The sequence below is a fragment of the Urtica dioica genome, chromosome 5, assembly GCF_054948205.1.
Source record: "Urtica dioica subsp. dioica isolate 48M chromosome 5, U.dioica_male_clone48M_v1_H2, whole genome shotgun sequence".
Classification (NCBI taxonomy): Eukaryota; Viridiplantae; Streptophyta; class Magnoliopsida; order Rosales; family Urticaceae; genus Urtica; species Urtica dioica.
Genome location: NC_142760.1, coordinates 38,386,059 through 38,458,147, shown reverse-complemented (window position 1 = coordinate 38,458,147; position 72,089 = coordinate 38,386,059). Strand labels below are relative to the sequence as shown.

At 35.4% G+C, this 72,089-nt stretch overlaps 4 protein-coding genes, 1 long non-coding RNA gene and 1 pseudogene across 7 annotated transcripts; 4 read left to right on the top strand and 2 right to left on the bottom strand.

The window, feature by feature from the left end:
* The first annotated feature begins 1,090 nt into the window (after positions 1-1,090).
* Positions 1,091-1,899, top strand: LOC149398350 (calcium-binding protein PBP1 pseudogene; annotated as a pseudogene).
* Positions 1,900-13,998: 12,099 nt separating this feature from the next.
* LOC149398349 (uncharacterized) lies at positions 13,999-14,876 on the top strand. The gene is made up of 3 exons (XM_089614564.1): positions 13,999-14,331; positions 14,422-14,481; positions 14,583-14,876. The coding sequence occupies exons 1-3, from the start codon at positions 13,999-14,001 to the stop codon at positions 14,874-14,876; spliced, it is 687 nt and encodes a 228-aa protein (XP_089470690.1).
* Positions 14,877-16,080: 1,204 nt separating this feature from the next.
* On the top strand, positions 16,081-18,685 carry LOC149398348 (uncharacterized). Of its 3 annotated transcripts, XR_016297012.1 has the most exons (4): positions 16,081-16,447; positions 17,011-17,177; positions 17,645-17,777; positions 18,452-18,685. It is a non-coding gene; the product is annotated as an uncharacterized LOC149398348 (long non-coding RNA). The 3 variants fall into 3 exon arrangements; XR_016297010.1 differs by lacking the exon at positions 17,011-17,177 and having other exon boundaries at positions 16,083-16,447; XR_016297011.1 differs by lacking the exon at positions 16,081-16,447 and having other exon boundaries at positions 16,502-17,177.
* Positions 18,686-32,583: 13,898 nt separating this feature from the next.
* On the top strand, positions 32,584-33,723 carry BBX28 (B-box type zinc finger family protein). Its single transcript, XM_089616095.1, has 2 exons — positions 32,584-33,184; positions 33,300-33,723. The coding sequence occupies exons 1-2, from the start codon at positions 32,708-32,710 to the stop codon at positions 33,528-33,530; spliced, it is 708 nt and encodes a 235-aa protein (XP_089472221.1). The 5' UTR covers positions 32,584-32,707; the 3' UTR covers positions 33,531-33,723.
* Positions 33,724-35,295: 1,572 nt separating this feature from the next.
* LOC149398346 (universal stress protein PHOS32-like) lies at positions 35,296-38,343 on the bottom strand. Its single transcript, XM_089615130.1, has 3 exons — positions 37,431-38,343; positions 35,708-35,757; positions 35,296-35,603 (listed from the first exon to the last, which is right to left on the bottom strand). The coding sequence occupies exons 1-2, from the start codon at positions 38,173-38,175 to the stop codon at positions 35,750-35,752; spliced, it is 753 nt and encodes a 250-aa protein (XP_089471256.1). The 5' UTR covers positions 38,176-38,343; the 3' UTR covers positions 35,296-35,603; positions 35,708-35,749.
* A 23,651-nt stretch (positions 38,344-61,994) lies between these two features.
* Positions 61,995-65,321, bottom strand: LOC149398345 (Met-10+ like family protein). Its single transcript, XM_089614010.1, has 9 exons — positions 64,466-65,321; positions 63,950-64,033; positions 63,497-63,616; positions 63,258-63,424; positions 63,057-63,127; positions 62,811-62,953; positions 62,610-62,721; positions 62,388-62,500; positions 61,995-62,263 (listed from the first exon to the last, which is right to left on the bottom strand). Exons 1-9 carry the CDS (start codon positions 65,258-65,260, stop codon positions 62,120-62,122), a joined length of 1,749 nt encoding a protein of 582 aa, XP_089470136.1. The 5' UTR covers positions 65,261-65,321; the 3' UTR covers positions 61,995-62,119.
* Positions 65,322-72,089: the final 6,768 nt, after the last annotated feature.

Sequence of the window (72,089 nt, the reverse complement as noted above, 5' to 3'; positions counted from 1 at the left end):
ATGTAAACGTTTGACATCGTTAAATAGCCAACGTTTAATAAATCTTAAGTAAATAACCGTAAATAATGACGTGGTCTAATGTATAGAGGTGGTTATTTATCTAAGATTTACGTATGTAAATACATGAATATAGCTATTTACCTAAGATTTACCAAACGTTGACTATATAGCAATGTCAAACATTTAAGTTTGCTATTTTTTTAATGGACCCTTAAAATATTGCTTTGTCCGTAATTTCATAACATAGAATTCTCAATACAAATTCATCGATTTAAATATCTGGTTGATTTATGTTCAAGAAATTAATCAAATTATAATCTAGCTCCAAAAATACTTGAGTAATCAATTTTTATTTGTTAAAGCAAGTCTGTATATCTGTTTTATATTGTTACAGTGTATCGTATAACTAAAAGTAAAAAAAATTATACATAAAAATTGGACAAAATAGTCATTCTTAATGGGATGGTAGCAAAATTATTCAAAATAGCCGTTCAATACCCATTCGTTTATAAAACAATCAAAATTCTAAGTTTCTATGAAATTAGCGCCTTTAAATATATTGACTCGTGTGTGTATGTGTGTGTGTGTGTGTGTGTATATATATATAAAAGATATTTACCTCGTAAAAATAGAATATACAAGGTCAACAAAATTATTCAACACGTGATACTTGCAAATTTGTTTAAACTTTAGCTATTTCGTAAGATTTTAGCTATTTCGTAAATTTATTAGTTTAAATAATTTCGATTAACAACCCATGAAATTAAGTTTGTATGTAAAAAAAATCAACATTTGATAGTAGATCAAATATTTTATAGCGTATATAAATTTTATTAAATATATAGCGGTAAATATTATTTTTTTCCTTTTGGTACTTCAAATATTATTAAGTGTTGGATATTTTTCGAATTTTATGTTCAATTTTCTCTCTTTCATAATTTTAATAGTTTTGAATGGCTGTTTAGTTAGAGCACTCGTCATACAACCAAACGAATTATCCTATCAGCGGGGTAATCATGTAAACTCTGGTTCCAAATACAGCTCAAGAGACTGACTCCCTATATAAATGAGCAAGCTTAATAAACCCCATGCAAATGTCCTGGAAAGAAACTTCTCTCAGAAGGGAAAAAAATTTGAAATCACTCTAATCTATTGTGAGATGAGAAAATAATAAAAGATAGAGAGAAGCTCACAAAACTACTCAAAGCAACTATCTTCAAATTAGGTCATTATTATTGACCACAAGGTGAGAAAATGAAGGCACTAATGGATGACAACATTCTAAGCTACTTGCTGGATTTCGAGGACTATTTTCCGTCGATGGTGGCGAGGATGGGAAATGAGGGCTTCATATGGGAGCTCTGCCACGGGTTTCGGCTGCTAATGGACGCCGAAAAGGGCGTTATAACGTTCGAGAGCCTGAAGAGGAACAGCGTGCTTTTAGGGCTCCATGATTTACGAGACGACGACCTTGTTTGCATGCTCATGGAAGGAGACCTTGACGGAGACGGAGCGCTGAGTCAGATGGAGTTTTGCGTTCTCATGTTCAAGCTCAGCCCAGGTTTGATGGACCATGGTCTTGGTCATGATTATCATGGGGTGTGGAATAATAATAATAACAATAATGTCATGAATGTACGAGAACATTAAGAGGTAGATTTCAAATAAAATGACTACCCTACGTGACTTTTTGTCAAATAAACATGTTGTTGTAACTCTCTCTCTCTCTCTCTCTCTCTCTCTCTCTCTCTCTCTCTCTCTCTCTCTCTCTCTCTCTCTCTCTCTCTCTCTCTCTCTCTCAATAATAATTGATGTGCGCTGATTGTACGTTGATAATTAGTGTAGTTCTCGACTCGATGTATGATGTGTTGTTTAATGAGTTTTTTTTTTAATTTCTAAGTTAATCCAATATCCTAAAGGTTAGGTCTGTGTGATAATATCTTTCTTTTTGTTTTTGGCTTCTCTTGAATAAAATGGATGATGCAGAGATATACGGTTTCCATCAACAGCAAAAAAAAAAAAAAAAAAAAAAAAGAGTACGCTGGGGTTCAAAACTTATGTATGTATATATACATACTTACATACATACATTATAATATTAAAGATTTGTGTGCAAGAGAAAACTAATGTTGATGATTAAAGATGGAATTTACTTAAATGATTGACCATTTTCTAAAGAATTTATAATATCAAAGCTTAATATATAATTAATTTGAAATCTTGGCGGGACCTCCTACTTGTGAGAAGACCTTTGCGAGAAGGCGAGGGTTCAATCCCTAGAAAATACAATATTGACGTTTGAATATTATATCTTATGATTAAATATGTAATTGACGATATGATACATATGTAAGATGTAAAATTGAATTATTAAAAAAAATCATTCTCCAAATATTTGTGTCATATCTTTCATCAATAAATTCTTTATATATTATTTATTTATTTGTTATCGTGGTATCAATTTGGCTTCTTATCATATACTGTTCCATGATTAATTAAACAAACCATTCCTTGATAAATAAATAAAATAAATAAATAAAAAAAGTATGTTGAAGCTGGTATTTAAGATGTCATCATAAAACCATATTGAATATGTCACATTTTAAGATAACTACTTGAAAAAAAAAAAAAAAAAAAAAAAATTAACTACTCAAATGTAGGTTAGGAAATCGTTAACTTGATACCTTAAACCCACAAATGCGTAGCATTTAATTGAAGTTAACATGTTTTTATTAGTTGTCGTTACTTAAGGTATGGTTGTTATTTGAATAAAATTCATAGGCCATGAATAATAATTTTTTTTCTTTAATTTTTCAAATAAATTAATCATTGAATTACCAATCAGGTTACATATCATGTTTGTTGGTTTCTAAGTAAGTATAAATAAAATGTGATTAATATCACTGCTTGGTAGTTACATTCGCAAATCGTTATATTATTTAAAGTCCTTATTTAATTCACATAAGTTGAAGTTTAATAAATTAACATTAAAAATTGAGGGTCATGAATATTAACTAATGCTCTAATGTTTCTAACTCTCGTTCTTATGCTAGTTTTATGTAAGTAATTCAATTTAAATTTTATTTCGTCATCATTTTCAACTTTTTTATTCAATGTTGTTCATGTTTTCGTACTTTATCCAGATTATCTCACCACTTGCGTTTCAATTATATTTGCGTATTAATTGTAATTTGTTCTTTCGGTTTCTTCATATTTTCTTTTTTTCATATTTTTAATTAGTTGTGTACGATGATTATTTGGCGAGAACACTATGTAATTCCCAATTTTTTTAATATCAAGTTATACATACATATATATATATATATATATATATATATATATATATGTGTGTGTGTGTGCGCGCGCGCGTGTGGGCCGCGCGTGTGTGTGTGTTAACAGTGTGTATATATACATTAAATTAATGGCGATTTAAGTATAACATCCTAAATACATTTATCCAAAAATTTGGAGAATTTTTATGGTAGACGCTAAAGTTGAACTGCTAGCCATGTGATTTTCAACGATGCAATCATTCTAAAAAATAGTTACTGTCCAAACTTATTTGAACCATACCTTTTATTTTTTTTGTTTGGGATACTATTTACAGATTTTTTAAAAGAGGTCACTTTTGAAAAACTATCTTAAATCTCGGGAAAGTTATTACAGAGAGGGAAAATAGAGTAAATGGAGATGGTGGCAGTGGCATAAAGTAATACATACATATACATACATATACATACATATACATACATTATACATACATATACATACATCTACATACATTATACATACATTATACATACATTATACATATACACAGGGACGAAGCCAGCATTTTACTTTAGGGGGGGCTAATTTGTAAAAAAAAATTCAGGGGGGGCTAATTTGTAAATTTTGAGGGTAAAAAATTGTAAAAATAAAATAAAAAGTGGGTAAAAAGTGCAAAATTTTTTTTTTCAGGGGGGGCTATAGCCCCCCCTCATTGCAACGTGGCTTCGTGCCTGCATATACATACATATATACACACATATACATATATATATACACACATATACATACATATACATATAGATATATACGCATACATATTTGTATAGAGAGAGAGAGAGAGAGAGCGAGGAACGAAACTTGATGCCAACAGAGGCTTAAGCCCTCCATACAAAAAAAAAATACATTTTTTATCTAAACTTATTTTTTTCTCTTATGTTACCATAAAACTCTACAAATTAACCCTTCTTAGAAAAATATTTTCACTTTAACCCCTCCTAAATTTAGAGTCTAGCTATATATAATTATATATATATATAATTATATATATATATATATATATATTCAAATTTTTTATGGCACTTCTTTTTTTTAATAAAATTCTACACCGCTTTAAACTAATTCAATTAAGAACTAGTCATAGTTTCAATTTTTAAATAAATCACTAGCCATAATATGCTAATTTGCAGTTCTTATTGATGCTCATATTACTATTGTATCCTTCCTTTTATTTAACAAACATTTTCAGTAGTTGTGCTTTTATTGCTTATTAATATTTAAAAGTTATTGTGTTTGTTTGTATATAAACAGATAATTCTTTTTTCGAGCAAAAAAAAAAAGATAATTCTTTTGTAGTTATTATTGACAATTTATTATTTGTTTGTTTTTAGATATACTTTAATGTATTTTGAGCCAATATAGTGTCTTTTGGTTTCTTGAATATTACTCTTTCTTTTCTTATTTTTTTTAGTCAAATAATAATCTCACAAAATCTTTGACAACCAATTCCTTAATTAATTATGTTCTTCGTTTATTTAAATAATATTTTATTCTGACTTTGCAAAGGTATATTAGGCATCATACACTTAAAAACAAGGTTCGTCCTATTGTTACCGTTATCGTACTAAAACTTCGATTTTTGGGGTAAACCGCTTATTAGAGGGAAAACTGAAGAGTATTCAGACAAAAAAAAAATCGATACCGATAGGAAACCACTTACCGTAGAGAAAACCGACAAAAATATAGGAAATCGATGGGTATTCAGACAAATATTATGCAAAAATAAACATATTTTTCATATTTTAAACTTCATAGTTCATACAACGAATACATGATATCAATTCATCATCACAAATCATCATATTCATCATTCCATATTTAACTCAAGAACAACATTCATCATCATTAAACTTATTAAGCGTCATATTCATCTCAAAAACATCCACTCAAGAACATCATAATCATCATACTCATTATCAAATCATTATCTACAACATCAAAAAACTCATATTCGGACCAATAAACTCATATTCACTGCTCAAACCCTTGAAATCACGGATTAAAATAAAAAAAATTATAAAAAAATGAAAAACCCCAAAATTTGAGAAACCCCCTAAATTAACCTACCGAAAACCAATGAAAGTTGACAAAAAAAAAAGGTTGCGACGAACGAAAACCACCGGAAACCACCGGAAAGCGCCGATAAATTGAAACGAAAATGGTAACTAGCGAACCGGTACCAGTCCTCTCCGATAAGACGGTTTATGAGCGATTTTCGCGGTAAGTCAATCCTTGCTTAAAAGTATGATTATTTTGCATTTGACCAAACCTAGTACGGCTATTTCTCTAACTGATATATATCTAAAGTATGATTATTCTGACTTTGCAAAGGTATATTAGTCATCATACAATTAAAAGTAGAATAAATCTCATTTTTACCTCCCTGGACTCGTACCTCAGTTACATTTCGCCCCATGGATTCGAAAATGTTGCAAAACTCAACTCACAACTCAAACACGTGTTACAAAGCCTCACTTCCGTCAGTATTTGGACGTTAAGTTTCACGTTTTGATGGCGTGGCAAGATTTAAAAGGGTATAATAGTATATTCTATTATTCTAAATACTTTTAAGATTTAAATATTGTTATCAGATATATTAATTGTCATTAAATAATTTAATATTTTTATTACTCTCTCTCTCTCTCTCTCTCTCTCTCTCTCTCTCTCTCTCTCTCTCTCTCTCTCTCTCTCTCTCTCTCTCTCTCTCTCTCTCTCTCTCTCTCTCTCTCTCTCTCTCTTCTTCTTCTTTTCTTCTCTACATTTTTTTCTTTCATGCGAGCATGGTTGTGGTTGTACCCATCACAACCACAACAAGGGTACGAATACCTTCAGCAAGCTCAAACACACACACAAGAAGCATATCAGCAACAATACTCGCACGATTCGACCCAATCCCAAACCTACGATCCTTCTCAGCCCTCCTATTACCATTACTACCCATACGATCCACAGCAACATTACCCATATTACCCTCCTCCCCCGACTCTGACCCACCAACCCATTTCCGATCTGCCTCCTCTTCCCATCTTCCCCTCTTTCCCGCCAACTTTCCGGTAAGCATACCTCCCTTATGCTTCGATTTTCCTTTCTAATTCGTCTTCACAATGTTTATCCGGTGGTTAAAAGCTCTTATCTTTTGTTTTTTTTTCTTCTTTTTTTCTTTCAATTTGTTCACAAACCGGTTGCGTTACCAGATGATTGCATATTAATTCCCTTCTTGCCTGTATGATTTGATGAGAAGAACAAGACCCCATCTTGATTGCATATTAATTCGATGATGGCTCTCCGTTCCTCGGGCCTCTGACAGCCCATCTTGAGCATCCTCGTCGTCTGATCCTCCGAGAGCTTCCCAAGAAACCTCTGCCCCTCGCAGATCACGCAGAGCTCCATCGGAAGATAGCACAGCTTGCTTTGTCCGACCTGGAGGCACGGAAGCTTCCAGTACTCGATTTCGTAGTTGTAGTGCTCTTTAAAGTACCCGACCACGCTCATCCTCTTCATGTCCCTGTCCGAGAACCAGAGGTCCTCGGTGGGCTCGTCGGTGAGACCCGAGACGCGGTACCTCTGCACGGTCTCCCTGTGGCACACGAACACCCTCACGTTCCTCAGCGCCCTCTCGACCTCCCTTCTCTCCTCCGGGCCCCGCAGGCATGCGGTTTTCCTGCGCGGGAGCCCCACCCGCGTCTGCAGGTAGGGAATCACGCCCACGCTCTCGTGGAACGCCGCCACGGAGAGGTCCATGTTCAGAGCGAGCCCTTGTTGGGTCGGAATCAGGCTCTAGAAGAACCTGCGGAGCCCCACCACCCAAGGAACAGAGAAGAAAAGAAGAAGAAAGGAGAGAGAGAGAGAGAGAGAGAGAGAGAGAGAGAGAGAGAGAATTATAAAAATATTAAATTATTTAATGACAATGAATATATCTGATAACAATATTTAAATCTTAAAAGTATTTAGAATAATAGAAAATATTATTATACCCTTTTAAATCTTGTCACATCATCAAAACGTGAAACTTAACGTCCAAATACTGACGGAAGTGGGGCTTTGTAACACGTGTTTGAGTTGTGAGTTGATTTTTGCAACATTTTCGAATCCATTGGGCGAAATGTAACTGAGGTACGAGTCAAGGGTGTAAAAATGGGATTTATTCTTAAAAGTATGATTATTTTGCATTTGACCAAACCTAGTACGGCTATTTCTCTAACTGATATATATAGCTATTCTTTATGAGGCTCTAAGACCCTTGAAATTTTAGCTAGAGTTTATACTAATTAAAACAACAAAAAATTGGCTACGTAAGCCACCTAAACTATAGGAATTGTAAATTAGCCAACCTTTGGTAAATACTTTGTAAATAGCCAACTTGCATACGTGGCAGCCTATTAACTACATTTTTTACATGTTTGGCTGGATTAAATAAGTATTTTATTAATCTGTTAATAAGTTAACTTGATTATTTACAAGAATTAACGAAAGTTGGGCTATATCCCAATTCACTATAACCGTGTGACTATATATCTTAATAACACTTAAAACAACAATAAAAATAAAGAATCATTGGTAATTGAGAATTATAATTAAAATAACCATATTTTTTGGACTTGAAAATAATTTATCAAACCCAACTATGTTCCCTTATTCTAATTTTGTATATGCTTGAGCGTTTTCGTAGCAATATTGCTCACGTAGTCTTTATTTATATATTATTTATTTAGAATGTAAAAGTTAAAAAATTTACCCATTAACTGTTATTATGGTTGCAATTATTGCAGTTTTATACCAAATTTACTGTCTAAATAACTTAAAACCTACTTTATTTTATTGATGAGTCTAAAATATACTAAAAATTCTAATTTAAATAAAGTTGTTACAAAATTAATAATTTAAGGTATTTTTTCTCATTTGCATTTTCAGAAACAATTTCCAAAACTTTCTCCTAGAGGATGCCAAAACTGAGAAATTCAAAAAAGTTCAGTGCAAACAAATCAATATTTAAAGACTACAAGATAAGTATCCACATATTCACATTACTGCTACTGGCTCCGAGCCTTTAACTAATAATTAAGTTGTACCTTGCACTTTCTTGTCCTTATGAGATAAAAAATCAAAAGGCATTGTTTTCAAGCTATATCCTATTCTGCTTGGCCTGATTTATCTGTAACATAAATTAATATGTAAGTACAACATCACATGAATGATGTGCGTGCATTATGTACTCTCATTACGGAAGGGAAATTTATTAAATAAATGCAATAGTGTAGAAACATAATGTACGTAGCTCTACTGTGATTCATTGGATCGGTTCGGTTTTAATGTTCACCATTGTTTGGCATGGTAGGTATTTGAATCATTTCCTTTCAGTAGACCGTGAAACATTACGTATAGTATCACATGATAAATATGGGACTCACATATATCCGTAGAGTATTTTGCATTTAGTAACTTCTGAAAATGACTCATCATGCAGAGACAAGTGGAGTTTACGGAACGTAATTATTCGTTAGTTTCACAAGAGTATAGAAACTTTTCGCAGGGTAGTTTGGAATATTGCAAGACTATCTTATACCTTCAATGTTCATGTGATTACATGTAAGAAATAATCTTTGAATTGATTGCAGCTGATAATATTAGCTAGTACTATTGTTTTATCATTTGCCATATGCTGTTTTTCATTGAACAAAAAATATGAAAACATCAAATTGACTTCGTGGCTTCTTAAAAATATATAGGAATCCATAACAAAGGTAACTTACTTTTTTGATAAATTTGATAAAACTATGTATAAAATACAAACGTTGAAGATGGTCAAAATTTAAAAAATTATATAAAAACTGATTATTTGTTAATCTTGGCCAAAATACTATTCAAGATAATAAACAATGTTGTTGAATTTGTAGCTTTTTTAAAATAACGTGGGCGGTAGTAGTACCATGGAGAAATTAAAAAAAAAATTATTCTTTTTCCTTCTCGGTCTGTATGGTTTGAATGGGGCAAAGCGCCAAAGTCCTCTCTCTCTCTCTCCATCTTATTCTAATCTAAAAAACTTCAATTTTTAATGACCGCGTTTTATGGTGATACTATTAGAATCGACATGTTATTTCTAAATTCGAATTGTAGCTTCTAATTAGAAGCGACACGTTGCTTATAAAAGCAACGTCACTTCTAGCTAGAAGTTGTTTTGTAGTAGTGCATGTGTAGCTCGTGCTTTTTTAAATCAACCAAATATATAAATGCCCATGCAAACTAAATCATCCATAACATACATATAGTGGTGATGAGACGACAGAGAAGCCGCACGCAGACGGTGACATAAAAGAGGACGCTCGAGAACAACGAACGACACCAAGAAACAGATCGCGAGGAGAATATATGAACAAAGATGGATGAGCAATTTTTCTCAATTAGCAGAGACAGATTGAATTAGATAAGAAGACTAAGAAGACAAAGAGGAATGAAGTAATGAAGAAACTCTCAGTAAAAAACGGTTTTGATGAACCTGGTAGTGACGCTCGATAGACGAGCGCCGCGAAATATGTACCACGCCCACATAGCATTAAACACACACGAGTGAAAAGTTTTCAAGATTAAGAAACTAGTAGTGAAAATAAATTTTGGGCTATTTTTTTTTTTTTGCAAAAAAATATGTCATCCAAGGGTGGATATTGGGCCAAATCTTATACGGCGGCCTCTCTCCATCATCTCGCACTCTCATCAACACTGCATCGGGAGGGTCATTCTTTCAGAACACCGAAAAAGAAGCATATGACATCCTCGAGGAGCTCGCCTACAACAACGACCAATGCTCCTCGGAGCGGAGAATCATGAAGAAAGATATGATCACACTGGAGATGGGGTTAATGAATGCGCTCGCCGCGCAAGTCGCCGACCTCACCAAAACCGTCCACGGCCAAAAGTTATCGGCCAATGCCGTCCACCCTTACCGACTGAGTCATGCGCGTACGGAGCGAACGGTGAATAAGTGAACTATGTGGACAACCACAGCCAATTAGTGTTTCAACATACCAACATCTACAACGCGGGCACAAGGAACATGCCTATGCAAGATTCTCTAAGTTTGGTAGTCACCAGTTGAAGACATGAGTTCTTCACTTTCTCTATGCTTTCATTAGATGTCTCCAAATTTTCTCAAGCTTCTTTGGCACTAACACGGGTGTTGATTAATCTGAACACATTCTTGCCCACTCTATTATTATAAATAGCATTCAGTGCTTTATAGTTTGCAAGAGTAGTTTCATCTTCAGTATGATCTCAGTCATTATCAGTCTATTTGTAGTTAATTTAATTTGCAGCGGGTTGGTTGGCTATTTTTTTTAATAAAATAAAAATTGAGCTAGAATTTTAAAAGAAGCCTATGGAATAGCTAGTTGTAACAATTTATTATATCGAAATATAAAGAATGCTGAATACTGTTATTTCTATATTGAATCTTCTGTCTGATTAACTTTTTGTTCAATTTTGTTATTTTTTGTTAGTCAGAGTCAATAATTGACCTAATTTGTATAATAATGTTAATGATTTGTTAAAGTTGATGTTTTTTAGAACTTCGTGTCTATTTATGTTTGTGTATGTTGGTACATATGTGTTATTGATTGAAAATGATTATTGCTGTAAATTTAGTTTATATTTGTCAATAAAGGTTAATATGAGGTAGTAATGACTTGATTTATTAATATGATCGATTAAGTTTTTGTTTGAAATAGAGAATATGGACAAATGGTTTAAGTTTGTAAAGTTTGAATGAGCTGATAAAATTTCAATTTAATTCTGTTTATTGCGTCTATATAAGTTATTAATTGACTTGGTTTGTATTTGTTAATACAAACCTGATGAATTTCTATATGTAGTGGAGAAATTATTAAGATGTTGCAGTTTGTGCACGGGGGAACTTAGCATGTTTATGTTTATTTGGGTTAGTATACATTAGTAATTGAGTTTGGTATATTATTTTGTTGTTAATATAGTAAGCTAGATAATTTCTATATATTCTTCAAAGCACACGTTATTAATAATGCTTATTTTGTAAAACAGTGCGTTTAAAATGAAGATTAGAGGAAGTTAGTTTAAAAAGTTCAAAAACGAGGAAGAACGATCGGTTTGATTTAAAAAGTCTTAGGTAGGTTGCTTGTGCGTGAAGAAGGACAATGAGGGTTTCACGGAATCACCATAGGACGGAATGGCATGGGATCCTTTTTTACCGAGTCCGGGATGATGAAGTGAGGACGGTTTGAAGGTGCCTTCAAAAATACCAAGTGTGGTCAAGAAAAACGGTCAATGCTAAAAAAAATCCGAGCTAATCTTCTCCACGAATAGCTCGAGTTTCCATCGGAGAGAAAGCTTTCCAAAGTTCAAGCAAAAAGTTTATGGAAGATTGGTAGGTTGGATGGCAAAGACCATATCCAAGGCGAGGTGCATCACCCTTGTAGAATAAGTCATTCAAAAAGCATCCCGGTGTATGAAATGGCCAGGTTTTGGCTCCCAAAGTACTTTTTCAATCTGTTGACAAGGTAACTCGGAAATTTTGGTGGACCGGGAAAAATAACGAAGAGAGGTTTTTAGCGATTGTCTAGTTGGAAGTCTATTGTCAACCAAAAACTAAATGAGGATTGAGATTCCGTAAACTCAAGGATATCAATACCCGTTTCTTTACAAGTTGGGGTGGCACATGACGACAAACTCAAGGGTGTCTATCCTAAAGGAAAAGAGTTGCGGAACAAGAATTTTTTACTATGCGAGTCACGCACGAGAGACTTGGGGGGTTGGCGAGATATCATGTCCACTCAACCAAGGTTTTAAATTCCGGGGGAACCAGACGGGAACCGGTCCGGTTCTCACTTTTTTGAACTCCACTACTTGTTTTTAATTTTAGAGTTTGTGTTCATGATTTTAATTTTTTTTTTGTAATTAATCCGAATTATGTTGTAATTTTTTGATTAGTTAGTGATAATTAAGGTTATGTTGAACTTGTTTATTGATTTATGAAGAAATTGTTATGACTTGTTTTTAATTTTAGAGTTTGTGTTCATGATTCTAATTTTTTTGTAATTAATCCGAATTATTTTGTAATTTTGTGATTAGTGAGTAATGATTATGGTTATGTTAAACTTTGTTATGAATTATTTTATATTTTCATTTAGATCCGGGAACCATTTAGAGTTTGTGAATATGATTCATGATTGTTAGTTTAATTTAATTTAATAAAGGTGATTTGTTAATTTGTAGGTTATAACTTGCAAGAACGTCGGCCCCCGACCCAGCTAGGAGGTATTGTACACCCGTGCCCGGAAAAAGTAGCGCTCACCGGTGTATATTTTGCGAGCACATTATGGGAGGCGGCGGCATCACGAGAGTGAAAAACCACCTAGCCCATGTAAACCCAACCAAGAGTGTCAAATTTTGTGAAAAAGTCTCTCCTGAAGTGAAAACAGAGATGCAAGCTTTACTTGAAGGCAATGTCGTAAAAAGAAGAAGAAACAGTCGTTGGATTCTACGCTTCGCAAGACATTGACTAAAAATGTTGGCGTGGAAGAATCAGACGAAGAAAACTACGAAGCGCAATTACGAGCAGTGATGAAGAGGTCAAGACAAGAGGCGGCTCAGACAGAATGGGAGGCTCGGATGATGTCGAGGCCCAGCAGTGGTTCTACGGCAAAATCTCCACCAGCTGCTCCGTTATTATATAAGTCAGCGAGTGCTAAGCAAAAAAAAATTGATGAGATGGTGGAGCCGAAGAAGAGAACGTGACTCGGAAGAAACATAACAAAAAATTTTGTTCACCAACATGTGCCGGTGAGTAAGGCGGCCTCGCATGAGTTCAAAAACATGATAGCCAGCGCTCAAGATCTAGGTAATCCTCAATTCGTGATAAGTAATTGTATTTTCATATTGTCGAATCGCATGTGTTCTTGAAACGTTAACATGATGTATATTGGAATATTGCAGGTCCATGAGTTCCTATACCAACTCCGTATGAAATTCATAGCAAGTACCTCGATATGGAGGTTGCAGACGCGGAGAACTACCTTGAAGAACAAAAGAAGCGGTGGGTAAAATACGGATGCACCATACTCACTTATGGTTGGACGGGGCCGACCAGACTGAGCGTCATAAACATTATGGTTTATTGTGTTGGTGCAACGGTGTTCTTAAAGTCCGTTGATGCATCAAAGCACACGAAAACAGGGGAGTACATCTACGGAATATTGAGGTCAGTGCTCAAAGAAATCAAAAAACACAATGTCATCCAAGTTGTGACCGACAACGGTTCGAACTACAGGAGTGCCGGGTTGAAATTACAACGCAAGTACCATGTGTACTGGACACCTTGCGCCGCACATTCTCTAGATCTGATGTTTGAAGATATTGGGAAGAGAGATAGTGTTAAGCATACTATCAAATCTGCGACGGATACGACTAAGTTCATCTACAACCACAACACTGTGTTGTCCAAGTTACGGGAGACATCCCCAGGTGAAATCATCCGTCCCGGCGCAACAAGATTTGCCACGAACTATCTAGCTCAGAAGTCTCCGAGAAAAGAGAGCTGCGTTGAGAACGACGTTCAGTAGTCAATGGTGGGATGATTCCAAATTGAGTGCAACTCCTACAGGTAGGTCCATATCCGAGACTTGTTTAAATCCCAGATTCTGGCATTCGATGGACAAAGTGTGTGCCATATTCGAGCCGATGTATACCACTCTTCGATTAGTGGACATTAAGGTGCATCCCACGATGGGATTACTATACTACATCTTCCCCGAGATGAAAAAGAAGTTGGAAGCGATGAGTGGGAAGAAATGGGTTGTCGACATCGTGAACCACAGATGGAGTACTCAAATGGAACATCCACTACACATTGCAGCTTTCTTCCTAAATCAAAAGTTGCTGTTTAACCCGGATATAACCATGAACAATACTCACATGGCCGCTGTCACAAAGGTGTTCGACTTCTTGCATCCGGATCTTGATGGGTCAACTCTTGGGAGAGAGGTATAAAACTATAAATTGTTACAAGCTATATCACATTATGAATATATTAGTCTTATGTGATTTTCTAATTACAGTTAATCGCATTTCGAGACGCTCGATGGGACTTCTCACAAAGAAGTGATGTTTCGGCACGGGGCACCCTTTGTGCAAGTAAGCTTGTGAGATGAATTGTATGCATTAACTATGTCATGGAATGGTAAGAAATGACATGATATGATTTATGTCACATGATTGCAAGTGAGTGGTGGGAGCTTTACGGAAATTGGACCCCGACTTTACAGACGTTGGCCATTCGAATTTTATCACAAACTTCATCCGCCTCCGCTTGTGAGAGGAATTGGAGTACATTTGCCCTCGTCCACACAAAACAAAGGAACCGTCTAGCGTACAGTAGACTCGAGAAGCTTGTTTTATGCTCATACAACATGAAGTTGCAGCTCCGTGAAGCAACTCGGATTCACGACAACAACCTCAACCCGATGGATCCTTTGGATATCATCAAACGAGCTTTCGAACGCCCGGGGAATAATGCTCCGCTGGATTGACGAAGTTCACATGGACGACGTCAACCAGAACCCGGATCCGGCAGTAGCTGAAGCGGCTCGAGAGCATGGAGTTTATCCGGAGCGAGTGCTGAACGAGGACGTCCAACCTCAACGCGGATCCGGAGACAGTTCGGATTCAGATGGCAGAGGTTTAAGCCATAGATCAAGCGGATCGGGTGGAGGTGAAGGTGAAGGTGGATCAGGGGGAGTTGATGGAGGTTCATATCGGGCTGGAGGTTCCTTTACTGCTGGAGGTACTTTATTTGGTGATGTCGGCGGTGCTCAAGTTGGATACGCACCATCGCAAGAAGATTTTGATCGTCTTCATCACCCTGCTTTTTTTATTCAGGATACGGGCGCGGAGGTCAGGGCGGATGTATGAATGATGTCATGTCATGTACGTCTAGCAATGATGTTGATGACTTGTCCTACAACTTCGGATCGGTATCAATTGGTCCTCAAGGCACGGAGTCCTCTTATGATGACGGATCTTCCAGTTACAACCAGAACTACTATCCATCAAGTCACGCTCCCGAAACGGTGCGAACAGTTCCAGGTTATCTCCTCCACTCCATGTCTATTGCTTCATCTCAGTATGAGTACGACTATCACTTGGACTGGTACTTCGTGCATGTGCTCATTATATGACTTGGTATGATTACTGTATGACCGATGCATACGATCGCTTTGAGTAGTCATTTGTTGTAGCGACTCAAAATTTAAGCTTAATGTCGTAAATTAAGCTAATCAAAAGGACGAGAAAATTATGTAAATTAATTTTCTAAGAATTATTTCCAGTATTTTTGGATTTGGAATACTAAGTTTATCGAATTAGTTTAAATATATTAAGGTAAGGAGAAATCTCGGAATGAAAGGAAGGATTTATCGAGTTCGTCGCGAATAATAAATTATTTTCCGATGAGATATTCCGGAATTTAATTTAAGAAAATAAATTCTCAAGGACGAGAATTATTTCCGAGAAACCTTGAATATATTTGAAATAATCGAGAACGAGCGAGAAAATTCTTGGTTTGAATCATTTAATTAAAGGTTCGATCGGTTATGTTTGAAGTCACAAAATTTTGTGACAAGGACGTGATAGTAAGGTTTTCTGGACTCAATTGAAATAAAAACTTGGAGTCGGGGTCAAAATGGGTCGGTGATGAACCGAAGGACTTGATGAATAAATAGAGTATTCTCGTTTTAATATAAAAGGAACTTCTTTTTTTATTTTTCTTCCTCATTTCTTTTTCCTTCATTCTTCCTTCCCGATTCTTCTCTTCCTCTTCTTATCTCCACCGAGCGGTTCCTGCAAAGAAAAAAAAAACAAACAAAACCACACAACCACAACGAAGAACTCCGGCCGATCCTCACCACTCCAACCTCTTCCTCATCTTCTTCATTCTTCTTCTTCAGCACCTCGCGCTCGGCCACCAGTTCCAGCCGAGACAGCGCGCGCCCGCTGAGGCCGAGAGAAGAACGCCGCGAGCTCGCCGTAGCCGCCGCTCGAGAAAGAACCACCGGGAGAGAGAGAACACTCCCCGGAGAGTCCAAATCCATGAAAGAATTGGGTAAGAAATCAAAACCCAGGATTGATTTCGTGAATTCTAGGGTTTGATGTGGATTTTGGGGCTTTTTGGATTTCAGGTTGTTTGGGTAGAATTGTTTGACTCTGATTGATTGTCTAAGCTTGGTTGTGATGTTGAGTACTCGAATCATGGATTGAAATTGGTTGATTGAATTTTTTTGGACGGTTTGGAATTTTCTCTTGAATTTTTGGCAGAAATTGTGGAAATTAGGGCTTATGGATATGAATTTTGGGGGTTTTGTTTTGAACGAGGTTTGATGATTCTTGGTTTGAGATTGTGCTCGAAATTATGTTTAAGATGGTTTGTTTTTGGAATTTCTGAACGTTTGGTTTGAAAATTTTGTCTTGGCCATGTGAAAGAGTTTTGAGCCGTGTATATTGGTTTTGGCCGTGTGATGTTCAATCTGAAATTCTGGTTTTTAGTTGTTGATGATCCGAAACTAAGTTACTATGGATTAGTGTTTGGCTAAGTTTGAATTTCAGATTGTTTGGAAATTTTGATTTGATGAATTTTGTTTTGTCTCGGTTGTGAGCCTTGTTGTCAAGGGTCTAGGCTTGTTTAGGCGGGCTACGCAGAGCCCAAAACAGCGGCCGTTCGGGACGACGAGGACGTGGCCCAAGACATGACGGAGCTATCGCGCGAGCGTCGACGAGGCGAGACCGAGACCGGGTGAATGTCGGCGTTTCGGTTTAGGCTCGGAGACTCGCGGAGGGTCCGTCCCGTTTTAGCGAGTTATTTCATTATTGTTTTGTAATTATGAAGTTTAAAGTTATTTTTGTATACGAATCGTTTTGAGTTAACGTTTGGTATCTCGGTTACTCGAGCGTCGTGATAAGAAATTTGACTATGTTTTCATTGAGATTCGGAGAAGAAAAAGAAACAATCTTTATTTTGTTGGAGTTATTTTCTAATCTCATTTTGGATAAATGAAATTAGTTTTATTCAAGGAAGCACAAGCTCGCTTATTAGAGTTACTTCTCGGATTTTTGGAGTTTACCGTAGTTTCTCGTTCGAGTTTACTCTTTCTCGTATCGTTTGAAGTTTGTTCTGAGAACTTGGTTTCTTTATAGTGGATATGTCATTGGATTCTACGATTCTTTTAAATCGTACGTTTGAGTTTGAGTATTGTGGACTACTCATAGGATTCTGATTCAGGATTGGTTTGATTTACTGTGATAGGACTCAAGACTGAAAGTCGTTTAGAGGGTTCACGGAGTAAGTGAACGTCTGGAGTCTCGGTTTTAGTGAACGTTCAAGTTCACAGGACGAGCGAACGTCTCGTTGAAGAGCGACATAGACACTTACTCTCGAGGTAGGTTATTATGACCCTTCTCTCCTGATTTTATGGTTTGGCCTCAAGTATATATTATTTTCGAAATGAAAATGATTGTGAACGTGCCACGAAACCTAGAATCGTTTTCAAAATGTGGCGTAACTTCAACTCGGGATATCCGATTATGAAGTTGAGAATATTTTCGATATTATAGATATATCCCGTATTTGCGAAATAAAGTGTTTTGTATATCCTGATAGAGCCGGAAACGTATATATATGAAGCGGAGAGTGCAATCGTATATATATAAGGGTGTGGAGAGTGCACCATTCTGATCAGAGGACTGTCACGGGTTATGTTGACAGGGGCTCAGGAAATAGTAGACGTTTAAATGGGCGTAGATGCACATTTAAATTCAATTGCATTTCTTGCATTTACATTTCTAGCATCAGCATTCCGTCATTTACATTTCTGTCATTTACATTCATGCAATTTACATTCCTGCAAGTTATACTTGTGCGTGTATGGTGATTTACACGTATAAGACTATTATTATACTTGTACGTGTATGGTGATTTACGCGGGACAAGAATATTATTATTATAAAGTAAGTATTATTTTCGAAAATCTATTTTTAAAAATCAAACCATTACTATAGTACCTACTGAGCCTCAGGCTCACCCCTATTTCCCTCAAATTTTTCTTATAATCAGGATGTGAGAAGGAGAAGGGTTAGGAAGACCTCGGAGTTAAGTGTGGTCGAGAGTTGGAAGGTTTTCGCTGGATAGTCTATCAAGTGTCGAAGGTTGGTTTTATTTTTCGTTTTCTTTATTTTATCTTTGGACTTGTAAAGTAATCAACTGAGTATGCACCGTGGGTTAGTTTTGTAAAGTTTATTAGTGTTTCATTTTTATATTCAATAATCACGCCTCATCTTTTCCCGGGGCGTGACATTTGTATTCCTCCTATGTTGAATTTGTTGAACTATAGTATTTGGTGGATTGTGTTGAACTTTATCATTTTGGTTTGTACTATTGAACTTATTTTTTGTTGTGTTTGTAATTTGGTATTGTGTTGAAACTTGAAACATTCTACACTATTTTTAATTTTATGAATTTTATCCTACGTACTTTGTATGTTTTTTTGTATATTTCTTTTCTGAATTCCCCTCGGTAAATACGGTATTTGACGGTATTCCTCTACGGTAACGGTAAGTTCAACGGTATCGGTTTCCTTTTTTGTTCCTGCTTTCCCCAGTATTCCTTTACGGTACCGGGGGTTACCAGTAAATTCGAAAGCTCGGAACGGTAACGGTAACGGTAACGGTATTTCGATCCTTGCACTCAACATATCATTAGAGCGAATCGTGCTATCGGCGCGAATTGGCTTCAAGAAGCAGTGATCTGAAGGTTTCGTCAGGGGGCAGGGCAGGTTCCAAGGAGGGTTAACAAATTCTTCTTTCTAAATACAAGAATGTGGAATCACGAGAAGCTGAATCAATGGTTAGGAGAAGAAATCGAGGAGTTAGTCACGGAGTTATGTACATCAAAGAAGCCCAAAAAAGATTGCCTAGTCTGGTTGGGATCTCCGAAGAGAGAATTCAATCTCAAGTCGGTATATTGGGCAGTAGCGGGAACAACCTTCAATCTGAAAGATGTGGGGTGGAGAAGGATCTGGAATTCAAAAACTTCCGGAGAAACTCAAGGTCCTAAAGTGGAGAGTGGAAAGAACAGTATGCGAACAAAGATGAGACAAACTCGGATTATCCAAATAGTGGACACCGCATACGTGCTTTGTGGAGAGGACGGAGAATCAATTCAACACATGTTCTTCTCTTGCCCTTTTTGCAAGAAGATTCTGGTTCATGAAGGCAAATAGATGCAGATGGGAGACGATTGGTGAACGAAGAGGATTAGACTGGGTCCGAGAAAGTCTCGACCGTAACACGGAAGTTGAAGAGCTGGGATGCGAGAAGAGGTGGTTCCTCCTGCAAGCTACAATCATTGTGGAATCGGTGTGGAAATGGAGGAATGAAAAATTCTTCAAAGGGAATTGTAACTCAGGGGATATGCAGATCCAAGGGATTCAATGATGATTCGGTGAATTATGGGATATCAGAAATAGTTAAAGAGGGGAGGAAGGACGAAAACAGATCAGGGGAACTAATGGGCTCCGCTGGAAAAAAAAACTTTCTTGGAGAATGGGCGTCTAAGTAGGAGTGGTGGCTCGGGACTCGGAGGCATAATTCGATCACGGCGACAATGGCATTAGAAGTAGAGATGTGCGGTGTGTATCTAGCGGTGTTGGTGGTAAATTTGTTGCAATGTTCAGCAATTAGTTGTAGAAGGGGTTAACAAGTAAATTATGGAGAGCCTTGAGAAAAGAGATGGGTGTCCAAATTAGAGCTTGGAACCTTTGTTCAGTCATATTATTACTGCTGCGAGTTACTTTGATGTTTTAAAAAATAGTTGGGTGTTGCGATATTTTGTACGCAAGTGCACGTAGTCACTCAAGTAATATACTCGTAAGTACTAGTCGATCCCACAAAGAGTATACTTAACCAAGAACAAAACTAGCTAGCAACGAATTGAGTTCAAGATTACAAAGGAGATTCTTAACTAAAATTGCTTAAATAAATAAAATACAAAATAAATACGGATGCACGGATATGTAGAAGGCAAGGGCGACAGATTCGCAAAACTCACATGTGGTCGGAATTCCTAGAACTACGCACGATCTTTCTGTTCACTCTCTTCACTAATCACATTCACGTAATATTATCACTAAATCTCTCTCGAGCATCTAACAACCTATGTCAATATCGGATTTCTATCTCTCGATCTCAAACCCTAAAAATACGACAAGCATTACAATGGAGAGTGTACACACGACTTTGTAGCAGTCTAGCTATCTCTAGTCTTAAGAATTAATGTACTAGGGTGGGTTATCTAATTCTTATGCACGATAAGTATAAGAATTAATGTACTAGGAAGTTGTGCGTTCCGCGCAATCTTCTATGGAATCTCGCTGCAATTCTCTGCGGCACGCAATGTATGTTGCGCGGCGCGCACCTGAAGATCCTTGAGCAGCGCAGCACACCAAGGTTGTTTTGTCCAATTATGTGGCGCCAAATACTCCAATTGATGCCTCGACTGTGAAGGAACGTCCCGAATTGACCCATTAGCATTAGCTCGACGAAGAAAAACCGTAAACTAGATTGGACCAGTGATTTTTAGACCGCCGGTCCGGTTTAAAACAGTTTTTTTCATCTGGTCCGGTCTAGTCATTGCAAATGGTCCGATCCGGTTTTTTTTTTAAATACGGTTAAACCGGACCGGACCATTTTATTTATAAAAAAAATAAAAATAATTAATGTCCAACTAGTTAAATTAGGCATTTGTGCATGTGTTTCTCTCCCGTACATGATTATATGTTTTTTGTTTTTGTGGAAAATTAATGGTTTTTTTTTTATGTAAAACGGTTTGAAATGGTCCAAACGGTTCAAAATGGTCTAGAACAATCTAAACAGCTTAAAATGGTCCAAACGGTTCAAAACGGTCCGATCCGATCCGGTTTTCACAGTTTTTTGGTCCGGTGCGGTTAGGATTTTTTTGGATTGTTTGAGCGGTTCAGTCTGGTTTTTTGGCCGATTTTGGACTGCACCGGACTGTGCACAGCCCTAATTCGCATCACTAACACCAAATTATCTCGTTCATTCCTGTAATCCACTCAAAACACACTTAACACAATCAAAATTATTCGAGAATGCATGAAATCCAAATCGGAAGTATGTTATTATACATATAATATGTTCTTATCATTGGGTCCCAATAAGCATGAACACAGTGGCTCATGGTCTTTATAAGAGCATTGGTATTAATCATGTTGATGGGTTGTGCTCAATTAATGATGTAATGCTTGAGGTTCAAGATGCAATCATTCGTAATTACGGTTAATAAAATTGCTGAAGTTTTAGAAAAATAAAGAATATGAAATTATCTTAATAAAAAATAGAGAAAATTAGAAAAATAGCCAACTTAAACGTTTTATATTACTAAATAGTCAAGGTTTGATAAATATTAAGTAAATAGCCATAAATGATGACGTGGCTTAATATGACAGTGACTATTTACTTAATATTTACGTTTGTAAATATATAAAATAGGTTATTTACCTAATATTTACTAAACTTTGACTATTTAGCAATTCTCAACGTTTAAATTGTTTATTTTGCTAAATTACCATAATATATATATATATATATATATATATATATATATATATATATATATATATATATATATATATAAAGGAGAGGAGCTTTCCCCCTCTCAAGAAACACTGTTCAATGAACAGTGTTTCTTTTTTTTTTTAACTTTTTTTAATAACTTTTTACCCTAAACACAAGTAGTGTTCATTCGCACCGATTTTTTTTATCAATAAGATAAAAATATTTCTATAAAACTTTAAATATATTTTTTTCAAACCTAAATATTTATGGACATATCTCCGTACATTTCTTCTTTCTAACTAATATATTAATTATTCTCAAACAACTCACGGAGCATATATTGTTTGTATATGTATGAAGCTAACTCAAAAAAAAAATATATGAAATAAAGTTTCAATATGAAAGTGTGCGAAAGACAATGCTTTGAATCTACAAATAAGGCATCTGACTTAACGCTCTTCACTCGCACCAATAATATATATAAAGAGGAACCTGAATTTACTGTTCACTCAGTGTACAGACACTGTTCAACCTAAGGTGAAAATGTCAATTTTATCCTTCGACATACATATAATTTACAAATTTGCCACTAAAAAAAAGAGATTATTATACTTGGCCATTTTTATTGAGGGATATTCTGGACTTTTCCAGAGAAGCTGAACTGATATTTTACAGCCCAATAACGTTTCCATGTGGAAGAACCCAGATTGATGACTTTTCGGCTGACTCACTACCATCTCCATACTATCTAGAGATTTCTGGAATATCGAGTCCTTTTACAGTCCCCACTCTATATATATAGCTACCTCTCCATATTCATTTTCAATCTAACCTGTAAAGAGAAGAAAAAGCAGAGTAAATCTTTCATGTTCATCTCTCTCCCTCCCTCTTTAAAAAAATATACCATAAGAGCTTCATTCACAAAGTACACACGATGATGACCAACATTTTAGTCACGATGATGGCCAACATTTTAGTATGATCTATATTTCATGTTGTTTTACATGTCATTTTCAACATTTTAGTAACAACTATCACTTATGTTCTACGGTACCATCTTCGAAGTGACTGTTAGAATCAAAAAAATATTCTTAAATGAGTATCTTTAATCATGTATACAGATTCATATATGATATGCAAGGATATAATATAGAACTAAACTACCATTAAGTTTCAGCCAAAAAAAGAACAAATACATACAAAAAAAAAAATTGATCCTTTATAACTTACCCTTCAGCTTCTTGCCAAATATAGAACCAACAGACAAGACAGCAAGTATTGAACCGATTTCAACAAATCAATCCCAGCAAGCAATATCAACTAATGCAGAAGATTGAATGACATGCGAAGAAAGTAATCGAGACACCTAAATCAACACCAATTCCGCCACAATTCAAAAAACTCCCAAATACCAATTCCTAATTCTCGGCCAAAGCTCAAACACGTGGGCTTTGGATCTAAAAAAACTTCCACCACGGTCTACAATCACGAAAAGCAGAGCAAGGATTTGAATATCTCGGCACGGCTTCGAATTCGAACGATAAAGAAAGGAGTAGAAACACCAGTTTGCAAGTTCTTTTAGAGAGAGAGTGAGGATGTGTGTTCTGATCAAGCTTGGTTCTGAATCCTTGGGTTTGGACTTTGGAGTGCTTTTATATCAGCTCCAACACTGACGATCAAGTGTATCTCAACCACAGGCTCAGTCTTCAATCTGATGGCTTAGACCTCTCTTTCGCGCAGAGCTGTCAGTCTAAAAAACTGAAGCTCCAAATTTGCTTCAGAATGAAACTTGCGTTTTATTTAAACGTTGCTTCGAAGTGTCATTTTTGTTAGATTTTATGTGGGCTGAAAGTATTGGGCCTGCACCACTGGGATTTTTAAATGGGTATCAAAAGTATTATAATTTAGTATAGATCGGGAAGGATTTTATTGCATTTCATATTTATCTAGATTTTGACTAATTACATTCCATATTTATTAATTGAATTTGAAATTTGTATGTTACTTAAAACTTTCAAAATTGTAATGTAAATATATTTTGATATTAAGGGACTTATATTAAAAAAATATCTTTTCAATTATAATGACATAAAATAGTTCTAACCTAATAAAAGCACTTTTCTTACCCATAATAATATAAAAAATAAAGTCTACAAACAGTAATAATATTTGTAATACCTCATAACTAAATAATATCAAATTATGCGAAGCAATCCGCAGCAACACGCGGATATTTTGCTTATATATATATATATATATATATATATATATATATATATATATATATATATATATATATATATAATATATATTGGGTTGTTATTTTGTATATAAACAATTGGACATGCTGATTCTACACAAGAGACAAGACAATAATAAGAAAATTTAGGATAACCTATAGAACGAAATCCCAGAATGATAATCTAATCAAAACACAAATTGACCTATATACATATACCACAAATAATATAAAATATATAAAATACGAACTAGATGACGTCATCTACAATATATCCATAATTCCATATATTCACTAAAATATATAATCCATGGAACAATTTTTTGGTACCACCATAAAGAATTGGGTATAGAAACTCTTCACCACAAGTTTTCTGTCAGCTACAGAATAGAAAATTAAAAGCGTGACAATATGCGAGAACCATCCTTCACTATTCTAATATTCTTCAACTTTATCTATATATAGTTATATACATATAATCTGCAAATATAAAACGATACCATAAAATTAAACTATTTACTAAATCTGGGCCTAGACAGGAACTAATTTGAAATTATTAAATAAAGATTAAAAATTAAACTACACATAACCAACCCCATATTAGGGATGACAATTTGATCCGAACACGAAACACGAAACGGTTACGACACGATTTAAAGAGGATTAAGATCTCAATAAATGGGTCGGTTTTTAATTGGGTCGAACACACTAACACGATTAAATAATGGGTCAAAACGACAGGATTACGATAACACAATTAACACGATTATTAAATGGTCGACACGAAACACGATTACGACACGCACAAATATGACCCAATTAATACGATTACGAGTAATAGCACGATTACGACCCAGTTAAACACGATTAATATTATATATAATTATTCATTTATAATTTCTCAAAAAAAAATTATTCATTTATAATTATAAATATAAAATCAATATTCAATTAGTTGTTTTCAATTATCGATTTAACTAGTATGTCTAATGGGTGTTCTCATAATCACAACTTACAATCACAATAACAATAGTCTCGTAATAACATATCGTATTCCATTTTATTTGGTTTCAATTAAATTCAATTTATATCGAACAATTACAATTCACATACATAATAACAATAATCTCATAATAACGTTATGTATTGAATTTTATTTGATTTCAATTCAATTCTTATCGAACAATCACAATTCACATTAACAACAATCTCGTAATAACATCATATTCAATTTTATTTGATTTCAATTCAATTCAATTAATATCGAACAATCACAATTCACAATCATAATCACAATAACAATAGTTTCATAATAACTTTTCATTATTCAATTTTATTTGATTTCAATTCAATTCATATCGAACAACCACAATTCACAATCATATTAACAAGTCTCATAATAATGTATCATATTCAATTTTGTTTGATTTCAATTCAATTAAATTCATATCGAACAATCACAATTCACAATCACAATATCAATAGTCTAAAAATAACGTATCATATTCAATTTTATTTGATTTCAATTCAATTCATATCGAACAATCACAATTCACAATCACAATAACAATAGTCTCATAATAACATATCATATTCAATTTTATTTGATTTCAATTCAATTCATATCAAACAATCACAATTCACGATTCACAATCACAATATCAATAGTCAAATATTAACGTATCATATTCAATTTTATTAGATTTCAATTAAATTTAATTCAATTTATATAGAACAATTACAATTCACAATCACAATCACAATTCAATAGTTTGCACTTGTGATTGGCTTTATGGTAATTATGTTTTTTATTTTATTTTTATCATTTTAGTTTTATTAGTCTTGAATTTATTTTTGTGTTGATATATTTAACTAATTATAAAATTTATGTAGGATCAAATGGAGAAGCCGATGGTTTCATAAAAGACGTTTTTGAAATTTAAGTTACATGATGAGGATATAGAATCCGAAGGTTCAAGTATTCGTATTGACTAAAACTAATCGTATGTCTTTTTATTTCTTTTTGTGAAAGATGATTGTATTTTGGAGTTTTATTTTCATATCACTATTATGTTTATGCTAATTTTTTTGTGTTAAGAGTATTTCTTTTTCTTTGACTATTACGTTTTTTTTATAATTTAATCGCAATTAATTGAGTTTGAATGTCTAAACACGATTAAAACACAATTAAATAACAAAAATTAGAAAAATAGTCAACTTAAACGTTTGATATTGCTAAATAGCCAAGGTTTGGTAAATATTAGGTAAATAGTCATAAATGATTACGTGACTTAATATGGCAGTGGCTATTTACTTAATATTTATGTTTGTAAATATATAAAATTGGCTATTTACCTAATATTTACCAAACCTTGTCTATTTAGCAATTCTCAACGTTTAAGTTGGCTATTTTGCTAAATTACCCATTAAATAATCCATTTAATATGACTATTAAATGATTTAATTCAAACGGTTATGGATCTGTAAAAAAAATAAACGGTCGGACTTGGATCTAGACTTCAAACACGATTAATAAATGATCAAATTTAATTATAACAACTATTTATGCAAACACAATTAATACGATACAATTATGATACGAACACGAAATTGTCGTCTCTACCTCATGTATGTGTTTTGTAAGCTAATCTTTGGCTAAACAAGTAGAATGGGAATATGGTGATGACTAAAGTGGTAATTTGAAAGGGCCCAGAATCGTTAGGCTTTTTCAGTTGTGGGCCCCAATCAGGAATTACAAAAAAGATAGGAAACAATGAATCCACTCCCATCACTATCACTCTGAGAAAGTCTCGATGCAAAGAACTTCATAAATATTTTCAAACTTCAAGATCGTTTCAAACCCACACAATACTATCATGTCATCCACACGAATAGAATAAAATAAAAAAATCCTACCAAAAAAAAAAAAAAAACTTTTTTTTTTTCTGTCTAAAAACTCCACGTCGGCGACAAAAGATTTTGCCTTCACCTGGGATCGTATCTCACGTAGGACTAACCACGTGAAATTTCCACGTAAGACGATTAGATAGCCAATCTAGAATTTTGGTGTTTTACAGCGTAGCTATAATAATGAGAGAGAGAGAGAGAGATTTTGCTTCCTCAGGGAAGGGCATGGCCATGGTTGCACCGCAGACGTGTGGGCCCAGAGAGCGCTTCGAGGCCCATAAACAGCTTGGCCCACTTTTTCTCCACTTTTTCCTTGTTTATTGTCTCCGTAAATTCAATGAAGTCGAATAAGTTAGTTTATGCTTTATGGACGGAATTAATGGTGCAGTAAATACAAGCTGCTTTTAAATATTAATAAATAAATAAATAAATAAGCCAAAATACTTGAGGTCTATAATGTTTGAGACAGATCGTACGTATAGAGTTATTTATATAATTTATAAGTTAGTTGGATATAAGCATATGGCGTGGCCAACCAAATGCCTAGGTATAATTTATACATAAATCTGAGTATATACATGACAATATTGAATACATTGTATTTGTACCCAACAAATTATCTAATTTTGCAATTGGTGTATTTAATGAGATTACCTTTACTAATGCTGGAGTGTTTAGTCAGTGGTACGTGATATTTAATTATTTATAGCAGATATTTATCAAAGAAATGTATTTCTACAAAAGTTGTAAAAAGAGGATAGGAATCGGATTACAAAAGTAAAATAATACATTATATATATATATATATATATATGGAATGCAAGGTTGAGAATGGATATAGAGATAAAAGTGGGGCCCACTACACAAAGCCATGAAGATGGTTGTTTAACGAATCCCAAGCTCGATGTGGGTTCACGTGGGATAGTATCGCCGATACGGCTCACAGCTCTCCACGTAGGATTTCTACAGAATCTTTGGGACCCACAAATCGGTGAAATTTTCATCAACCCAAATCTTCGATACATGTAAAGGAATGATATACTCTTACGAAAACATATATAGGCAATATAAAAAGTAAAGTAATCTGGATTCTGGACTCTGGACCGAGAGTGAAAAGTGAATGTTATAGATAATTCATACTATATCTTATGGTTTATGACGTGGCTTTGTTACGTGGCAATTTCGCCATGCTTGACGTGAACAATTGTCACTGTCCACCGCCGTTACCAAATAGTTTTTGAAACAAAAAAAAAAAAAAAAAATTTATCCTTATGATAATATTTTGATATTTCACCGAACATTAACAAAAATTAAAAAGATAAATAAATGGCAAAGCCTTACCTTTATCGTACCGAGACTTTCGTTTTACTGATTTATTTCTTACCTTATATGGTATATCATAACATATGTCGAAGTTTAAAAATTATCATTATCAATTGATAAATCGTTATCGCAAAATATTTATATTAAAGTAAACCGCTAAAAAAATAAATTTTTCGCGGGGTATTTAATAAATAATTTTTTAAACAAATAGTTTTCCACAAACATACATATTATAAAATTATCAATCCATACCTAATGACAATATAAAATTCACAACTTCACATACACACATACATAATAGAGTTCAGATCACAATCATACAAAATATAGTTAATAACATGTCATAGTTCACACCAAGCCATAGTAAATAGAGTTCACCATAGTAAATAGAGTTCATTGTTCACACCATATCCAAACACAATGTCTACATTCAAATCACTACTCGAAATGTATGAGGTTTGTTGAAACGTATGAGGTTGTTTGTTCCGCAGTAAACAATACTCATACCAAGTCATCATATGAGCATACTACTACAATTAAAGCTTTTAGAAGACACGCTCAAAATTAGAAGCGGCATTTTGTGATTAGAAGCGACTTGTCGATTCTAGACAAGTCTACGGAGATCTAAATTTCATGTCTTCGAAAAGTCAATATTTAGCATTAGAAGCGACAAAAGTCATTCTAAAGTTTTCTGGTCTTAAGGAGTGACATGTTGCATCTAAAGTTGCTTCAAGGCTTCACCAATTTTTTGACGATTTGTGTGGTCAATAGTGTCAAGTTTATCACTTCTCGTCGTGATGATATGCATACCACTCAAAACAGCGGCTTGTGCATACCCGTAGATGACTACACTTTCTATATAGTTATGAATTTCGTAATAAATGAAACTTTTGATTTTCATATATTCGAAAATTAAATTAAATTTTCAAATTTTAATTATAATAAAAAAATTATAATATTAAAAAATATATAAAAAAAGCGGCATTAGAAGCGAAAATGCCGCTTTTAACAATTTCCCGCAAAATGACAGGAACATGTTAGAAGTGACATTCTGCTTCTAATATCACTTCTAAGCCTTTTCCGCCACTTCGCATGAGTCATTTAGTGCGTCAAAATTTTAGACTTAGAAGCGACATCAGAGGAACCATGTCGCTTTTGAATATGTCGCTTCTAAAATTAGAAGCGATTTTAGAATCGGAAAGGTCAAATAAAAGCAAACTTTTGACCTTCAAAAGCGACTTTTTTTCACTTATATATGCTTTATTTGTAGTAGTGGCATATGTCATAATGAAAGTCTCGATATGACGGTCGTAGTTATACTACTATATCGATGATATATGAACTTAAAGTCTTCAAAAAGAAAAAATAAGAAACACCTTAACTTTAACCAAGAACTAAACCATTCACCATAACTAGGAGCCAAATTTACGATATTTTGCAAAATTTGCGGTAAATTTACCATTTAACTTATAATTTTGGTGGTAAATTTGGGGTATTCGTGATATTTGAGGTATTTGTAGTTTTTGTGCGGTGGTTATGCAGTAAATAGGTTAATTTGTGAAATATATTCAAATCGTTACTGTGGACGTGCAATATGCAAAATTTTGTACGATATCAACGCGGTATTTAAAACCTTATGCAAAACTAATTGATTATAATTTTTCAAATGATATATATTTACTTCAAAATGGAAATAACTAAAAAAATAAACTAGAAATATGATTCTAATTTTTATTTAAATTTCCATTTTCCGTCTATGATCAAATAGTTATCTTTTAACTCATGACTTAGTCATATATATATATATATATACACACATACACATACACATACAGTTATTACCGTAATTTTTTATCTTGAAAAAAACAATACTCTCATTAAAAAAACGGTAACGGCTCAAGCTCAAAGTTCATGCCAACAATGAAGATCTAGTACAAAGTCCATCAAATCAAGATCTTCGCTAACATGATCAAGTCCACGAAAAAAAAGAATCCGTTGCACGAGAAGTCTTCGCCTAGGTCAGAAGTCAATGGCATGAGACACCCTCGATCGGCACAGTGCCAAGTCCTTGGCGGCGATCATTGGCATAAAACTTTGTGGCCTACAAGGCAAATCCTTAGTGCTTAAAGACCTCGGTGCTCGATAATCATCGGCACTCAGCAATCTTGGCGCATGGCTCCATGGTGCGCAAGAGAGATCATCGGCGCTCAATAAAAACCTCGGCGCTTGGCCCTTGCTTAGGGCACTCAAAAGAAGTCTTCTATACAAAATCAAGTCTTCAACGCTCGTCAATACGCAGCCACATATTCTCACCCACGCTAAGGAGTCCTTGGCACGCCTATCTCCAAATTCTTTCTCTTGGCCAAAAGCCGTGTGCTACGCCATTCCATGCCACAAGTTACTTTGACCATTCAAGACTCTTGGCTTCTCAAGAACTCTCGGCCACTCATTTTCTTGAGCAAGACTTTTGGCCACCAACAAGACCTTCGAACTTGACATCCCTCGACGAAGTTCCTTGTCGAAGATCTACATCCGAAACAACAGTGGGTTCCTTTATTCTTCGTGACCCAGAATGCCTACAAGGCTCAACAAGCATCTAAAAGCTCCAAGCGCAACTATAAATACCCATCAACACAAGGTTGAGCTAAGATTGCTCTCAACTCGGAAAAACCATGCTAAAATAGTTTCTCAAGCCTTAACTCTCTTTAGCTCTTTCACTCGTCAATTTCTTTCTCTAAAATTTAGAGACGGAACTCTTACATTTTGCACTCGACTAATATTGAACGTCAGAACACGTATCGGGGAAAATTCCTCTGTGCTCCCTAGCTCACTTTATTTTCCTATTAAATGATGGTTGCCAAAAATCAATTTCCAACAAGACAAGACCACTAGGATCAACAACTTCACAACTTTTGATTCCACATGCAGATATAGGATCCGATCTTAGATTGAACCACGTGAGATATTGAATGTTATTTAAAAAAAACAGTATATATATATAATTATATCAAAATTGAACTAGTTGAAAAAATTAAGTCTACAACTCAAATTTTAATTATTTCCATTTTTATCGTCATAATCTATCAAAATAGTTGTATCGTGTTTATTAAAAGAAATAGTTGAAATGACACACACACACATATATATAAATATACATATACATATATATATATACGTGTATATATGAGAAAATGGGACATATATAACTTGTGTTTAAGTGAAATGTCGTGTTTAATTTTTGTTATAAAAACGTCAAGTTTCTACTTTTAGTTAATTAAAATGACGAAATTATACGTTAACATACACAACTGTGCTAAAAAAAAATTATTGACTTTTTATTAATGTTGACTCTTATATTTATATATAAATCTCATTTTACCCTTATTCATTCGCATCTTATAGCCTAGTATGTAATTTATTTATATATAAAAAAAAAAAATCAACAACCCCACAATCCACAATTGCGATTTTGATTCCTGAACTTCACGTTTGAATCAGTAATTTCACGCTCGAATGTCGATTTTTATCCTTTCATTTTATGTGTTCTCCACGATATTTCATATTTTAAAGATATTTATTTATTTTTATTTTAAATAAATTACATATGAGACTATAACGCGCGAATGAATAATATAAAATAGAGTTTACATATAAATATCAGAAACAACATTAATAAAAAGTCAATAAAAAAATATGTCTAGCACAATTTCGTTATTTTAATTGAACAGAATATAAAATCGACATTTTTTAAAATTAACGTTAAACTAGACATAATATAATATATATATATGCCATTTTCTTTATATATATTAACTAATTGCAATGAAAACAATTATGCTGCTGACCTGGCAAATTTAAGAGCAGTCACATTGTCAAGCATGAAGTCCTCCACAAGGGAAACCGACCGTAAATAAAAATAAGAAGCCACAAGTCCGGCGTTTTTGCAGGTACTAATATATATATATATATATATATATATATATATATATATATATATATATATATATATATAATAACATCAAGAAGATAGCAATAAAAGAAGGAAGATATGTTATTTTAATCTAATCCACCCGCAATGGAAAGACCGTACTACCCTTGAGAGACAGCTAGACGAAGACAAAACAGACGTGTAATTACGTCCAACTCCTCGGGGGATTTCCATAAAATAAAACTTCCTCTCTCCCTCTGTTCCTCTATTTCGAAGACGAAACCAAAACCACCCCAGAATCTAGAGAGAGAAAGCCGAAGAAAAAGAGAGAGAAAAAAAAAATGAAAGACTGTGAGCTGTGCGGTTCTAGGGCTAGGATGCACTGTGAATCGGACCAGGCGAGCTTATGCTGGGACTGCGACGCGAAGGTCCATGGCGCAAATTTCCTGGTCGCGAAGCACTCTCGGAGCCTCCTTTGTCAAGTCTGCAGCTCTCCGACGGCGTGGTCGGCCTCCGGTCCGAGGCTCACACCGACGGTCTCCGTCTGCGAGGCCTGCGTTCGCCGGAGCTCCGGCGAAGCCGAAGAGGAGAACGATGTCGATAACGAAGAAGAAGAGGAAGCAGATGATAGCCATGGCTTCAGTGACGACGAAGAGGAAGACGAAGAAAACGGAGAGAATCAGGTCGTTCCGTGGTCTTTCTCGTCCTCTTCGCCGCCGAATCTCTATAATGCTTCTTCGAGCAGCGAAGATCCGGCGATTTCTAGGTTTTCCTGTTCGAAACGCTCGCGAGCGCTTCAAGCCGATCTGGATTCAGATGTAAGCTTTATTTATTTTTATCATTTTTTAGGCAGCCATAGGCCATAGCCAAACAGAAATTGAGGCGCGAATGGTTTATTTTGATTATTAATTAGTTTCTTTCTTTTTCTTATAGGATGAAGCGACGTCGTGTTGTTCGTTTAGGTCGCCGAAGCGAGCTAGGCCGATCGAAGCCAGTAAAGATTACTCGGAATCTTCTTCAACCTCATCGCCGTCGTCGACATCGGCGGTGATCATCGCGGCGTTAGAGAGGTTTCAAAAGGACGCCATCGGAGGCCGCCATGAATCTTCATCGGAGACGGTCCTCGAGATTCGGAAACTCTGTAGTGATGATCGTAGCCGTTGATTTTGATATTGATTTCTTTCGAATCGATTACATTTAAGTTTTTATTTTATTTTAATGATCGACATAATTATTGAACTAACCAAATAACGCTACACCGCTTATCGTTTTTTTGTTTGTTATATTCGATTAGTATAAAATTAATACTTCCAATTAATTATATGTTACATTTGTTTAAAAATAAAATATTGATCAAGATTCGAGCCTGGCTAATGAAAACCACATATTTTATATGCCGCTGATTAAATTATTGCTTTCAGCACGTTCACAAATCATGATGCTACTCTTACGCGGAAATTGTGGGCCCATGATTAAAAATGACCAGATATTTATTCCTATTAAATCAGTGAATAGCTTGTATGACTTGATCTTTGTATGGTGGAAGTAAAGAATACCCACAGAAAAATATGGCAAAAGTTGAAAACTTTTGAATGTGCAAATATTTGGCGGTTGATAAACTTGTGGTCGTCGTTTCAGTCATTGTGCGAGTAATTAAGATTTTTTTGAAAAGAAAAAAAGTAGGTGAATTAATGTCCACACAGGTATATTATATATAAACAGAGTACAGAGTGGTGGCGAGAGAACAGGGAAGGAACAAGTTGTACTTGGGTGAGAGACGTGTGTGAAAGGATGACATATTGGTCAACGGTTTGACTTTGTACTAAAATTCCACGAGCCTCGTAATTAGGTGCTTGGAACGAGTCTTCAGAAAGAAAATTGGAATTGCGATGTGTATTGAAGAATAATAATATAACTCGTCCTTTACGCGCCAAGTGTTCGTTGCGAGCAAATGTTACGGTGGATATTTTTTTGTGTTTATTTCATGGATTAAAATCTCGCATCTCGCTGTCGTACCGCACTTTTAATTTTGGGGGTATCTCGTCTCGTACTGTGGTATTCCGTGGTGTTTGATGAACGTTCGGGGTATCTCGTACCGTGTGATAAATTACATTCCGCGGGATATACCGTCTAAAAAAGAGTATCTCGCGGGGTATTTAAACAATTTTTTAATTAAATTTTATTTAAATTTAGGATACACAAAAAATTAAATTTTAAAATAAAATTTTCAACATTTCACATATACAATTCTAATAGAGTACAAATCAATACACATTTAGATCAAATTAATTACAAATTACATCTAAATCAACAAAATAAATAATTAAATTCGGATAAAAAAAACTCATTTTAAAACAACATCAACATTAACAATATCATGTAATTATTCAAATAACTACCTAAATTCGGATTATAAAAAAATCCATATAAAATCAAGTGAACAAATACTCAAATATCAAATCTATGTCTTCTTCTTCGAACATCATAATTTCGTTAAAAACCCTTCAAAAATCAACATCTAAAGTCTAAATCGGGCGGAAAATCCATTAAAAAATAAACTAAAAAACATTAAAATAACACCCGAACACTTATCCCGCGGAAAATGACGAGATTTGAGCAAAAATAAACATATGACGGACGAAAAATGAAGATATCTCGCGAGATTGAGAGAGATGCGAGAAATAGCGCGAGATTTCGCGAGAAATGCAACAACTCGCGAGATAAACTCGTACCCTTCTCGCAACTTTCATTTTTGCGAGATCTCGCGCGAGATACTCCCATCTCGCGCGAGATTTTAACCCTTGGTTATTTTTAGTGTCACAGAATTAGCCAAAATGTCCAAATAATAAGCCAACCAGCAATTATGTGGTGTTGACTGTTATGTGTTGACACTTTTTTCTTTTTCTTTTTTTTCATTTTCAAAAGAAAATGTTACTGGACAACGCATACATAAAATTTAGATTGTTTCAACAAGCTGAAATAATTCACAATAGATAACAAACTGGTGTCAAATCTGCGACTTTCGGACCGGAAAAACCTCGAAAACAGTACATAATTTTTTTTCATATTCCCCCACAAACAAACGAAAGGGGAATTAGAATGAAAGATAAGAGAAAGAACAAAGCACTCTACAACAGACTGTCCATTTCATTTCATACAACATTTTTCCCTTCCTTTCTTCACCCGGACTTATTATACTTTTCTCGACGTGTCAGAAAATCCCAGCTGATTTCGTACCTGTTTCAAGTTGTTTAAACTTAGGAGTTGATCTTCTTTGGGAAAAAGAAAATCATTGTTGAGTTCAGGAGGAAAAGAGTAAAAGGAAAAAGAGGATCGAATACCTGAACATGAGATGATCAAGCTGAGACTTTGTAACTTGTTTGTCAAGCTTCTGCATTGAATAAAAGAAAAAACAAAATTATATATTTTTTTAATTTTTTTTAATTTAATAACATGGTTATTAACACGATGTCATTCTGTAATCGGTACGATATTTACCGACATGCTTGTTTAGCCCGCCAAAATATACAAGTAAAGAAACAAGCTTGATTCTTTGTTTTTAGACAGATAACAAAACCATGCATTATTTATCTACGACAAAAAATTAGTTGACCAAATACATGTAATTGACAATGTTGAAACTTGGAAATAATATAATTAACACCAACTTGATCCCAGACTATAGGCTAAATATAAAGATTCCTTCAACTTGAGGGGACAAAATTATTATTTTCTGCAAGCACTTTAACCATGGTTTGGTTCATAATGCAAGTATAAGAATCTAAACAAAATGATGCTAATAGCAGTATCGGAATATCCTTTTCCAATTTTGACAATGTCCTGTTTTATGGAACCTTAGCTATAGAAACAACAAAACCAAATCTGTAAACTGGTTCAGTGTAAGTTAACATGTAGATTAATTCAACACAACATAACTTCAAACAATTAATTTGATAGACGAAAATTATAGGTGAAGAACAATCACCCACAAAAAATTATAAATAGAAAATAAGTAAATAAAATTTAAAAACATAAAACATGAAAGGTAATACATATTAATAATCTGAATCAACGTATGAGACTAGGCCTACTAATAAATCCATAAAAGGTCTATCTTGCCTCACAAGAAGTAATCACATGTGACCAAACAGCACTCTTTTTTGTTAGAACTCTGAAAATATAGATAGTTTAATAAAAAAATTCAAGATCAAGGAATGAGTTTTTTTTTTTTTTTTTTGGGTTTTGAAAGGAAGATCAAGGAATGATTGGTAAAGCAAAAGTCTTTTTTTTCCCCATATCATGTGCTGTAAAAAATATGGCAGACACGACATGCATACATTTACGTAAAACATCAACAGTCATAAAGACCAAAACCATCAAACTATTCACTATTTTTATCTCACTCTTACAAAACATCAAAAATAAAAAACATAAGTTGGTAAGGAATTTCTAATTCAAGCAGCTAGATTTAACAAAAAAAAAAAAAAAAAACTAATCCCGACCCAGCCCAAAACTACGATAAATAGCGATAAACGCATTGAAAGTAGACTTCTTCATCTCCCACAACGTAAAATGAAAACAAACTTAACTAGTATCCAAGAAGTTACAGCTTAATAAACTCTCTTCAATTTTAATTGAATCAAATCAATTTCTACCATTGACTAATCAAAAGCAAGAGCATTTTACCCACATATAATACCATCAAAGCCTAAAATTTAACGATGCTTTATTGAAAATCAAAAGTAGATGAGATCTACCACCAAAACGCGGCTAAAGCATTAAGCTTTAAGCAAAGCTCAACTCACTAAATCACCGTCAATTCCGAAATCGAAATAAAAACTAAACACACGAACCAGCTAATTCATCACAAAAACTGGCACTAAAACTCTTGAAAACTCTCAGATTGTGCCAAAACCCACCAACCATGGAATTCAACAACAGAACTAAACTCAATCGCAGAACAACACATTCAGCTACACCACCCAAAAGAACCAAAAAGAGAAACAGAAGTCAACCCAAAAAAACAATCAGTCAGCAATCCAAGTCAACGCAAAAGAGAAATACCTTTCAAGTGCTCCTCTCCCTCCACGTGGTGAGACACAGCAGAGGCGGCGACTTCTCCGACGGCGGCGCTGACTACGATCTCTCCGGCGGTGTCGTCCTTGTCCTCCGGGTACCTCACGACCACCACGGGACAAACGCAGTGATGAACACAGTAATCGCTGACGCTCCCAAGCTTCCCATCGCTTCCCCTCCGAGCGGCTCCGAATCCCCGGCTCCCCATAATCACAGCGCTCAGGCCGAGCCTCTCGACCTCGAGGCAAAGCCTCTCCCTCATGTCGTGGTCCTTGACGATGTGGATCTTGAACGGAATCTGAGCCTCCTTGAGCGGCTTCGCCAGATCGGCGGCCTTGGCCGCCGTGAACGCGTCGAACTCGTCCTCAAGCTTCTTCTCCTTCGCGTGCCGCTTCGTCGGAGTCGCGGCGGTGGTTCCGATCTGCTCTCCGTCGTCGGCGGCTAAGGTCAGGTCGATCGAGCCCCAGTCGGCGCCGAAGAGGACGGACGTGGGGCTGACGTGGAGGAGGATCACGGCGTCGCCGGGGCGGATGTAGTGGCTCACGGCCCAGCGGACGGCGTGGGCGCTCTCGTCGGAGAGGTCGACGGCGACTCCGATCTTCCGGCGAGCTCCGGCGGTGGGCGTCGGAGTGGCGGCGATGGCGGAGGAAGCGGTTGGGCCGGATGAGGAGTGGCGGATTTTGATGGAGGGGAGTTTGGGGTCCGATGGGTCTAGGGGCGATTGGGGATGCATTTGGGGGTTTTAGGGTTTCTAGGGTTTGAAGGGTTTTGGGGATTTTGTCAAATTGATCAGAGAGAGAGAGAGAGAGAGAGAGAGATTATCGAGAGGTTTCTAAGTTGAGAGAGACTGGATGTAGGAAGGAATTAAGAAAGAAGAAAGGTTTTGTGTTCTGTTGTTTATCTTTTAATTAATTCACCTTATATCGATTGGGCTGTAATTTTCTTCTTATTGGGCTTTCTTTTTTTTTTTTCCTTCTATTTTTTTTTTTTTTTTACCTGTAGTGGAGATTAACCGAGCGACCTCCTTTTCAAAACATTTTCTGTAACTATCCTCCATCACATTCTTACTCTCACAAAAAGCTCGATTAAACCTCATTTTTAAAAAATATTTCTGGTTTTTTTATAAAAAATTTGTCACTTACTAGATAATTTCAAACATCAAATGTAAAAAATTTGTCACTTACTAGATAATTTCAAACATCACATTTGAGATATAACCAATTTTTAGAAACTTATTAGAAAATAGTCAAACATACGAGGTAACACTTGAATAAACCATTTAAATTTTCAATTTTGTCATTCGTTTAAAGCATCAAGTTTTTTTTTTTTTTTTGCTACAGTTCATCACTCTTTCTCTCTCCCTCTCATACAGTTTTTTTTATCATCAATACTTTAAAAATCCATATCTTCATCATATGAACTCAAAAGTGAGTGATTCTAAATCCTACGGATTCGTGGCGATGAGATCTTCAAAAATAGACTCATTGTATTGGATGAAAGGTCCTGTCTACTGCTATAGAATTCCGCCAAAGTCCATCATTGGTACATTTTCCGTTCACTGGCGATAAATGGTTTTTGATCCGCATTTTCAAGACCAATGCATAATAAAACTTCAGTGATACTTAAAGATTTTTCTATGAAAAACTAGTAATCTATGTAAATTTTTTTTTTAAGGAAATAACTAGAAATTTTCGGAAATTTGTTGGAAATAAATGAAAATTTAATGAAGATTGGGTTTACAAAGAAAAGTTAAGAAACGGAATTTTTTAAAATTTTATTTTTGATTAAGAAAGTAGGTTGAAATTTTTCTAGAAATTCAGAGCTCATAACATTTGTCATTAATTGTCGAATTTTTTCAAGTATAATTTACATATTTTGTTGTTAATTATAGTATGTTTAATATGAAGATATTTAAGTCAAATATAATTGTCATTGACTATTTTCCTAAACGTTTACAAACGTTGGCTAAATCTCAATTTTATAATTTATTTTTTACTATAAATCTACAACGCCCTCGACGAAACCTCATTTTTTAAAATCATTTTTTTTTATAATTTTGTTTTGCTAACTATATTTTACCATTTACAATTGATTTAAGTTTTCCTTAATTGTTTACGGTTTTATTTATGTAAAATAACTACAAAATCATCTTAGATTTAAAAAAGAAAAAAGAGAATTTATAAAATGTTTGAAAATTTGATATATTCAAGTGCTCACCATCTACAACTATGGTAGCTATAGGATTTCTGACCCTAATAAAACATGGGCCTCTGGCCATTTCTAAAATTGGAATTTCAATGTAACCGTAGTTTAGATAATTTTTGTTTATTAGCCACCACAATTTATAACGTATTAAATAAAGACTACATTACCCTTCAACATTATCCCCGCCCAAAAACAAAAAATAACTGATGAAAAAACAATAAAAAAAACGAAAGAAATGACAATAATTAATAACATGATTAACGTGACAAACATCAAGCGATTACACAATTTGAAAAAGGAACCAAAACGGAAATCTCATTCAACGTAAACACTCGCACAAAAATAATCCTAGGTGCTCAAGAACATCTCGCAAATTTAAAAAGTATATTAACAAAAATCCGAACTCATTGCTCTTTCCTTCATAACCAGAACAACGAAAAAAAGCATAAAATAAAAAAAAAAAAAAAAAAAAAAAAAACAAAGAAGAAGAATATGGAGAAAACAAAAATGACTAATCAGAGGTTTTCAAATTCAACAATAATCTATACATTAACATATATAAATTAATTCAGCTAGAAGAAAAAAGTTTTACCACCATTGTCCTACTGTTAAAAAAAAGAAAAAAAAAAAAGAGAACCACGAACATGAATAAAAAAACAAAGAAGAAGAAGAATACAAAAAATATGAAGAAAACAAAGACGACAGATCAAAAGCTTTCGAATTCATAGGTAATTTATATAAATTAACATAAATAAACGGAATTTTTTTAATAATTAACATCAATTAAAACCTCAAACTTCATGCCTCAAATCCACATCCGACAATCTCCGCCGTAGCCGTGATGCTGACGAGGCGTTGCTCCGTGATTGTCATAAATGGACAACGCACAAATACTGAAAAACATTGCTGGAAAAAAAAATCGCTCAAGATTATGGTTTGAACAAAAAATCTGTCGAAACTAATGGATTATGGTTTGAAAATAAATTTGCCGAAATTTATGATAAGTATCCCCTATAAAAGTGGAAGAAACATCAACAAATAAAATTTAAATAAATTCAAGAAATAATTTGGGTTAAAATTTGAATTTCAAATCGTAATCTTGCAACTAATACATAATATGTAACAAGGAAAAATATAGAAATTTCAATGAACCTTAATCAATGCCGTGTCAGTAGAATGACGATAAAATTTATAAAAAAAAAATTAAAAAAAAATCTGAAACACGCACACAATGAAATTCTGAAGTTAGAACAGGTCTAGTCAATTACAAATCTCATAAAACATATATATTAAGTATGTTTCGTTATTAATTATAAATTAGTCAATACTTATTATTACTAAATACTAATCCAAAAGGACAAGCATTCTTGTCAACCGAGTTCAATTTAAGTAATAATAAAACATTAATTGCAATGAAATTATTTGGGAAATTATGTATTGCATGAATAAAAATTTGGAAATTAAAAGGTAAATACATTTAATTTGGAAATTATGTACAATTTTACAAAAATACAATCTAACACATAAAAAGAAGAGATTTGTAACTAATTAGGCCACTTTAAACATGTGATTTTGGATCTAGCCTATGTTTGACAATTTTTAGGGATATAGCCAAATGGCTTATGTGACAATAATTAAGGTCTTATTTGCCCTTATTTATTAATAAATTCGTCACTTTCTCTCTCTTATTTTTTTCAAATAATTTTTTTTGCATCAAAACTTCAAAAATTTGTATCTTTCTCATACGAACTCAAAATTGAGTGATTTCAAATCCTACAAATTTTTGGCGTTGAGATCTTCAAAAATAGACTCATTGTGTTTGATAAAAATTATTTTTAATGCATCATATTTACATTTCCATTTATTTTTTTGATAATTTCAAAAAATTTCAGTTATTTCCATATTTAAGGTAGATTTTTCTACATCTATGGTATTAAGCATTATTTTTCATCAAACACAATGGATCTATTTTTGAAGATCTCGGCGTCACGAATCCGTAGGATTTGGAATCACTCAATTTCGAGTTCATATGAGATAGATATGGTTTTTTTGAAGTTTTTATGTAAAAAAAATGTAGGAAAAAAACAGGATAGAGAAAATGACGAATTTATTAATAAATAATGGTAAATAAGACCTTAATTATTACCACATAATTATGTTGGCTATTTACCTAAAAGTTGTGAAACATAGGCTAAAAACAAATTTTATAGTTTCATTTTGGCTATTTCGCTACAATGCCCTAAAAAGAAAAGAAAACATATAAAATACCCATTTGTTTGAGACTTAATCCCTAAATCTCTAAATTGAAATCAAAAGAAAAGAAAAATAATAATAATAACAAAAAATAATTTAACCAAACACATATACACGAACACTTGTTTGAGACTTAATCCCTAAATCTTTAAATTGAAATAAATTAGTCCATCATTTAATTCAACCAACGTCCACGATCCACCCAACCACATATACACACACGAACAACTTTTTCTTCTTCTTTCTCCGACTTGTTCTTTCCCTGTTTCATCGACAGCGTCCGCGATCCCTCCTTTCGAAGCCGTCAAAGCATGTTGGCACGACCTCCTCCGACGACATTGGCGGTGTTGTTAAGCTCCGCAGACTGGGCACCATTGTAGTACTAACCGCGACCAAATCTTGAGCCACAACCTCAATTCCAATTAGGAACTGGAATTGAGGTTATATAGAGCCACGTTAGCCATCGGATAATCAATTTGACCTAGAGTTTGTGATTTTTCTCAATCCTACTATCTTGAGTGAGAAGTATAGATTCAACATCAGCAACTAAGATAAGCTCAACTCTAGTATCCATACTCACTATGAAATTCTCATATTCTTAATGTAGAACACTGAAATGGCTTCAATATGATCTTTTGCTTTGTGTTCCTCTCAAACCATAGCCCAGTAGACCAATAAAAAATTACAGATCTTGAGCATTTAATCGATGATGGACAGAGATCCTTTCTTCATACAGTTCAACCGCGCATCGAACTGTGAGATTTTTGCTCTTATCTGTGCGACGTACGTCTTCAAGGTACTCCAGATCTGAGAAGATGTCTCGAAAGAAATCACTCGCGATAAAACACTATCGCTCATTGACGCCATGAGCCATGAAATTATGAGTTGATCTAGTCGAATCCAAGCTACAAAGGATGGATTCATGATTATGTGGTCCCGATTTTAACCGAAAGTGAATTCTGGTGGTGAAATTAGTTCATCTAAAAGAAATTTTTGTAGATTGTGGCCTCGCATAGTAGCTAGGATTTATTTCCTCCAAATGATGTAGTTGTTGCTGTCAAGCTTGGAGGCAACTGGATGTGTGAAAGTAACGAGCTGAGTAGCAGTGTTGTTTTCCATGATGACGTAGAGAAGAAGAATAATCAGAGGATGATGATAGAAGAGGACGAAGATCAATGATTAGGCGTTGAACGAGAATAGCTCTGATATCATGTTATAGCTTGAGAGTGTTTGGGATCAACTGAGAAGAAGAAGATCTCATTGATACAAATGAACAATACATAGCAATGTGGTATTTATAGTTCCCGCTCTTACAAGCTATAAAGATATGTAAACAACAGTAAACATAAAGAGACACAAAACGACACTAGAGTGAAGAAGGATAATTTACTATTAAGTTAATTAATTTATTGTGGACCTGGTGTACTTTTTTTTTTAATAAAATGAAACTTTGGCTAGAATCTTAAAAGGAGCTAGGGAAGTGGTTAATTGCAACAAAGTCTTGAATAAACAAAGTACGAAATTATAATCATTGTTATGAAAATAAAATGAGGACATACGAAAATACTAATATGAAAGATTTCACCGTAGCTATTTATCCAATTTCAAACTTGCTTAAAGTGTTGGATAGATTGTAAATCCAACGTTTCGAGTGGCCTAGTCCGAGAGATTTTTCTTTTTTTAGAGAATTGTAGTTTCAGAACTACCGGCTCAAAAATAATTAAAATTTAAATGATATAAAGTGTAATTAAATATAATTAATAATCAATCCCTCAAATTGTGGAACAAATCACATATATGCATTTATTTAAATTAATACTATAATTGTTTTTCAAAATAAATTTGAGTATTCAATTAATAGGGGAGAGTTCCGGTATGTTTTTTAAAAGCCCACGTCATTGACTTGACTATTTAATAAAAAAAAATGTTGAAATTTTATAGAGAGTTTAATACTCACGTTTCATGTGACTTAACTAGTTATAATTTTATTTATATCAAGTGTTCAGACCAAATATACCCAATAAATTGATCAAATCGTAAAAAATTGTTTAAAACTAACATAATTAACGTCAATGTTTAAAATAATTTACAAGTATTAAGTATTAATAAATGCTTTTACCCTCACTACTGCAAATTAACATATTGGGTGCGTAAGGATATTAGGTGCGACATGTCGCACCTAAATGTCGCACCTAAGCACATATTAGGTGCGACATGTCGCACCAGATAGTCCTCCAAGCGACTAAAAATTTCGCTGATGATTAGTGATATCCGGTGCGACTTTGTCGCACCTAATACAAATCTGTCGCACCTAATACTATTGGGTGCGACAAGTGTCGCACCTAATACTATTGGGTGCGACGGGTGTCGCACCTAATGAGTTTAAAAATTGAAACGGTCAGAAATTCCCCCCGAATTTTTTTTGGTTTCCTAAAAACATATTCGGTGCGACATTGGGTGCGACATGTCGCACCGAATATGTTTTTAGGTGCGATATTAGGTGCGACATTGTCGCACCTAATAGTTTTAGGGTATTTTAAATACCCGAGCGTCTTCTTCCTCGAGCCCACAACCTCTCTCTCTCTCTATCTAACTGTATCTCTCTCCAACTCGTTCATCTTCCTCCGCCGTGATCTCCCCCGCCACCGTGACCTCCCGCCGCCGTGACCCACGTCCAGCCACCGCCGCCCGCTGCCCCACGTCCAGCCACCGCCGCCGTGACCCACGTCCAGCCACCGTCGTCTCCAAGGTATGTCTCTATCTCTTTTCCCCTTCTCTCTTTCAATCACTCATCTCTCTCCATTTCCGACCAGCCCGTCTCCCCGCCGCCGTGACCAGCCCCTGCCCCACGTCCAGCCACCGCCGCCCGCTGCTCCCCGGTACATCTCTCTATCTATCTCTCTCTCTCACCTTTATCGTCATCTCACTCGGTCTCTTTGCAGGTTCGTCCCGCTCCCAACTACAAGTCCCGCTCGTCGACACCGCCGCTGCCCCCACCGTCGCAACCCATGCCCGACCCCAATCAGCGAAGCTGCCTCATCGCCGCTGCCGAGCCCGACACCGTATTACCTCGCCATTGAAGGTGAGTGACAATATTTATATAATTGTTATATTTTAGATTGAAATTGAATTTGAAATGAATATATGTTTAAATTAGAATATAACAATTTGAAATGAGTATATGTTTAAATTAGAATATTGAGTTAAATGGTTGAAATTAAAATAAATAAATGTTGAAATTGGAATATTGAGGAAAAGCACCGATCACTACGTAAATCGTCACGAGAAGCGCCAGAAACCTATCAAGTTGACTGCACAAGACATACTCGATCAGTTGACTAGTGTTTCTTCCACGACAACCGGCAAAAATATCGGTAAACGAAAACGTGCTGAGTGCGAATTGAATTGGACCAAAAAAAGCATCTTCTATAAGTTGTCTTACTGGTCAGAATTGGAGTTGAAGCACAACATGGACGTCATGCATATAGAGAAGAACGTGTGCGAGAATCTTCTCGAGACGATGCTCAGCTTGGAAAAGAAGAACTACGATACGGAGAAGTCGAGATTGGACTTGATGGACTTGAAAATCAAGTCTTCTCTACACTTGAGACAACAAAGGAATGGGTGGTACAAACCGCCAGCAGCGTACACGTTAACGCTTGAGCAGAGACACCGTTTTACCGAATTCCTCCAATCTACTTCAGGTCAGGACCCATCAGGAGGAGAACGTGACCCCCCGCAGATGCCGAGGAAGAAGCGGGGACCAACGACTGGCGTCGTTTCTGCGAGAGCTGGTGTTGGGACCCCTGGAGCGAACACAGTTCGCTACGATCAGACTGCGCAGGCGTTCCACCAAGACGTCAGGGAGCAAAATCCGTTGATCGGGACGTTCCAAAACCGATTAGGAAACCTGATCAAGAGTACCATTCCAGTCGACCTCCCAGACTGGAATCATGTGCCTGCGCAGAGTGTGGCGGCTCTTATGAACTCGATTCATAACGAGTATAACTTCGTTTATGAACATCCCGAGAGTGACGAGCTTGTGCCTGCAGATCCTATTCGCAACGAGATTGATATGGCTATCATTCGCGATGCGAAGAGGATGCGCCGTGGCCAGAAGTCGAGGTTGTCGCAGCTCTTCTTCAAGACATTTTGCGGGAGTAAGGATCTCGCTAAAAATGAAACTCTCGAAGGCTACAACAAGGAAGCCTGGTTGAAAGCAATAGAGACGTTCGACTCGCCGAAGCATAAGGTATGAGTTGAACTTCCGATGGTTATTCGAATTTCTTAAAATTAAACTTAACGAATTTATGTCTTGCAGGCGAAATCTCTCCGCAACCGGGAAAATTCGAAGATGAAGAAGACGAAGGCGAGACAAGGGTCACTTAGTTTTTTTGGTCATCGCTCGAGGAACGTAAGTCTCTTAATATTAATATGCAATATATATGTGATTCATATTTTAATGTTGAAAAATTACAGCGAAGGGAAGATGGGAGTATAGGCTCGGCTTTAGCGATATGGTCAGAAAAACACCATGACGCTAAGGGATCGTGGACGACTGACTTCGCGAAGACGCAATACGTAAGTTAATTTTTTTTATTTACTATATTTAATTACTTTATTTCTTCTTATCTGATAAGTTTTTTGTGGTTTTATTTTGAAGGATCAAATCACTGCCCAGACGATAGATATTTTGCGGCAAGCGGTGGAGCAAAACGCCGTGATCTCCCAAGAAGATGCGGAGATGTACGCGATGCGCGATGTTTTGGGAGTACGCAGAGACTGGGAAGTCGGTTTATGGCCTTCGATCCCAAGGTCATCGTTGGGTGTTGCCCAAACGCTAGATAGAGGCTCGTCAAGTTCGTCATCTCAGACCGATCCATTGGTTGCCGAGATGCGAGCTCAGATGGATGCCCAACAAGCCGAGCTACAGGAGATGCGGCAACAAATCGCCTTCCTCAGCCAGATGCACAACCAGTCTCCCACGACTCCCCAACCTCCGCATGCACCGCAACCAGGTGGGACTGATCAGCAGACGCCGGGTTCCACGCCGGGTTCTACGCCTGGTTCTATGGATTTCTTGCGAGACCGTCCTTACGGAAGCGGCGGAGCGAGCGGCAGCGCGTCAGGCAGCGGTGGACGAGGACGCGGAAGTGGTTCCTGAAGTTCTGACAACTTATTCGGTAGAGGGAATTCTACTATCGATAAGTTTTATAGGAAAAAAAATTAGGATTTCATTTTTTCGCTTTTTTGGAAAGAATTTGTATTTTTAATTAAGAATTCTATTTTCAGAATATTATTTATAATTAATTTAGAATTTTGTTAATTAATTTTTATTTAATTTTAAATGAATTTTGATTTAGTTTTTTAATTTTGTATTTTTTTTTTAATTTAAAAACCATATTCGGTGCGACAATGTCGCACCGAATAATATGGCGGGAATGGCATTAGGTGCGACTTTGTCGCACCCGATATGAATTTACTCGCCAATTTTATTAAATTTGGCAGGAAAATAGATTGGGCATTAGGTGCGACATGTCGCACCTGAAAGTGTCGCACCTAAATGTGTAATTATTCGGTGCGACATGTCGCACCGAATACCTTCTGCGACGGGTTATCCGGTGCGACGTTGTCGCACCTAATGTCGCACTTAATAAACTTTTAAGTGCGATATTTTAAGGATTGGGTGCGACATTCGTCGCACCGGATAACGTTTTTTGTCCTAGTGCATGTACATAATTTATGTATTTGATAACATTTTGATCTACATGTGTCAATATTTTTATTGACAATGTCCAACTTTGTTTATTTGAAGAATTTTTTTTTTAACTTTGACTAATTCGCTAATAAAATAAAATCTTTTATATTTTGCATATCAATAAGTTTATGTAGCTATTTTCCATCATTTTTTTCGATATCGCATATTTGAGTTGATTGTAAATATATTTTATTGTAAAAATGTATCGTGTATTCGAGTAATTCTTCTAGTGACCACTCTAGCACCCGAGAGAGAGAGAGAGAGAGAGAGAGAGAGAGAGAGAGAGAGAGAGAGAGAGAGAGAGAGAGAGAGAGAGAGAGAGAGAGAGAGAGCAATGAAGACTAAAAAATATGCCACTTTACTTTCGGAAAGAAGTAAGGCTTACATATATTGAGAATGAGAGGATCATAATGAATCTTTTTGGCCCATAATCGGACTACAAGAAAAAATTTGACTTGGACAATTTGTTTGGGAATGAGCCTGTGAGATGATGGGGTTTGTATGTGTGGTGGGTGTGTCTCGCACACGAAACGCTGGTGGTATGTTCGGTTTGCCGGTTGGCTCGCTCTACCTCCATTTTTTTTTGTATTAGTGGATGCCGTGTATTAACAACTTCTTTGTTTCGAGATACATATTCATAACCCTTATAACCCATATCCCCTCGATTTCCTAAACTAACTTGATTGGTCGGGAATATAAGGTCATGTTGTTGCCACATATATACTTGCTTCTTTTGAACAATTGGACACGCTGAGAGCTGTTTATATGAACTCGCAAGAAGAACATTTTTCCTACAACTTTTTCTTGTAGCCGTGCTTATATCTCTTCTTTTGATAAACATGTGAAGTGCCTCTTTATTGGACACGCAGAATTTCTGTTGTTTAGAAAGTGGATCCTATTTGTCGGAGGTGCGGGGTACCTTTTTATTAGATTGATCCACGAGGCATCTACAACTAGTATATTGTACAACCACTACATTTGGTTTTCTGATGCGCATGACTTTCAGATGCGACTAGTCGCACTTAAAAGTCGCATCTAAATGACTTTCGTGTGCGACTAGTCGCACCAGATTATCAACCTGAAGTTCAAAATATTTCGTTAAAATTGTTTTTTCTTTTGAGTATCAGGTGCGACTAGTCGCACCTGATAGTTAAAAAAACGTTCAGGTGCGACATGATAGTTTAAAATTTTAAGCGGGCCAATTCTCCCCCTCAGTTTTTCATTCAGTATTGACGTGACATTCTGATTTAATTATTTTTAGATATTATCCGATGCGACTAATCGCACATGATAGAGTTTTCAGGTGCGACTAATCGCATCTAATAGAGCTTTCAGGTGCGACAAAGTCGCACCTAAAGTTTAGGTTTTTCTTTTGTCGCACCTAACCGTCGTCGCCCCTTTTGCGACCTCTCCACCGGTATCTCTCTCTCACTCACTGAATTCCTCTCTCTTAAACTCAATATTTCTCTCCCTCGATCTCTCTGCCTCACAGCCTCGTCCCGAGCCTCCGAACCTCGCCGTGCGCTCAGCCCCAGCCACGCTGCCGAGTCCCTGTCCTCCGAGTCCCAGCCTCCGAGCCGTTGTCCCCGAGTCCCTGCCTCCGACCAAATCATGCGTCCCCGAAGTCGTGCGTCCCCGATCTGGGGTAGAACTGATTTGTTTTTTTTTTATTATTATTATTATTATTTCCTTAGGTAGCTTCTTACAGTTCTATTAAACAACTTGACTGTAGATAAAAAATAAAATACATATATATGAGTGACCATATAATTAAGGCTTGAATTGTGTTGTTCAAATATAATAAAACTGATGTAGTTGGTATTTGAATTGGATTCGGTGAAATGTATCGTAATACTAGAGAAAATGAGCCCAAGACCTTTATTTTTTTGGCTTTCTCCGGGGGAGGTTTGGCATCACAACTTCACTAATTATTGGCTAGTCTGTTGGATTGGATTTCGCAACCTGAGACAGGATTACTAGATGGCACTTCTAACATTGTTTCGTATGTTTGTCTTATTATTATGGAATAGTTTCTTATTATTAATAACAATTTATCCTTTAGGAATTTTGTTTACACTAATTTAATTTTCTATAGTCTTTGTAACTGAAAAAGTGATGAAATATATAATTAAATTTAGAATAAAAATTAATAAAATCAGCATATTAATTTTTTTTTAAAAGATAATGAGCATCGGATGCGACTAGTCGCATCTGATGCTTTAGCGCCAAAAGCATCAGATGCGACTAGTCGCATCTGATACTCTTGTATCCTGCCAAAATTTTAGGCAGGAAAGAGCATCAGATGCGACTCGTCGCATCTGATGCTTTTGGCGCTAAAGCATCAGATGCGACTAGTCGCATCTAATACATTTTTCTCCGCCTTTATAGAGCGTTTAGGACACAATTTAGGTGCGATTTTAGGTACGAAAAGTCGCACCTAAATGTGTCGCACTTGATAATCAAGACTTTCAGGTGCGATTTGTCGCACCGAAGAGCATTAGGTGCGAACTTTCGGGTGCGACTTTATCGCATCTAAAGTCGCACCTGAAAGTACTTTCAGGTGCGACTTTTGCACTTTCAGGTGCGAAAAAAGTCGCACCTGATGCTATATTTTGTACTAGTGAACATAAATTTTTGTTGTGTAAATTTTGTTTCTTTGTACAAACCTTGCAAAGTGATTTTACGGCACATTTGTTATTGTGCTAATTCTTTTTCAAAATTTGAAGGTTTTGTTACGGCGAACTTTTGCACGACATAAGAAAATTTTGTTATGCAAGTGATTTTTCCTCGCAGTTAATAGGCAACATCAACGACAAAAATAGACTTTGCACAATGGTTTTCAAATTGCGTTGTGCAAACTTCGTTATGCAATCCACAATATAATATGTAGTAGTGCAAGGGTCAAACCTCAAGGAAGTCGGAATCGTCCATCCACACGATTGGGCCGGGGTCGATCTTCAACTATCTCGGATTCCTTGAGATCCCCTCGGCCATCAATAGCTTGTTGATAGCTTAAGAGTCGAGGCGACCCCCACGAGACATCAGAGTCATTGGTCTTGAGACATGGACGAGGTTACATCGGGTCCAGGGGTGGCAAATACCCCCCTCCCCCTGAACTTTTGGAAATGCAATTATTACCTTACAGATTAAAAAAAAATTAAATTTTTAATCTAAATTTATATGATTTTTTTTTTTTAAAGATTTGCCTTCCTTAATTTGTTTTTCCAAATTTATTCCCCCTTACTTGAATTCGTGCTCCCCACGGCCCACAAAACATGGTAAAGACACGTGAAAGTTGGTAAGATAACATTTTAATATTAAGATATATATGATCGGGAATATGAATCATACATATATTTATATATCTCAGCATTTTTTCTTCATTTATTTATTTTTCTTCAATTTCCTTTTATCGGTGTTCTTTTACTCTATTCCATTTGCACTCAATTACATTAGAAAGGAAATGATGGACATCTTAGCATGACTTTGAAGTAAGATACGATTCCCAAAAAAGACCAAGTAAGTGACACCTTCAGAATCAGCAACCCAACTCTTTAGAACCAAAATTAATGTTTATTTCCATGATAATTTACCGATAAAAAAAAATCATCAAACACACTTCTTATTTGTTAAAAACAAAAATTATTTTTACATGACACATATATTCTCTACCAATGTCCAAAAGTTCACAGCTCTGCCACTTAGACATATACTCCATTAATATTCCTATCCCACAAATATACATAACTATTAGGTTTTATATCATATGAAATATATGTACTTAATTATTAGGTCTTATAACTATATAGTAAATTTGAAATGAATGAATTTGCAAAATAATCATGATTTGTCTTAAATTAGTGAAATAGCTAAAATATGTCAGTATTAAATTTTAATAATTTGTTTGACCTTAGATTAAATTTTTTGAAAGTGACAAATTATTTACATAGATCGCTGATAACGTAACTTTTATTATTTTACTGAAAATTTAATTATTTTTAATCAAATAATTTTAAATAACTAGTATAATTTTTCCTAGTTAATAAACCATGGTAATATTCGAATCCTACTTATTAGAACATGACCGCTGTCACGTTTTTCTTCTCTTTTTAAAACCATGTAGAAATTAATTAGTCTCTCTTATCTTATCAGGAAACTCAGATCCCAAAACCATGATCAAAGAAAAAAACAATCAACTTGACAGATTTTTATCAAGACACAAGGGATCATTGGAAGACTACAAAGCTTTGCCAAAAATAAAATAGCAAGAAAGAGGGGAGAGACAAAAGCAACAAGCTGGCAATTATAAAGCAAGACTAAACATATATCATTTACATCCCATTATAATTATATAGTAAATAATTTATTAAAAATTTCCCCAAAAAAAAGTAGAATAAATAAAATAAAATAAAATAAAAAATTTACTTCTACTACTACTCCTACTCCTACACTCTCACTCTCACCTGTACCGGTCTGCACATATTTATATTCGTCACAGAGTTTTCTGTACGTACAACGTATTACATGTATACACATATATGTATTGTGTATATATATGTGTATGTGTTGTAGTAGTCTTCTGATATACTATCAGTAAAATAGCCACTCCCTGAACAGAAACCACAGCAGTGTCGTTAAAGATTGCCAGTTTGTATATCCCCTATATCTATATATTTAATGTAGTTTTTTATATATTAAATAAAGTGAAATTGTATTCGCGTTTATCAAGAAACTAAATACGGATACATAAAGGCTTAGTTTTGCTTGACTCCCATAAACAGAAAGCTCAGAGATCCTTCGGTTTTGTTGCAGCACAAAAAGGGTGTCAAACTAACTCTAGAAAAGAAAACCCTATATTTTCTTCTTTTTTTTTTTTTTGAAAGGGATATTTTCTTCTTTTTCGATGTTACTATAGACCCTTTTTGGAGATGCTATTCCCCTCTTAAAAACAAAGAGAGAAATAAATGAATTTAAAAACAATGATAAATAATTTATAATAGAGTTGTATTAATGTTGTAATCTATCGGACATCTTTTTTGTGTTAACAAACAATTATTGTACATAGTTAGTTGTTAATGCTTAATTGTCTTCGGTCCTTATATATAGGTATATATGTGTTGATGTGCCTTTTATAAATTTACGCTGGCAGACATAAAATTTGATAAGAATATATCATAGTGCTATAAATACATATAGCATACAATATTAAGAGATTCGTGTACTTGAAATATAAAAGGGTGAAATAAATTAATGTGGAGAGGCAGTTATTAGAAAAAAAAAAAATTAAATCTAGTTTTTCTCATATGACCCAAAATGAATTTGATAATTAGATAGATATATACAACACTTGTGATGGATTGCAATATCCAAGTTTACGTAACGTTTATTTCTGATTATATCTTCAAACAATATCTTTCAACAAACCGATAAAACTTTTTTGATATATAAGTCATGAAAATCACAGGCCAATTACGTCCAAAGGCAAAACGCAACCAAATAAGCTCAGTCTAACAATAGTAAAGAAATAAATAACTAAAACTTTGTAATATAGAAAGATTCTCAAAGGGTCTCAAACCCACCAAAAACACCATGGACGTTCAAGGAGTATAATTTAAAAAAAAAAAAAAAAAAAAAAAAAGAAAAGAACATGCCTATCAAATTAATGGTATAATAATAACCTGATTAAAAAAGATATCAGTGTTCAGTAATATCTCCTCTGTGGCTGTGTGAATTCTAATAATAATAATAATACTAAAAGCTGGCTATGCTAAGACTTAATATTATCACAGATACGCCTAAAACTTCTATTAATCAGAGCTTAAGAGACAAATCGAGGTTATTGTTGTGATTATTAGGACTACTAGTAGTAACACCACTACTTCCAGCTTGAGACACGTTGTTAGAAAGGTTATTATAGTAATTAGACAACGAAGAGGAAGAGGAACAAGCTTCTTGATTATGATGATGATGATGATGTTGTTGATGACGATGAACGGCCACAGAACCCAGTTCAGGCTTGGACAAAACGCTGTCGTTTAGCCCTGGGAAGAACTCGTATTCCATCACCACGTTGCTCTGATGATCATTAATCCCTCCATTAATATTAGTATTATTGTTATTAATATTAATATTGTTGTTCTGGCTCTTGTCGTTTCCCCTCCTGTGAACCGCCCTAATCTCAACGCCCTAACAATTATATGAACGAACCAAAAAATATTAGTAATTATTACAAAAAAAAATTATTCAATATATATATATATATATATATATATATATATATATATATCTATATACCTGACGATGATAAGGATGGACGTGATCGAGACTCTGGACAATGTTGAGATCTGAAGGCAGTGATTTGGAATGTGTTATTGTACCACCAAAACCCAGAGTTAAGTGATCACCCACTCCAACTGAGGCATTGTTGATATTAGTATTATTATTATGGTTATTATTGAGATAATAATGATTTGGTATTATGTTCATTCCAGGAATACCCATTTGCAGTATTTGATCACTTTGAGAACCAACAAATGTATTGTTCATCATCTCGCCACTGATCAATCTCTTCTTCTGCAAAAAAAAAAAAAATGATATCATAAAAAAAAGTGCGAAAATGAAATTGCCAATGTAACAGTGTTTTTATTTTTTTTGGTAAGTATGAGCTTTACAAAAAATAAATTAATAAAGAATAAACCAATGTAACAGTAGCCTAGAAATGTGTTAAGAGAGCGAATAAAAAATTAATAAAAAGACAAAGAAAGACAAATCTTAAATAATTAAATAATCATGTCAACACACACATACATATATTTTTATGTAAACTCAAAAAGGGATAGCTTTGGATACTGATCAGAATAAACAAACACCAATGTAACAGTACGAAAAAGAATATAAGAAGCTTCAATCGTTTTAAAATTAGTTTTAATTTGAATATTAAAAAAAAGAAAAAAAAAAAGAGCCACCTTGTTGCTGTTATTGTTGTCGTGATCCGAGTAATTATAGTGAAGACCATTTCTGGGCGAGTTGTGATCGAGGATCACGGTTCCACCGTGGTCCATCACCGCACCAGATCCCGCTCCAGCAACGCCGCTGCCGAGGAAAATCCGAGCCGCGTCTCCACCGAAACCCCCTGCTCCGTACTGCACCGGAACGCTCTCCAGAGGCTGAGTTGGGGTTCCGTTGTTAATGCCTCCGTCTGACGGGGGTATTTCGGTCATTTTCCTCCACCGTTCCTGGAGCCTGAGCCGCTCGAGCTGAGCCACGCCGAGCCCTCTCTGCGGCTGCTTCTTCTCCGGCGCCGGCTTGCTCGACGGCTTTCTTCCCCGAGCACTCTTCGCCGGAATCGGAGGCTGCTTCGAAGTCGAAGAAGACATGTTGTCTCTCTTTGATTCTTTCTTTCTAGAGAGAGAGAGAAAAAATGGGTTTTTGGTTGTTTTGTTGTAAGAGAATGTGTGTGTGTTTTGTGTATATATACAATGCTAAAAAGGACGTTAATGGAGGCGAGTAGGGTTTTTGTGTGTGAGAGAGAGAGAGAGAGAGTTTTGGATTCTTCTTCTCTGGTGGGTTCTTTGATTTTGTCCTTATATGTGGAGATATATGGTAATATAATGAGTCCAAAGATTTGTGTTTTAATGATGTATAAATGAGAATTCAAGATTATGAGAGTAATTTTGGGTGTTTTTTTCTTAAGACAATGAGATTTTATGTATCTATTGTGAAATTTTAGCGTTGAATGTGGACTCTGATTATTGATATAAGTGAAGCTTACGCGCTTCTAGATATATGTAAATTAAAGAAACAAAAAATTTCATGGAAATGTGAAAATAAAAAATCTTCTTCCCCAAATGCTCGTATGCTGTTATAATGAAATTATTAACAATATCTTTGCATGGCGTGTTGTCGTCAAAAAAATTCAAACATATATTTCAATATCTTGGGTACACAATCCATGATAAAAAAAATAGAGAAATTAACAATGTTTTTTCGTTCACCAGCGCATAGGATAAGCAAATATTTTTTCTCAGAAATTATCAGTGACATAAAAAAAAATCCAACAAATAATAGGTAATTTATAAATATGGCGCTATCATGGATAGAAAATCTTATGGTCGTGATCCGTTTTATATATTCTCAAAATGATCATATGATTTTATAATGATTTATTAACAATATCACTGACTGTGTTCTTGTTCATAAGAATTGAAGTTATATTTTCATATTTTGGTAACGTGATCCATAATAAAAGTAAAAAAAAAACAATATTTTGCAATTTCAAGCAGGGGCAGCAAATATTTATCACAAAATATTACATATCCCATCTTTCTTGCAGATCGTAGTGATCCGATAAAAAAAAAAGTTACTCAAAAATAACAATTTTAATGCGAATCAGAGTGAGACAGAGGAGGGTGTGAGATTTAAATCAATAGATACAGTATTTCTAATAAGTACCACTTGAACATTATTGTATTATTTTAGGAAAATTTGAATGTTTAATGATCTTAAACAAAAATTCTAAAAATTATAGGTTAAGAAATCTTGTGTTATTCAAGAAAGATATCTAATTTAAATGTGCGTACATGTACAAAATATTGCTACGACCTATATACTAGGTACCCTTGCCTTACTATATACTCTCTTTTTGTTCTACATAAATTAGAGTAATGATAATACTAATTAAAAAGCTAATAAACAACTTTCATTGGGTACACTAAATCGTTAACTGTCAAACAAAATGTATCTAAATTAACGTTTTACCAATAACTAATATATTTTTTTCAATGCCATAAAACAGATTTCTAGCAGCAATTTTTTGTAAATAAAATGAGCTCTTAAAAAAACTCGATTATGTTACACGCGCCTGAAAAAGGGCGCGTGATGTTAGTATGATCTAGTCGTTTTACATGGTACCCACAGAGAGATTGTCGAGGTTTCTCTCAGTATTCCAAACACATGACCACCAAGCTATATGCAGGGTTTGGTCGGAAATATATATATATATAATATATATATATATGTAATATGTGTATATATATATATATATATGTATATATTCATTACTATAACTGTGGTTGTAGCTGCCAAAAGGAAGAGCCTTTTTAACTTGGCTCAGCTTTCAGTTTTTAGCAAATTTTCGGCTAACAAGTTGATGGGTTTATGTAAGGCTTCATAAGAAAGATGGTCTTTAGGTTTACCCTTTTGAGACGAGGTGTGTATAAGGAACGGTCATGATCTTCTGATGATCAGAGAGAGAGAGAGAGAGAGAGAGAGAGAGAGAGAGAGAGAGAGAGATTATCACATTATTATTATCGTTTTTTTATTTATCATAAGTGGGGTTTGGAAACTGCATGTGAGTGTGTTGACTAGATAACACATAGTTTCACTTTCAATTAACGATGTGTAATAATATTATATATTTTATGTAAATATGTGTAGGTGCACAAAAGAACAAATTTGCAGAAACGGTTTCTGAAGGGTAATCATATAGAGTAAGATTGGTCATGGTAATATATGTAGATGATCCATATACATAACATGTGAATATGTATGTATGTATATATATATAATATATAGGCTTGCAATGATGCTACTAGTGTTCATAGATGGTAAAATCTAAAAGCTGACCCCATGTGGTACGTTCTTATTTTAAAGTCCTAGTCTTTTTTGTTTTGTTCCTTTTTTTTTTACATCGTCGACGAAATTAAGAACTATATTAAAAAATACTTTAAACTGACCGTACGACATTAATTAGTTAAATACTTTAATTGTCTTAGAAAATATAAAATTAACCACATGTTGCCACCATATACATTCATAAAAAAGTAAACATCTTTGGAAAATAGTCTTCTTCTCTACATGACATTATTGCTACAAATAAAAAATAGATTGCTTAAATAATAAGCGGTGGTTTTTATTGATTAATTCAAAAGGGCTACAATAGATCATCTAGTTTTTTGGTCTGAAAGAAAATACGAATATAATGTCAATTTTTATTTCCAAGTTAAGTACCAAACCCTAACCACCCAAAAAAAATTGGCTAAAACGTACATGTAAATATTGAGAGCAAAAAAGACGTTTCTTTGAGATCTAATTTGGTGGATCTTCAATATGCAAGCAATACATACCCAACATCAATACCATGTGATGTGTGAAACTCCACAAGATTTAGACCCTTTTTTTTAACATATATATCGTGATGACATATATATTGCTAGTAGTAGTTTTGATAGTCACCCAAAAATGAAGAAAAAAACAAATTCCAAAGGGTCAAGTCAACTTGATTTTAGCTCTTCTTTTGACCCTCAATAATGCCCTATACTACTAACATCTTCCACGCGGTTTGGCTATTTGGCCATTTTATGTTCTAAGTGTGAAGATTGATATGAGAAAAAAGAATATATATATATATATATATATATATATATATATATATATATATATATACACACACACACACACACATTACCCCATGATTCTTTTGGTCATCTTATCTAACAACTACGTCCCATAGTTGGATGAGCCATCTTTTTCCTTGTAGTTTTTCATCCCCTAAAAATATAGAAGCTTGTGAGAGACATGAAAAATCCCATTGGATGGTTTGTAGAACCTATAATAACAACCCTTAAAAAGAAAATCACATAAAAAAAAATACATAAACAAATTTTTTTTATTTGATTATACCCACTAGTCACTAGACTTCTATGAATGATCTTTATCCAAAATCATTGAGTACTAACCCAAATCTTTACCTAAATAAACTTCACGAAAAATGTGAGATTTTTTTTTCACAACATAACCATGCCTAAGATCGTATCCCAAATTTAACAATAAAATCCACCAGTGAAATATTTATGTATTATCTCACGGTTCTCACCCAAGGAAGATTTTTGGAGCCAAAAAACATGCTTATGAAACATGTATGGATGTCCAGCCAATGTATACAGGCCACGTCAGCAAAGAATAGCTTGGGGGCGAAAATGCGTGACCAACCGACGCGTGTCCAATCGGATTCAGTTGTGATCCCTGGAAGCTGATAGGCGTGTCTCTAGGGTGTACGGTGCACCCGCGCCGTCCTATGCTTTGTGGCTATTCGAGCCAATGAAATCATGCCACGTCAAGAAAACCACCTTGGGGCTGAAAGGTGAGACGTTGTGGTGGGGACCACAAGAAGAGAGAGAGAATTAATTTGTACGGACAAATAGCGGCTGTGAGAAAGTGACCGAGTATCTCTGTTTGAGAGAGAGCTCTGCTGTCTCGGGATTGGTTTTGATTTTTATTTATTTATGTATTTATATATTTATTATGTAGATAAGCATAAAAATGGTATAATAAAAAAAAAGATATTTACTAAAAATGTATTCGCTACTTCAAAGTCTAGAAAGTAATTAAATAGCGATATAAAGAGATATCCAACCAAAAAAAAAAAAAAAACTATCATTAGTACTACAAGTCAATAAATTTTTGTGTCCATATAATTAACACTGATACATTTATTTCAATTAATTAACGTTATGTACAGACAGCACTTGAAATTTGATTGCGTGATTGACAGAAAAGATATTGTGGTACATAATATTGTTAAATTGAAATCATCAATGGTAGATTTTTCGTATTCATATTAGACACTAAAATAACAACACAAGACAAATAATGGGAAAATAAATAATAAATAAATAAAAGGGCAATCAAAGAGGAGGAGCAGGACCACCAGGCTTATATTTTTATTTTTATTTTTATTTCTGGGTTTAGGCAGACACTGTGGATTCTTGGGCTCTGTGTAGCAGATTGTGCTCTGATTGGAATGATTAGTGGGGTTTGGGATTTGGGATTTGGGCTCGTTTTGCTATTTGTCTTTGGCTATGGCTATTACTACTATTTTTTTGACGTTCATTATTACTACTATTTAGTACTCTTTATTTACATGGTTTTCTTTTATTTTTGGGGACCATTTCACACGTGTATGTATAAATTTTGTTACAAAGTTTGTTTATATCCTTACAATCTTATCTGCCCTTCGATCAAAAAAAAAAAATACAATCTTATCTGCCCGAATTGGATTTTTAAATTTCCATGTTAACAACACCAGATTCTTTTTTAATTTAATTTAAAAAAACCATTCGTCTCAACTACATTTTATTAAGGTTAGTGAAGCTTTTTGCTCCATTTTAAGTGAAGTTAAAATTTAAATATAAAAATATATGTGTTTTGAGTATATTCGTTAAAATTGTGTTATTATTTATCCTTTTTCGTTGTAACTTTTGATAGTTTGTTTTTAAACCAAGATATATATTGGAAAACTAGTACATAATATGTATGTATAACGTTGTTTTTATAAAGCTAATAATTTGTGGCTAATTACTGAAATAAGTCCTAATTAGCCAGAACCAAAAACAGAAAAACAAATGAAGGATGAGAAATTTATAACTGTTTTATTGTTTTGAGTATATTTGAATAAACTTTGTTATTATTTATCATTTTAGGTCCTCATAAATTTTACTAATCTTTTATACCAAAATATATAATGGAAAACCAGTACATTATATCTATAGCCTATAGGGTTGTTTTATAAAGCTTATAAATTGTGGCTAATTACTGAAATAAGTCCTAATTAGCCAAAAACAAAAACAGAAAAACAAATGAAGGGTGGGAATTTTTGTACCCTAAATTTTCCTACAAATATTGGCATAAAGAAACCACAAGTTTAGAGTAACTGTTAGTTGTGGCTTTATTCAACTTGTGAAGGACCTAACCATATTGAAGCAAAGCAACCAAAGCTCTCTTCACATTTTCATTTCCCACACCAAATAAGACAGTCATAGAATAAGGACCACATAGAGAGAGAGAGAGAGGAGATATAATTATTTAGATCTCAATCTGAACTGAGATTTTGCTCCTCTTTCTCTGCTTATTTCCATTGCTCACTCGATTTTACTTATTTGCCCTCACCTACCATCCCCAAAAAATAGACCGATTTGACCCCACCCCCAACAGGGCGTCTCACCGCTGGGAATCCGGCGACCCTTTTTTCTCTGTTCATCTGTCCTTCTGCCCTGCCTAAGCCGCTATGCTCGCGCGCCTTCACCACTTCCAGATCTGCCACGTGGTTCACCTCCATCGCTTTCCTTTGGTCTCTTGCCTGCACGGGCCTTTGCGTCCACCCCGGCAACGCTCCGGCGAGAAGTTTAGACCGAGGTGTTTTTCGTTGACGATGGCGGTGCATCGTTTCATGTCGGGGACGGTGGAGCGTCGCTGCACGTTGGCGGCGGAGGAGCGGCGTGTCTCCCCGGAGTCGGAGCGGCGACAATCCTCGATGACGAAGCTGTGGCGAGCCTCCCGGGAGCCTGCAACTGTGCGGCGCGGTTCCTCCTCGACGACTTCTGTGCGGCGATGGGCCTCCTTGAAGGGGGTAGAACGACGTGTTCATCTGGCTTCTGAGACTGTGCGGCATGGCTCATCGGCTACAACGTTGTGGTGTGGCTCCTCGGCGACGAGGTTCCTGCGGCGTGATCCCGACGATGCAGTGACGTGGCTCCTCGGCGACAGAGATGATGAAGTGAGGTTCTTCGGCGTAGGCTATCGATATCTGGTGGCGGGTTTAAATTTTATTTTGATTTTTTTCGTTTTAAAAGTATTTGGGACTCGCTTGTTTTGTTACATCGTTTTGTTTGGTTTGGTTTGTTTTGGACGCGGATTAGCCGTCGTCCACTATCCCATTGTGGATTTCCTGTTAGGTTTTGATCTATGCAGGTTGAAGAGGCATCTTCTTCGTGGTCAGCGGACCGAGGTTGAGTGGATCTTTCCATCAACAACCATTGGTTTTTCTGAAAGAGCTTTATGTGTGCTCGATTCATATTGTACTCGTCGATCTTCTTCTTGTCAGAAGTATGCACAAATCGTACGATTATCGGAACTTAGTGTTAGTTTCACTTCGACTTAGGTTTGAAGTGTCCATGTACTAAGGTGTTATTCTCCTGTATTGATGGGTTTTGTTACCCAATTTTAATGGAAAATCCGTGAAATTTCAAAAAAAAAAAATCTGAGCCGTAAAAAAGTTAGACAAATCTGTTTAATAAGTATTCTGTTTCTAGTGCATTATATATGGACCATTACATTTGCATAAAAAAAAAATTAAGACTCTTGCTGAAATGTAGCAAAATAGTGCAATGCCCTTGGAATAAAATTGCACGTTGAGAAAAAAAATGAATGCCCTTGGAATAAAGTTGCACATTGAAAAAAAAAATGAACCCTTAAATTAGGCTTTTTATTAGTGGTTAAATTGTAATAAGATTTTCATTTCAATAAGAAAACTAAAAACTAAAACAGCATTTTAGGAAATGATGTGAATAACTTTAATTAGTTTTATTTAGCTACTTTGATAATGTAACACTAAATAAGTACATACAATTTTTTTGTTGAAAGCTAATAAAAAAAATTAAAAAAAAAATAACACTAGGAAATATATTTACGTTTTAAGCATATGTTTTGCAAAAGCTACACAATGGGGAAGAACAAATGTTGCACACAACATCCATTTTCCAGGAGCAACAAGGCGAACCCTTCGCATTTCCACATCTACCGCTGCTTCAGCGAGAGCGATTCTTATCCTCTGCATCGATCGACAATAATGGTCATCACATATATTAAAAACAAGAGAGAGAGAGAGAGAGAGAGAGAGAGAGAGAGAGAGAGAGAGAGAGAGAGAGAGAGTCGGAAAATGTCACGGCCCGAACCTCGTGAAAGTCGAACTCGGGATCTCGAGCTTTGGAGAATCCGTAGACATGTATCGTTGGCAGCGGAAAGTCAATCTCTTCGGGTTTACCTCTCCAGACTCCCCGAAAAGCGTCTGGTAGTCAAAGGAGAGAGAACAAGGATCTTAACATAAGACTAAATGTTTTTTGAATGTGCGATGAAAAGGGATGGGTTGTTCGATTTCGAGGGAAAGGTAAACAAACCTAGAAACTCGACAGCGTCATTAGGCAAATTCATTACGACTTGTGTTATGGAAGAAGCCCTGTCACTTTGGAACATTGCAATTATGAACCTCCTTCCATCCATATTAAACACCTAGTCCCGTTGAAAACACCATAAATGAATCATAAAAATTTATATTATTCTACTTACTTAATGACTATCGGAAGCGCTTCAATGTGTACCTTAATTTTCTTTTCGAGCTTGTTGATAAGTGTATTTCTTTCCAAGTACTCGATTGCGTGAGGATTCAAGTCATTAGCATATACTCTCTTTACAATTCTTGCCGCGGAAATGGCTATCGGACCAACTCCACAGAAAACATCGCCTATAAATTCGTCAAGACATATCACTATCACGAGAAGCTTTCAAGTTTAATTTTTTTTTTTTTTTTTCAGGGGAACGAGAAAAATAACAGATTTGAAACATACAGATTATATCTTTCCGTGTAAAGCCGCTCACAAGCCTTTGTCTTTCAGTAGCAAGCCTCGAATTCCAATACCTGAATTGTTAGATAAAGAATAGTAAAATTCAACAAAGAACTCCGAGTATCAGTTTCAAAACTGCAATAGATATCTTCAAAAGGGTATTTCATGTACTTCTGAAAGTGGGTAGGAAAAAGAAAACATTACACTGAAGCTAAATCGACACAAAATCGTAAGCCGTTCTCGACAACGGTTGTGACAAGGGAATGATTTCCCGCCAAAACCTCGAGCTGCATCGTTCTGTAGTCATTTTGAATTGCGTCGATCTTGTTCACGACCGTTTGAATCTTCGGCTTGTTTTTATCCAAAACAACCTATTGTCACGCGGGAATGCGCGATTATTGTATAAATAAACACGTTTTTTTTTAATTGAAAGTTGTTCATACCTTGGCTATAAGCTTTTTGTACAATAAGTGCTCATCTTTTAGATTGAGGTGTGCAATATGTCCAATTGTTTCAAATGACGAAGGAATAATCGTTCCCACAGGAAGTAAAGCATCCAATATCTGCAAAACTGGATATCATAAAAAGCCTTACACGTATCTCTACAAATTCGCCGATTTAATTAATCACTGTTCTTCAGATCGTCGAAGCTAAGAATGTGATAGACATACAAACAAACTTGATTTTGTGGAACAGTTTGAGCATTGAATTACAAAGAATTTGGATCATCTGTCGCATTCTTGTGTCTAACTTATGACACATCGTCGTTCTTAATTGGGAATTTATAATCGGAAAAAAGTTGTTCATATGGAATCTAAAATAGTGAAATCATTATATATTTTTCAACCGTAATTCTATATCACATATCGAACAAATACTTACAATCAGTGAAGTACCTCATTCATCTGCCAGTACTCGTAGAACAAAGTCAGCTTGCATTTTACAAGTTTGTGGGTTGATGAATTCTCCTTCAGAACAGCCTACAAAAATGAAGGTAATAATATTAGACAAAAAGGTGTGTACTCCATGAAAATGGCTATGACTTAAGCAGCGAAGAATCATTTTTACAAGAACAATGCTTGTAAAGCGTCAGCTATTATGAGGTCGTGAATTCACTTTCTGAAAACCTTCAAAATAAGCTGATTTCCATCAAAGCTGATATATTTTCAGTCCCTACAATATCACCGTGCGAAAGAGAAAGCTATAAATTCCAAGTTGTTTGAAATGTACTGCTTGAGAATTCAAACCAACATGAATGCAATAGTTGACTACCAAAGAAATAAACTAAATATTGAAGTTTATGCCTAAATTGATGCACATTACGAGAGGATCAAATCCAACAACCAAAGATGATAAAATAACAAGAAATATAGGAACAAAGATCACCAATCGTAAAGGTTCAAATTAAACACCTTGATCGCCTCTGGCAACTCGTTGGGGCATTTCATCAAACACCTTTCGTCCAAAAGCAAAAGCCTCGTCGGACCTTTCCATTTCCTCGGACCTTCAAACTCCTCTCCCAGCAAACCCTTCCAATCCTCTCCTTCTTCATCCCCCAAAACCTCCACAGCCGCGAATTCCCTCTTCCAATCCCTCTTGCCGTCGATCCCCTCTCTCTCCCTCCTCTTCTTCTTCCTTGGCCGCGAAATCCTAGCCAAGTTCCGAAACCTAACGAAGCCTCTCGAATCGAACTTCCTCGCCGCCCATTCCCTCGCCAAGACCGGACTCAGCTCCTCTCCGTCCTCCTCGGCTCTCCCGTGGATTCTCCGGCTCACCGGAGCCAAACCTCCGTCTTCTTCTCCGCCGCGGCGTCTGATGAGATCCGCGAGATCTTGACCGTCGATTTCGTCGCCGGAGACTCTGGCGATGTTTCGGATTCGTGGCCAGTTCAGTAAGTGACCTCGGAGCCGGCTCTCGAGAGCGAAGCACTCCTCCGAAGGGACTCGGATCGCGGCGATCTCGAATTCCCTCGCGAACTCGTCTTCTTCGAGGTGAGAGAGAGATAGAGATAGAGATCGATCGGGCTCGTCGGTGATTTCGGGGTTTATCGGCGGTCTCGGGGTTTTGGGCAACGAGCCTTTGGAGAGAGAAGGTCCGTAGGAGAGACAGTGAGAGGGTGGGATTCGGGGTTGGGAGGAGAGAGAGAGATTGGGGAGGAGAGAGAAGTAGGGAAAGACTGGAATGTGGAAGAAGAGCTTGGAAGCCATAGTTGAATGGTGATTTTGGGTTGGTTTGGTTTTCCCCGCCAAAATCTCTCTCTCTCTCTCTCTCTCTCTCTCTCTCTGTAGTTCGTGGCAAACGGGCTAATTGGATGATTTTCACATTACATTTTTCACTAGAGGAAACTTCACATATATTATGTTGATTTCTTAAATATATCCAATCTTTATATATTTCACGTGGAGAGTTTAATCTTGGGCATCAGAATCGGAAGTTAACGAAAATTTTGGTTCCGATGACTATATTTGAGCCACTGAAAATATCATTTCGATGGTTATTTTTTTTTTTGAGGGAAAAACCGAGAATTCCATTAGAAAGAAGTGATTACAATCACTAATGCAGACTTTGAAAGTCCCAAAAGAGATGTTCATGATCTCGGACTGAACCGAACCCATCGATATGAACATATGAAAGCGATCATGAGGTTTAAACGTGGCTTGGAATCCAACAATGGAAAAACAACAAAGCACACAACTAATCGAGCACAACATCAGCTCTTTGACAAAAACCTCTATGGTTGATAGGCAAACCCGAACAACCAAGAGCACAAGACCTCGAAAGAGAGTCTCAAACCTGCATAAACGTTTGTCTAACAGGAATTCCATAACGGAAGGCTGAACGATGGCTAATCCAACTTCAGAAACCAGATCGCTATTGCAAAAAGCAAAAAAACAGGGAAATTACAACCAAAACAAACACAAAAGACACCACCCAAAGAACAATCGTAACCAAGATCCAAACAACCTGTCACTCGGCAAGCTTCAAAGACTCGAACCCACGGCGTGGAGCACCTCCAGGACGAGACGACGAAGGAGGGTCGGACCGCCTAGCTGGCGGCGGCGCTTGGGGCGGCGGTGGCGAGGCCGGGCCTGGTGGTGACGCGGTGGTGCCGACCGGAGCTCTGGATCACGGAAGGGGTGCTCGAGGGCCGGGTCGGGGCTCTTGGCGGTGGCCAGCCTCTGGAGCGTAGTCAGAGAGGTTGGGACCGCCTTCGAGCTCGGCGGTCGACGGATCTGAACCGGCGGTGGCGAGCGGCCTCTGCGACGAAGAAACGGAGAAACGGGATCCACTGAGAAGGGGGTCTCGTGGAGAATCGCCCTCCCCTCCGGACCGGAGCCGCGACAGCGACGGCGTCCGAACCCAGAGGGGCGGCGGCGACGATCACCCCAGCTAGATCTAGATCTAGATCTAAGTTGCTCTAGAGAGAGAGAGGGTTTTTAGAGAGAGAGCGTGTCGGAAGAAAGACTTCTATCTGACACTCAAAAGTAGTAGAAGACCCACAGAATAGACTGGTTTATTTTTTCTTTTTTTAAATAATCTCAGCCATTAGTTAGGGACTATTGGATGAATCAATGGCCCATAATATTTGTCGGTAATTTGCCCTGTGAGGCTCAAAATTTTCTAAAAAATTAAAATCTAACCCCTAATTCTGAACTCAACTATGTATATACCCACTTTTACTCATTTTTTCTCACGCCAAACTCAAATTCACTTTCGATCTGCATTATTCTCTCAATCTCAAGTAATATAATTTATATTATAAGTTTAATTATATTTATAGTTTTAATTAGAAATTATAACTTATATTACATAATTTTATTTTTATAAAATTCATATTATATAGTTTTGAGAATGTCTTCGTCATCATCTCATCGAAGTTCTCGTCGTACTCGCTCTCACATATTTCCACCACCACCACAAGAGCAATCCGAAATTCAACAACAAATTTTCGTCTCTCCAGCCATCCAATATCCTCAAAATTGATTAGGTCTTTCTCAATTTCGTAATTATGAAAACACCGAATATATGGTTACACCCAAACTCCAACGTATTCCTATGACCCTCCACATTTCACTCAAACCGAATCTTAATTTGCTCCATATTTATTATTATGTTCCTCAACAATATCCATATTATACACAACTCAATATAAGTCACCTCTACAATATCAAGACCTCTACTTAGCATATCAAGAGAAACTTCAAAGATTTCAATCACAAAATCAAGATGATGAGAAGGAAAACCCACCACCCCCACCACAAGATCCACCAATTCCACCACATGCAATACCAAATCCACACAACCCACAAGACCCATAAAACCCACAAAATACAGTTCCGAATCCCCAACTACCAAAACATATTTTACTGTGATTGGCGACGACGAGACTCGACAGGGTCAATGCAACAAATGTGAAAAGTTCATCAATGTCGACAACACCAAGCAAAGGACTTCCTCGTTGATCCACCGCTACAAGGTGTGCGTGTCGGCCAGGTCTTCTTCATCTTAGGTAAGTACACACGGTCTCGAAAAATTTAGAAAATAACTTGTTTGATATATAATTTATGCCGACCAATCATTTTCACATGTAGGATCCACATGTTTTGGTATATTTGTACATTATTTAATTCATGACGTTCATCTCATTTATAGAAACACTCTATGTAGAGGCATTTTTAGACATTTTCATGAACAAAAAGAAACAGTTAAAGCCATCTTCATGTTTGGTAGGTTTAAAGTACCGTTGACGTCAAATATATGTCCAGGAAGCACCGCGCCAATCTCGTCCTCGTCGGGAGGAAATTCCTAGCCAGCCACCATAACAAGATCTTAAATCTCTATGGTAAACTTCTATTTCACAACCACCTCCACTCCTTGTCTTTCGGAATGAAGGTTGCTCCCGTATCCGCCCAATAGGCCAATTTTAGGTCGAATTTTTCTTTGTAGATAAATTATAAATTTTCATTGGAGATGTTGCAACATGTTAATTAGCGATTTGTTGCGATTTCAATTTGAATTCCTAGAAAGATCATTCCATTGTAAACTTCTATTTCACAACCATTGCCACACCTTGTCTTTTGGAATGAAGGTTGCTCCCGCCTCCGCCCAATAAGCTAATTTTAGGTCGAATTTTTCTTTGTAGATAAATTATAAACTTTCATTGGAGATGTTGCAACATGTTAATTTAGCGATTTGTTGTGATTTCAATTTGAATTCCTAGAAAGATCATTCCATTGTAAATTATTTCAATGAAACATGAAAAATATATTTTGAGGGAATCTCGGTTTCGGAGGTAAAAATTTCGTGTCGAAATTATCTGCAAACTCCAATTGACATCTTAGTAATAGTTAACCTCCTATATAAAGATTCAAAAGTCCATGGAGGTATTTGATAGAGACTTATGGAATTCCTTAATAATTTCTCGTCGGAGGAGTAAGGTAATTAATTTGCAAAGGAAGACCACGTACCATTCGGTTCTTATTGGTCCAATCGCCGATCATCAAAGTTCTTCCGCATCAAGTGGTGATCAACTAAAATAGATTCAAGTATTCTTGTAATCCTTAATAATCTAACAACATGTTGATTCTAGAAAATCAAAACGTTGTAAATATAATAAATTATTCGTAAATTATTTTGATTATCTTGAAGTACAATATTTGTAGTTTATAGGAATAAGTGTATACATTGATTTTCTAAATAATACACGCTCGTTACTTTAATTAAACATATTGTAACAAACATTAATTGTTTAGCAGACTCGTATCTTTGTTCTTGCCTTAAGCATGAAGCGACGCTATTTATAAATTTGGATATTTTGTAGTGATCTTCTTCATCTATTTGTTATTATCCGTGTGGTAAGAGTAAGACAATACGTAGTTCCTCTTTAATTAAGAAACCACCAACTAAAAATAAACGGAAGCATAAAAAAAAAAAAAAAAAAAAAAAAAAAAAACTGGACAATAAGTCTCAAATTCAGCACATTATTGAATTATAACATATACTTGATAGCATGCATGCCTTAAAAAGCACAATTATTCTAACACCGAAAATATAATTCACAAATTATACTCTTTATAGGTGACCCTTGAAATCCTTTGGTAGTTATAACGTCTACAATAAACTAATCTTAATCAATATGATTATATTAGTACAATACATATATTTAACCACCTTAATCATCTTTTTCATTCAACCACCTAAAAACTCATGGACACAATTGTACAATTCCATTTTTTTACAATTTTTCATTCATACATAAACACAATATTCTATAATTTAATTAAATTGAACATATAAATGGAAATTACAAAAAAAAAAAAAAAAAAAAAAAAAAAAAAAAAAAAAACCTTTAAACTTTTATAATAAAGACATGCATTTCGCCATTTTACAAAAAATTCATGCTTTCGCAAGAAACTAAAGATATCTTACTTCCACTTAGCTACTTGGCGAAAAAAAGAATATACAGAAATGCATGGAATTCCACGACCATAGAGCACAAAGAAAAAGGACTTAAAAACAATATAAAGCAAATATAATTTAGAGTGAGCAATGCACCCGAATCAAACGTCCAAATTAATTAACCCAGTTGATGAATATTATTGTTGTCATTTGGCAAACAAAAAAACAACCTAACATTTTAAACTTTTTTTCAAGGACAAACATATTCTATATATATATATATTAACATTTATATCTATTGACAAATAAAGCTTCTTCGCTGCCTTGATAGCAATCCTTCCATGACAATCTTCCTCTTCCGCTCCGGCGACAGCTCATCAATCCGATTGTTTTTTATAGTCCACCGTGGCATGAGAAAGAGCCACGTGGAAGTGCAAAAGATAGCACAAACTCTACCCCAAAATATCAAAACCAAGAGACTTATAAGCATTAGAAACAAGCCACAATTGCTTTCATAATAGTCTCTCTCGTTAGGGTTCGTTATGGAGATCAACGACGAGCACTTAGTGCAAAGCGAATCGGAGGCCGAGGAGGCTGATGATGACGTGGCAAGCGCCGAGAGGCTTCTGGAAATGATTCGCTGTCCGTAATCCGATTGGTCTAAATTCTTCGAGGTCTCTTGAGAATTAAACCTTGCACTCTCCACGGTCGATGATGATCTCGGAGATTTTTCCGACTTCCCTTTTTTTATCCTCCTAGACTGCTGTCAAATAAATATATACCATGAGAATTACTAAAATGACTTACTACACAACAACTAAAATAATAATAAGACATTGTTTTAAAATAATAATTAAAAAATACATCCTTTCATAACTAGCTTTAAAAAATAGTTATCATTAACTAAGATTTAGAATTATGGTGTAATATGCAGAAGCTAAATGAATTGTTAAAATACCAAAACATGGCATGTAATGTAACTAATATATATATATATATATATATATATATATATATATATATATATATATACACACAAAAATCTTTACACCCGTAATTTCCCTTATAGCAACACTACTAAATCAATTTAACGATAAGAGTAATTCTAAATTAAACAATTACATTAACGTGTGTGTCTCTTAATTAGTCCTTACCATGGACGCTTCGAATACAGCCTTCCAAGCACGTGAAAACCTACGGCTACTCGACGATCCATCGACTTTCTCAAAGACAAAACCACTTCGTTCTTCTTCTTCTTCTTCTTCTCGTTCTTCATTGTTAAACGACAGACCTGCGTTGTCGTTTCTGGGAAAAACGATCGTTCTTTCGGGTTCGAGGACAGCCGGTCTGAAGCACATAATAAAGTTGTTTGTCGTGTTTCTTTTTCTCATTTCGTGATTCTTCTTGGGTTTCGTTGAGACATCTGAGCCAATTTTTCCCATATTGTGAGAGAGATAGAGAGGAGAGAAGAGAATGAGACGAGACAGGAAGTTGAAAGGTTTCTGTTTTTGAAATCGTGGGTTGGTTGGCTTCTATTTATTTATTTATTTATTATGATGCTAATTATTACTAATATTAATTAGGATTTTGTTTGTTCGTGTGTTATTACGTGGGAACGTTTTATGCGAAACTTCGATAATGGGCCGGCAAAATCGGGCAAGCTCTTCGTTTACTCCGTTTTGAATCTTTTGATGCTTTAAAACTCGTGGGTTTTTTTTTTATTATTATTATTTTATTTCATTTTATTTATGTGTGTGTCAACTCAAATGTGATTAACTATTTATGGTATCTCTCATCATATCATATCATATTGATTTCCTCTATATTAAACAAATTCCTTCCATTTTTTTAATTTTCTTTTCATTTTCTGATATAAAAAAAAAAAGATACGTGTCCTCTCGAAGGAAACTTTTGTGATTATATATACAAATGCTCTTCTTTATAATTGTTATCTTGGTCAATTTATTATGTATTTAGAAATCTAGTTTATCATAAGCTAATGAAAACGATCTTAAGATCCATATGACTTAAATGATCCACGGCATGATTACAAGGTTTAGGAAACCAAGGAATGATCATCTCTATGATTTTCTTGAAAATGTAAGGAAAAATAAAAATACAAGAGAAAAAAAAATAAGAGAGAAGATTAAAATTTTATATTTGGAAATCAAAGAAAATAAGAGGGAAATAAAATGGGAAAGTAAGGAAATAGGTACGTAGCCTTCACATGCATAAATTTATATGAATACTATCCCACCAAATTTTCCATGAAAATGAAATCCGTTCATAATTATACATTTTCCCTCCTTTACTTTTTCTTCTATTTTCTCTTCTCTTCTATTTTCCCTACATCCGAGCGACACACAAAAAGTAGGAGGAATTTCATTTTCATTTCTCTTTTATTTTCTGGTTCCAAATGGATTTTTGGTGGTACATTTTTCCGTGGCTCTCATTTTTAGTTTATTGTTTTGCTTTTGTATTTGTGTTTTGCTATGCTTGAATGTACTGTTTGTTTGCATCTCTAGTGATGTATAATAAACCTAAGAATTTATATGCTGTCTTTTGGTCTTGGTTGATCGAGTTCGTTCATCAGCTATTTTTTTCCCAAAAAGGTCAATATTGTACTTGATATTTTGT

Coding starts and splice junctions, on each gene's coding strand:
- LOC149398349 (XM_089614564.1), top strand. CDS start 13,999: ATGGACAAAGTGTGTGCCATATTCGAGCCGATGTATACCACTCTTCGA. Junction 14,332..14,421: donor GGTCAACTCTTGGGAGAGAG/GTATAAAACTAT, acceptor TCGCATTTCGAG/ACGCTCGATGGGACTTCTCA. Junction 14,482..14,582: donor ACGGGGCACCCTTTGTGCAA/GTAAGCTTGTGA, acceptor GAGTGGTGGGAG/CTTTACGGAAATTGGACCCC.
- LOC149398345 (XM_089614010.1), bottom strand. CDS start 65,260: ATGGCTTCCAAGCTCTTCTTCCACATTCCAGTCTTTCCCTACTTCTCT. Junction 62,722..62,810: donor AGCTCGAAAAGAAAATTAAG/GTACACATTGAA, acceptor CAACGGGACTAG/GTGTTTAATATGGATGGAAG. Junction 62,501..62,609: donor TGACGCTGTCGAGTTTCTAG/GTTTGTTTACCT, acceptor TTTGACTACCAG/ACGCTTTTCGGGGAGTCTGG.
- BBX28 (XM_089616095.1), top strand. CDS start 32,708: ATGAAAGACTGTGAGCTGTGCGGTTCTAGGGCTAGGATGCACTGTGAA. Junction 33,185..33,299: donor AAGCCGATCTGGATTCAGAT/GTAAGCTTTATT, acceptor TTTTTCTTATAG/GATGAAGCGACGTCGTGTTG.
- LOC149398346 (XM_089615130.1), bottom strand. CDS start 38,175: ATGCATCCCCAATCGCCCCTAGACCCATCGGACCCCAAACTCCCCTCC.